The 72,089-nt window shown below is 44.0% G+C and overlaps 1 protein-coding gene across 4 annotated transcripts; it reads left to right on the top strand.

Moving 5' to 3' along the window:
* Nucleotides 1–26,795: 26,795 nt before the first annotated feature.
* On the top strand, nucleotides 26,796–71,056 carry LOC143172093 (disabled homolog 2-like). 4 transcript variants are annotated; one of them, XM_076361340.1, is made up of 14 exons: nucleotides 26,796–26,977; nucleotides 38,654–38,773; nucleotides 39,960–40,099; nucleotides 40,839–40,937; nucleotides 41,244–41,375; nucleotides 43,395–43,478; nucleotides 44,011–44,058; nucleotides 45,321–45,383; nucleotides 46,461–47,099; nucleotides 47,908–48,061; nucleotides 48,642–49,166; nucleotides 49,696–49,787; nucleotides 50,441–50,505; nucleotides 71,014–71,056. In XM_076361340.1, exons 2-13 carry the CDS (start codon nucleotides 38,680–38,682, stop codon nucleotides 50,498–50,500), a joined length of 2,130 nt encoding a protein of 709 aa, XP_076217455.1. In that variant the 5' UTR covers nucleotides 26,796–26,977; nucleotides 38,654–38,679; the 3' UTR covers nucleotides 50,501–50,505; nucleotides 71,014–71,056. The 4 variants fall into 4 exon arrangements, with proteins under 4 accessions (XP_076217455.1, XP_076217457.1, XP_076217454.1 ...); XM_076361342.1 differs by lacking the exon at nucleotides 71,014–71,056 and adding an exon at nucleotides 51,231–52,685 and having other exon boundaries at nucleotides 46,461–46,754; XM_076361339.1 differs by lacking the exon at nucleotides 71,014–71,056 and adding an exon at nucleotides 51,231–52,685.
* The last annotated feature ends 1,033 nt before the right edge of the window (nucleotides 71,057–72,089 follow it).

Raw genomic sequence — 72,089 nt, 5'->3', positions numbered from 1 at the left:
AATTTTTGCAAAATGTATTTGCTTCTCCCTTTATCTACTTCATTTCTCACTAAGCTTTTGTTTGCTACTCTCTTCCTCTTTAGCAAGAAAGGCAAACAGCTCTGCTGTAGCCTGTGTCTTTTCTTTGTGGTACATATATCCCACATGCTGAAAGTATCCTTGTCATGTGTACAGATAGTTAGAGTTGCACCTCCATTTCCCTGTGATAATCTCACAACAGCTGATTTCTCCCTTGCAACCCAGAAGGCTTTTTGTTGGTTTGCTCTGTTTTGCATATCTTCCTTTTGGCTGCATCATCTGCAGCAGTGCGCTTCCTCCCAGAGCTGAGTTGCTGGGATCTCATTCTGTTCACCTTCAACTCTTGACTATCATTTTTGCACTGTGACATGGCTTTGAATATTTTTCTTAGTTAAGCCCTGGCTGCCTTTTAGTCTTTCTCTTTGAACGACAGCAATTTAACACTTGATGTTTTCTAGGAAACACACAAGTGCACCCGAAATCAACAGATGACTCTGTCTTTACTCAAGTCCAGACCTTTTATATCCTGTCAATTCAGTTTTCAAATGACAAATTGGGATAATTTGAGATGAATTTAAGAAGCCTGGCTTGCAGAGTTTGTGCTATTTTACTGTTCACAGTGATGGCCCAGGAATGTCTGCATTTCTTAATTTGCTCTCCTTATTTCTTGCTTATTTTTTTTAAATACTTGAAATGAGAAATCTTGACTTCAGTTGGTTCTCCTAAATTTTCTGCCAACTCTCTCTTCTTGGAAAGGTTTTTTGAACAGTCTCACTAAAAATCCTTCCTCTTTCACTTGTTTGACTTAGGAGACACCAGAGCTGTACCAATTCTGCAATCTGCTACCAGCCACTTCTAGAGACACCACTGCATTTTTCTATGCAACAATTAAATAACTTTCAAAACAAAATACCCTAAAATTTCAGACCATCTTCATAAATCATGCAAATATGCACTCTCCAACTACCTCCTCAAAAAATGAAACAAAAAACCCAAAAAACCCAAAACAGAAAACCCTTCTTTCCTTCCAATGGTTTCAAAAATCACAAACATTTATCTACATTTTACAAGCAGAGGAAAAATGATGATTCATTATATTTTTATTTCTATTGTACAATGCTCTAAATGACTTATCAGACTCCCGGGATTCTTTTTACCACTATATTGGCCACTCCACTATGAAAAACAACAAACCACTTACCCCATCATTGTCATCATCACAAGAAGAATGGCAGTTCTGAATGAGCTCAAAGTTCTCAGTAGCCTATCTCCAACAGTAGTCATAAGTGGATGTCTAAGGAAGAGTATAAAAGAAAGGCAAGCGTACAGTATTTCCCATTAATACTCTCCTAGCTTCCCATACTTTTCACCTCAGGATCTTCCTGAGATGGATGTGGTTTCCACATACTAAGTAACCCTCACTGGATTTTTCCACCCTGAACTTGTCCAGTCATCACTTGAGCCTAGGCAAGCTCCTACCTACCATACCGTCCTTTGGCAAGGAGCTCTGTGGTATAAAGAACCACCTTCTTTTGTCTGAGCCTACTTCCTACCAACCTCACTTGAAATACTCTGGTTCTTTTACTGAAAGAAAGAGTGAGCCCTTTCCTCACCTTTCATGATTTTGTAGACCACTAGTGTATCTCCCAGCCATCTCTTTTCTACACCAAAAATAAGACATTCCCGTATTTTTATGACAAGATATGCACGCTTCTAAATACTGAATAGTCTACATGTCTGGAAATTGAGTTTATCCCTCAATGTAAATGCTCCTCAGCTACCTGTGTAAGTTCATTACTTTTGCCCTCTGACTCCACCATGTTTTATTCAACTTCCTTGACTCAATGTACATACTTAGAGTTGGTCTCTAAGTATCTGTGTTTGCTTCTAAAGCCTTACTGAATAATAAATATGCCTACAGTTTTCTAGCAGGCAAACAGAAGCTCTGTTCTGTGCTTTCAGTGTGAATTAACTTCATTTACAATGAAGAGTTTAAGGATTAAAGGGAAACAAAACCACCAACAATTTCCAGGATGACAAAGTATAGTATCTCTCACAATCTACACGAATTCACAATGAGCAGTTTCTCATATGCACAGGCAGATTAATTTGATGCAGTATAGAAAACAAATACCCATAAAATTACATCATTACAGCCTCACAAATAACATGGGACTGAGGATAAAATTTGTGCCCTGTACAAGTGGTGGGTGTTCTGGTTGAAGTCAAGGAGAGTTACACCCAAATATAGAAGGGCTGAATTTGACTCTTTCTGCCTCCAGGGAACAAACTGGATTTCACACTACTCCTTCAGCTACGCTTGCCAACACCTCCTCAGGCAAAAAGCTTTTTAGCATAAGTAAATACTGAGTTGCAATATTGGGTCTTATCATATTGTCTTTTAGTAAGCTAAGTAATTGCATATAGTAGTCTAATTAACCCAGATTCATGGCAAGCACAGAATTATCTGTTCAATTTGTACACTACACCCTAGATGACACATTTTATCTAGCTGTAGAGACACATAACTGAAAGCTTTAGAATAATCCCAAATATTGTCTGATCCACCCAGTTGCATTCATCAGGATTTATTTCTACACTTATCTCACAAAGATTTTCTGCCACCTACTTTTGAACGCCACTCAGCTGATGACTGGCACCACCCTGGCTGCATGGCACTTGCAGATAATTATTAGTACTTCAGAGATGCCCGCAATGAGAATGCTGTCTGTGCCATGTGATACCTGTCTCCTTATACAGCAGAGATAATGACAGTCTTAAAAATATTAATTACTGTCTTTTTCAACATAGTCCTGACATCAACAGAGACATGTAGGACAGGGTGCAGCTGCAGGTACCCACTGTGCTGCTGTTACATAAGACATTTTCCTACCTGTCATTGCCCACAGAGGGGTGCTGCGTGGGCGCTGACACTTATAACTGCAGACCAGCCAGAGAGTTCCCTGCCACGGGGAGATTAAGACTAAATTTTGCAAACTGAAGCCCATGAGGCAGCAATATCCCTACAGCTCTGCTGCCCAAGACAGAGGCCCATTATATTGTATCCACAGAGCTCCCTCTGCAAAAGCAGGTGGATTTGCTGCAATATCTAGTCTAAGCAGATGGATTTATCATCCTATACAGAGAGAAAAGAGGAAATCTCCAAAAGATCTCCAACTTTCCAAGAAAACCCAAAGATTTGCAGCCTTCCTATCATAGCAACATCTATTGCAAAGCTCCACAAGCTGTGCAGAAGGTTCCAGCAGCTCCCACAGGTATGCAGAGCCCAGAACTAGCCACAGGTAAGTAGGTAATGTGCTAATGCTGCTTTACTGCACTCATGATGGATAAACCGGTCCACCCTTACTCTAGGGAATACAGCTCATTTAGGCACACCCTCCGGCTGAGTCAGACCTGCCACAAAATGTAGTAAGTCCTCCTCTTCTTCCCAGGCTGCAGATGGCTTTAACCCTTCCCTTACCAACATGTGTGCTAATTTTTCTTTAATCTTTAATTGCAAAGATTTTGTAGGGAGACAGTTAAACCATGTCTCTGAACAACAGAAGCTTTGGTGCAGGACTCATCTGTAAGTATAACTTGTGCTCACACATCGAGGGTCACCAGCATGCTGGCAAAGAAGTGGAGATATTTTTTTGCCCTGATAACTACCATAGCTACCATAGTTAGTCACAAATGTATAACCACATCTGTCCAAACCCCATTCACTTTTAATCTGTAGGGTTTTTTTCCTTAGGTGCCATAGCATATGCTCATTCATTTTTATGCATTCCATTTATACAACTTCTGTGTTGTTTTCCAATTACATCAGATTATAGCAGGATTTCTTTGCAGAATGTCAATTACTTCTCTGTATGTTATTAACTGAATGCAGATTAGATCTTCATTGCCATACAAATGAAAGATCGCCCTAATAGACGATGCATAGGATGAATAACCCAGTTAACAAATTAGTATAAAATAACAAATTAAAAGTCATAACTACAGCTACTGATGCAATTAAATGAAACACACTGATTATAATTTATCTCGGTTTATTACAAAAAAAATTAATCTACTTCATCTCATTAGCTATTGAATTTCAGTCACTAATTATATGCATTAGAAAAATTGCTTTCCTATTATGCGAATGCAAGTTTCCATTTGAGATCACTGGTCCTCATTTAAATTCTACTAACTGTCAAATACATCTTCCTTGTATATCTATACTAATTTGTCTTCATTTTATGTGCAGGTGCACTCTAGTTCTCTACATACACATGAACACATGCATACTTGCACTTAATCATGTCACTTCAAGTAATATGAGTTTCCAAGCATACAGTTACATTCTTTGGACCCTTTTTCCTGTTAGTAATGCACCTTGTGCCATACAGAAAAGCAGCAGTACACAGGAGTTGCAACACACTGAAAATAGCCAGTCTACAATCAATATTGTCTAAGTCAACTCTCCTGGAAAGAAAAGAAAAATATTCACGAGCAAGATAATTCAGAAATTCAGAACACTCAGTTCCCCATATTGCCACAGCTGTAATGCTGAACTGTTAACAAACAAATATCCCTGTGTCATAGTTATCTTACTCCATTTTCACTTCTCCATGAACCAAATTTAGTCTCAGTCCTGGAAGTGGTGTGTGAGTCACTCTGCACTTCCCAGGGTCAGTAACATTCATAAAGTTGCACATGTAAGAGTGGGATCTAACTGGCTTGGACTGAATTCTGAGGTCTGTCCTCACTGGGGCAGGGGGACATTCAAGGGGGACCTTGAATGTGGCTCCTCCACTCTAGCAATGTGGTAGGAAAGGTCTAGCAGGAGGTAACGCATCTCCATTACCTTATCTGGCAGAGGTCCTCCAGCTCCCCAACAGAGAAGTTCTGCCACGCACGTACCATCCATGGCTCCCAGAAGAAGGGGTAGGAAAAGGAGGGAGGTATACTGAGTAGGTCTGGGTGGGGGCCCCAGAAACCAGAGAAACAGTGGAGTCCTACAGGGCAAATTCTGGTCCCACAACAAAATCGGATGATTTGAGAACATGGAAATAATGTGGAATAAGTGAAATAATGGAAAAAAGCCTCCTTTCCCCTACCCACAGCCTCCCCTCACCCCAATTATAGCTAGTTTAATGGTTTCACAATACTTTGTGGTATTGCAATACTTTTTTGGTGTTGGTTTTGAAAAGAATTCAAGTATATCACTCATCACGACTATGTACTGATTTAGCAGAAAATCAAAGTACAGTGTCTTATTTGACTTTCACTTCTCCATGCAGACAAGCCATGGGGCCCCAGAGTTTGTCTTGTACCCTTGGCTGAATTGATAATTAGAGACTTGGACAGCAGTGGAGGAGTGTAAATGCTTCTCTCAAGTCAGTAGACTGGAAAGAAATAGGTGGAGGTAGTAAATGGAAGGACACTTTACTCCCCGTTCCTCTTTTCCCTTTACTTCTGACATGGGCTACAGCAGCTGCGAGATCACCTACCCCATGTAGTGAAGGACCCTGCTTTTCCACCCTGACAACCAAGTGAAGGGTAAACAGGGGAGCAAGAGATGGGCTGCTCCTGAGGCAGATCCACTGTGTAAAATTGCAATCTAGATAGATAACACACTTCCCTCTCTTACTCTCTGTTTATACTTCTGGACTTTGTGCTGTATATATAAAACAGAGGAGCCCCTGTCAACTTCTGTTCCCAGTTCCCCATTTCAGTTACAAACTCCTGTTTTCAGAGGTTGATGATTGGGTTCCAGGATATTTTTACTGCACTGAACTTGGATGTTCCTTTCAGAAAGTTGGAAGGGAACTGGTGCAGTTTTGTCACTTCATGCAAGAAGAGAGCAAATAAAATTAAGTCTTCCAATACTCTTTGAAACACAATTTTTTTTTTGCTTGGACTTCATGCTTCTGCAAGTGCCAGGATGACAGCAGCAAACAGCAAAGAGTGCATTATCTACAGAGCAGATACATTCAGCTCCTTTAGCACAACCTGCAAGTGTACATTAACCCTTGCCAGGGAGAGCGATGCTGTCATCATGGTCCTCCTGTGGTGTCGTCTCTTCTGGAACTACAGCTCACTAGTAATAATTCTGATGATAGAAATTTTGGGAGTATCTACTAGGAATTAGACTGAGACCAGTCACAGTATTTGACATACAGACTACACAGCTGACAGGCAGCAATTACAGCTTTCAAGAAGGATCTTTAAGGATCTTTCACCAGCTGAGTCAGTGTGCTGGCCCAGCACACCTGCAGTGTAGCTCAGGTTCAGTGTTCAGCTTGCCCCAGCATCCTTGGCCACCACAAACCTTCCAGATGGAAATATGCATGCAGGCTGCAACTTTTGCTGAATTTGAATGTCAGGCAAATTCAATTGCAGGTCTGTTTTGAGCTCATTTAGCTATCCTATGACATGGATGCAGTTTATATCACTCTAGTTTGCAGGGATACAATTAGGTTATTGTACACTTAACAACAGCTCTGACAACCCATGTCCTGTATTGTCCTCTGTCATCACATTTCCATGGCTTTTCAAATCTCATCATAAGTATTGTGGATTTTAGCCTTCTCTGTGCCTCCTAATTCTTTTTTCCCTCTGCTGTTGGCCTTATACTAACTGAAATTTTTCTTTCCTATCTGAACAACATTCGTATACCATTTTTGTTGTCCATAATTTGTACCACATATTCTGTCTGGTCTGGTCTTATTATAGTAGTATTATACTGAGATGTTGGAGTCCTACTCTTGGATTTGCTCACACTTAGCTGTACTGTTAAGGACCTGTTATCAGGATACTGAGGTACTTTGCTGATGATGGATGGCAGTAGATGACGGGGCTTTTTTTAAGCATTTTATCCTACCTACAACAAGAGTTCTCAGTCTTTGCTCAACTGTCTAGTCCCTACCAAAATAAAATGGTAAGTAGGTAGCTAGGGAGTTGCAATGGGAGCCATATTTTGAATTGTTAGTGAAACTAATGCCAAAAAAAAAAAATCATGATCCACATATGCGAATCCAAATATAACACTTTTAAACATCCCTACTGTTTTGTCAGGGAGATACAATAGTGGGGCTGCTCTGCATGGCAGGGCAAGCTGGGAGCCGAGGGGATGGCAAGGCAGGCAGGAGTGTGGCCTCACGGCAGGGGCCCATTCCCACAGTGCCCAAACAAGATGAACAGAGCAGGTCCAGTGGCAGCCCACTGACTGCTGGACATGTCTGTAGGGATAAGGCATGTCTGAGGTCAAGCCAAAAAGTCAGACTGGCGAGGCAAGGGGAGAATCAGGAGAGCACAAGGGCAGGCCCAGCACACCTGCAGCATAGCTCAGGAGAGGACCAAGAGCAAGGACCTGATCCTGAACACAGCTCCCGAGCCGAGGCCCCCCCACCCAGACAAGACTTCTGACAATCAGCTGTTTTCATAGCAGCTTGATCCAAGGTTAAGTGGCTGTGACGTATCAAAGCTGACCTTGAACACAGCTTCCTAGGATGGGAGGAAGAATTTACAGTGCTGGTTGGTGCACTCAGCACCCTGGCAGGTTTCTGGCAGCTATCGCTGAGGGCTTTCTCTTTTTCATTATTGGTCCCCGCACACTGCAGCTGACCTGGGCCATGCAGGGTGATACCAACAGGAACACAGGACGAGACTCTAGGGTCCAGCCAGGCTGCAAGAGTTTTGCATTTGTTTGATGTCACAGAAGTTTGGAATTGCAACATCACCAGCACAGCACCTATCACTGGTAAATAGCTAGGTAGAAATGTGAATAGGTACAGAGGGTATTTCCATGCAATGTCCCAACTGAATCCCAAACTATATCCTCAATACGCTGAAAATCTACAGAAAAACATCTGTCGTGGTTTAACCTCAGTCGGCAACTGAGCACCACGCAGCCGCTCGCTCACTCCCCCCACCCCCGGTGGGATGGGGGAGAGAATTGGAAGAGCACAAGTGAGAAAAACTCGTGGGTTGAGATAAAAACAGTTTAATAATTGAAATAAAATGATAATAATAATAATATGATAATAATAATAATAATACACAAAGCAAGTGATGCACAGTACAATTGCTCACCACCTGCCGACCGATGCCCAGACAGTCCCCGAGCAGCGGCCCCCCCGGCCAGCTTTCCCCAGTTTATGTACTGAGCATGACGTCACATGGTATGGAATGTCCCTTTGGCCAGTTTGGCTGTGCCCCCCTCCCAGCTTCTTGTGCACCTGCAGCCTTCTCAGTCGGTAGAGCATGGAAAACTAAAAAGTCCTTGGCTAGTGTAAGCATTACCTAGCAACAACTAAAACATCGGTGCGTTATCAACATTGTTCTCATCCTAAATCCAAAACACTGTACCAGCTACTAGGAAGGAAATTAACTCTATCCCTGCCGAAACCAGGACATCCATTTTTTACAAGGATGGAATTTCTCCATAATTTGGAGAAACCTGATAATCAAAATTTAAAAACACACAGGAAGGTAACTTGGAATCTACTGATATAGCTCCTATAAGGTACGCTGTTTAAGTATGTGGGCTGACGCAGTGGTCATGATGCACATTAGTGTTCCTAATGGTTGTTAGATGGGCGACAGTAGGAATGGCTCTGTTACCTGACTGAGATATGAACTGTCTTCAGCTGATCCTACTAGTCCCCGTTTTGAACCTATATAGCCTGTGCTGGAGGGAGATCTTCCCCCATTGCCCATACACACCTTGTTGTGTACTGCTCCAACGCAGGCAGCAATTGTATACCATAATGCCCTGTCTTCATCTCTCCCATGTTTCTTCCTCCTCTTTCCAACCTTCTCTAAGTATGTCCTTAAATGTTTCACAATACATTCAAACAATCTGGATACAGGATAGCACTAGCTCTTAGAAGTTATCTAGCTACTTGCCACTTAAATCATTAGAGACTATACTGACCACACGGTCTGTTTTGAGGTTAGAAAACATCTTCCACGTCTTAGCTTCCATGCTCCTCTCATAAGTGTCACAGGCTTCGTGTATTATCCTTAATAAAAAGCACCAGTAGAAAAAGATGTTTTGAAACACAAATTTATTCGTATTGCTATGCTTTTTAATTTTTGGTGTTGGTTGATAGCTCTTCTCCTGTTGTTGACTGGTAAATTAATTTAAACTTCTACAGGAAAAAAGTGGCCAGATAATAATAAACTGTTAATATAAATTATGGGGAATGCATGCATCTATTTCCTTCTAGGAACAGAGTACTCTCTGAAAGACAACTGCCAAAAGCTAGCAGGTCTTTCTAGCACAGTTGTGCATTAGTATGTTAGATGTTATCCTGGTTTCGGCAGGGATAGAGTTAATTTCCTTTCTGGTAGCTGGTACAGTGCTGTAGTTTGGATTTAGGATGAGAACAAAGTTGATAACACACCGATGTTTTAGTTGTTGCTAGGTAATGCTTACACTAGCCAAGGACTTTTCAGTTTCCCATGCTCTACCGACTGAGAAGGCTGGAGGTGCACAAGAAGCTGGGAGGGGGCACAGCCAAACTGGCCAAAGGGACATTCCATACCATGTGACGTCATGCTCAGTACATAAACTGGGGAAAGCTGGCCGGGGGGGCCGCTGCTCGGGGACTGGCTGGGCATCGGTCGGCAGGTGGTGAGCAATTGCACTGTGCATCACTTGCTTTGTGTATTATTATTATTATTATCATATTATTATTATTATCAATTTATTTCAATTATTAAACTGTTTTTATCTCAACCCACGAGTTTTTCTCACTTGTGCTCTTCCAATTCTCTCCCCCATCCCACCGGGGGGGGGTGGGGAGTGAGCGAGCGGCTGCGTGGTGCTCAGTTGCCAACTGAGGTTAAACCACGACAGTCCTTTTTGGCGCCCAACGTGGGGCTCGAAGGGTTTGAGATAATAACAGATTAACCAGAGCGCATTAAGGAATTTATATCTGTTAATAGTTGTGGGTCACAATGTTGGTGTCTCTGTTCTCGATATTGATTTCTGTAATCTGCATCGTGCTCCTTTTTTTCCTGTACATGTTAAAGATTGGTGTTGGCTTTTGCAGTTTGCTGTGGTCTGCAGTGATTAGTGATGTCTCACTTGTGAGGTTTGTTTTTAGAACATTGGCCTTGACGTTAGTGTGGTATGTAAACTTCACAATGAAGCCGTTACTGTACCACGGATACCATTTCGTGGAGACAACTAGCAATTACAGTGACTTCTCTGAGAGTTTTTTTACAGAGGAAATACAGAATGGCAGTGTCACTACCTTCTTCTATGATGTTTCCTCCTTCATTACAGTAACTTTTCAGTATTTTGAGCATCCTTGGGCAGTTAAGATACTTCTATTGGTACTTCTTGGGAATATTGTTTCGGTTTTGTCTAAAGTTGGTAAGCAATTTAAGAATATCATCCAGAGATCTGCCCCAAGGCTGGATAATTATGAGTGGCAGGGTGTGTGGGACAAGATGGGCAAGTACCTAGGCCAATGGGCACCCCCAGTGTTTTGGAACTTCACCCCTGAGCAAGTGCAGAATCCTGAAAAGTTAGTAGAACATTTGGACAAAGTATGCTGTCACCCTGGCAACTCCAGAGAGATGCAGATCATTGCAACGTGCTGGGGCCTGGCCCATGCCTACCGAGCCCTGTTCAACACCATTCAGTACCCTCAAAGGGAAGAGAAGGTCTCTGGATCTGACGGTAAAACGACACACACTGCGGCCACTCAGACCCCGGCGACATGCCCTGCGGCCACTCCGACCCCAGCGACATGCCGTGCGGCCACTCAGACCCCAGCGACACACCCTGCGGCTACTCAGACCCTGGCGACAGGCCCTGCGGCCACTCAGACCCCAGCGACACGCCCTGCGGCTGAACCAAATAACCAGCCTGTGCCGGTATCAGTCGTCCCTGTACACAAGAAGAAATTTTGGAAGCGGAAGTCGGCTCCTTTAGTAAGGGAGGAAGAAGCTTCTTCTAAAAGGGAGCCAGAGGAAGAACTGTACGAGACGGACTGACCTGGAGAAGGGCCATCACGAGAACGGGAGGAGGAGGGCCGGCTGCTGCTCGGGGAAGAAGAAGAGGAAGAACTCGTAAACGAGGCAGTGACCACACGATCTCTATCCCTGAATGAGCTGCGAGATATACGAAAAGATTTCAGCCGTCATCCAGGCGAGCATATTGTCACCTGGCTGCTCCGATGCTGGGATAATGGAGCCAGTAGCCTAGAATTAGAGGGTAGGGAAGCCAAGCAGCTGGGATCCCTTTCTAGGGAAGGGGGCATTGACAAAGTAATTGGAAAAGGGACACGAGTCCTCAGCCTTTGGAGGCGACTCTTGTCAAGCGTGAAGGAAAGGTATCCCTTCAAGGAAGATGTCATATGTCGCCCAAGCAAGTGGGCCACCATGGAGAAGGGTATCCAGTTTCTGAGAGAATTAGCTGTGCTGGAGGTGATTTATGATGACCTGAACAATGAACAACTATCCAAAGATCCAGATGAAGTCAAGTGCACACGACCCATGTGGCGGAAGTGTATAAGGAGCTCACCATCGTCATACGCCAATTCATTGGCAGTGATGACCTGGAAAGATGGAGAGGAACAAACGGTGGATGAATTGGCTAGTCAACTCCGGCAATACGAGGAAAGTCTCTCTTCCTCCCTCGTCTCGGCTGTGGAGAAACTGTCCGGGGAGGTCCAGCAACTCAGAGAGGATAGGTCCTACTCCTCACCTGTACGGACCAGTTTCTTGGCTATTAGGATTCAGCATTCTTTTGCTCAAGAGAGAGGATATAAAGGGTACACACCACGGGGCACCCTATGGTTTTACCTGCGTGACCACGGAGAGGACATGAGGAAATGGGATGGAATATCTACCTTGACCGTAGAGGCACAGGTACGTGAGTTGCAAGGGAAAACAATCACAGAAAGAGGTTCTTCCAGGAAAATTGCTGCTCCAGTTTCCAGCGGGCAGTTCCCCAGACAGAGTAGAAGGGCTGATCTTACTCCTGATGTTAATGAAGAAACTTCTGACTCGTATGTACAAGAAATGAGAAATGAGTACTGTGATGAGGATTAGAGGGGCCCTGCCTCCAGCCAGGGGGAGGAAAGGGACAACCGGGTTTACTGGACTGTGTGGATTTGGTGGCCTGGCACATCAGACCCACAGAAGTATAAGGCTCTAGTAGACACCGGTGCACAGTGTACCCTAATGCCATCAAGATATATAGGGGCAGAACCCATCTGTATTTCTGGGGTGACGGGGGGATCTCAACAGCTAACTGTATTGGAAGCCGAAGTAAGTCTAACTGGGAATGGGTGGCAAAATCATAGAATCATAGAACCATTAAGGTTGGAAAAGACCTCTAAGATCATCGAGTCCAACCGTCGACCCAACACCACCATGCCCACTAAACCATGTCCCTAAGCACCTCATCTGCACGTCTTTTAAATGCTTCCAGGGATGGGGACTCAACCACTTCCCTGGGCAGCCTGTTCCAATGTTTAACCACTCTTTCAGTAAAGAAATTTTTCCTCACGTCCAATCTAAACCTCCCCTGGTGCAACTTGAGGCCATTTCCTCTCGTCCTATCGCTAGTTACTTGGGAGAAGAGACCGACACCCACCTCGCTACAACCTCCTTGCAGGTAGCTGTAGAGAGCGATGAGGTCTCCCCTGAGCTTCCTTTCCTCCAGGCTAAACAACCCCAGTTCCCTCAGCTGCTCCTCATAAGACTTGTTCTCCAGACCCCTCACCAGCCTCATTGCCCTTCTCTGGACACGCTCTAACACATGGATGTCCTTCTTGTAGTGAGGGGCCCAAAACTGAACACAGTATTCGAGGTGCGGCCTCACCAGTGCCGAGTACAGGGGCACGATCACTTCCCTACTCCTGCTGGCCACACTATTTCTGATACAGGCCAGGATGCCATTGGCCTTCTTGGCGGCCTGGGCACCGCATTGTGACTGGCCCAGAGGCTCCGTGCATCCTTGGCATAGACTACCTCAGGAGAGGGTATTTCAAGGACCCAAAAGGGTACCGGTGGGCTTTTGGTATAGCTGCCTTGGAGACGGAAGAAATTAAACAGCTGTCCACCTTGCCTGGTCTCTCGGAGGACCCCTCTGTTGTGGGGTTGCTGAAGGTCGAAGACCAACAAGTGCCAATCGCTACCACCACAGTGCACCGGCGGCAATATCACACCAACCGAGACTCCTTGACTCCCATTCACGAGCTGATTCGTCAACTGGAGAGCCAAGGAGTGATCAGCAAGATTCGCTCACCCTTTAACAGTCCCATATGGCCAGTGTGGAAGTCTAATGGAGAGTGGAGACTAACAGTAGACTATCGTGGCCTGAATGAAGTCACGCCACCGCTGAGTGCTGCTGTGCCAGACATGCTAGAACTTCAATACGAATTGGAGTCAAAGGCAGCCAAGTGGTATGCCACAATTGATATTGCTAATGCGTTTTTCTCAATCCCTTTGGCAGCAGAGTGCAGGCCACTGCTTGCTTTCACTTGGAGGGGCATCCAGTACACCTGGAGCCGACTGCCCCAGGGGTGGAAACACAGCCCCACCATTTGCCATGGACTGATCCAGACTGCACTGGAACAGGGTGAGGCTCCAGAACACCTTCAATACAATGATGATATCATCGTCTGGGGCAACACAGCAGGAGAAGTTTTTGAAAAAGGGAAGGAAATAGTCCAAAACCTGCTGAAGGCCGGATTTGCCATAAAACCAAGTAAGCTCAAGGGACCTGTACAGGAGATGCAGTTTTTAGGAATAAAATGGCAAGATGGACGTCGTCAGATCCCAATGGATGTGATCAACAAAATAACAGCCATGTCTCCACCAACTAGCAAAAAGGAAACACAAGCTTTCTTAGGCGTCCTGGGTTTCTGGAGAATGCATATTCCAAACTACAGTCTGATTGTAAGCCCTCTCTACCAAGTGACCCGGAAGAAGAACGATTTCAAATGGGGCCCTGAGCAACGACAAGCTTTTGAACAAATTAAAGAGGAGACAGTTCATGCAGTAGCCCTGGGGCCAGTCTGGGCAGGACAAGATGTAAAAAATGTGCTCTACACCGCAGCCGTGGAGAACAGCCCTACCTGGAGCTTCTGGCAGAAAGCACCAGGGGAGACTCGAGGTCGACCCCTAGGGTTTTGGAGTCGGGGCTACAGAGGATCCGAGGCCCGCTATACTCCAACTGAAAAAGAGATATTAGCAGCATATGAAGGGGTTCAATCTGCTTCGGAAGTGATCGGGACTGAAGCACAGGTCCTCCTGGCACCCCGACTGCCGGTGCTGGGCTGGATGTTCAGAGGGAGGGTCCCCTGTACACATCATGCAACTGATGCAACATGGAGTAAGTGGGTCGCACTGATCACACAATGGGCTCGAATAGGAAACCCCAGTCGCCCAGGAATCCTGGAAGTGATCATGGATTGGCCAGAGGGCAAAGATTTTGGAATATCGCCAGAGGAGGAGGTGACGCGTGCTGAGGAGGCCCCAATGTATAATGATCTACCAGAAAACAAGAAGCAATATGCCCTGTTCACTGATGAGTTCTGTCGTCTTGTGGGAAAGCATCGGAGGTGGAAATCTGCTGTATGGAGTCCTATGCGACAAGTTGTAGAAACGGCTGAAGGAGAAGGTGAATCGAGCCCATTTGCAGAAGTAAAGGCCATCCAGCTGGCTTTAGACATTGCTGACCAAGAAAAGTGGCCAGTGCTCTGTCTCTAGACTGACTCATGGATGGTGGCAAATGCCCTGTGGGGGTGGTTGCAGCAACGGAAGCGGAGCAACTGGCAGCGCAGAGGCAAACCCATCTGGGCTGCCGCATTGTGGCAAGATATTGCTGCCCGGGTGGAGAACCTGGTTGTAAAAGTCCGTCACGTAGATGCTCACGTACCCAAGAGTCGGGCCACTGAAGAACATCAAAACAACCAGCAGGTGGATCAGGCTGCTAAGATTGAAGTGGCTCAGGTGGATCTGGACTGGCAACATAAGTGTGAATGATTTATAGCTCGGTGGGCCCATGACACCTCAGGTCACCAAGGAAGAGATGCAACATACAGATGGGCTCGTGATCGAGGGGTGGACTTGACCATGGACACTATTGCGCAGGTTAAAGCCTCTTTGGTATGGAGGACGATGGCTGAAATATAAATATGGGGAGGCCTGGCAGATCGATTATATCACACTCCCACAAACCCGCCAAGGCAAGCGCCACGTGCTTACAATGGTGGAGGCAGCCACCGGATGGCTGGAAACATATCCCGTGCCCCATGCCACTGCCCAGAACACTATCCTGGGCCTTGAAAAGCAAGTCCTATGGCGACATGGCACCCCAGAAAGAATTGAGTCAGACAATGGGACTCATTTCCGAAACAACCTCATAGACCCCTGGGCCAAAGAGCACGGCATTGAGTGGGTGTATCACATCCCCTATCATGCACCAGCCTCTGGGAAAATTGAACGATACAATGGACTGTTAAAGACTACGCTGAGAGCAATGGGTGGTGGGACATTCAAACATTGGGATACGCATTTAGCAAAGGCCACCTGGTTAGTCAACACTCGGGGATCTGCCAATCGAGCAGGCCCTGCCCAGTCAGAACTCTTACGTACTGTAGATGGGAATAAAGTCCCTGTAGTGCACATAAAAAATATGCTGGTGAAAACAGTCTGGGTTATTCCTGCCTCCGGCAAAGGCAAACCCATCCGTGGGATTGCTTTTGCTCAAGGGCCTGGGTGCACTTGGTGGATAATGCGGAAGGATGGGGAAGTCCGATGTGTACCTCAAGGGGATTTGATTTTGGGTGAGAATAGCCAATGATCTGAATTGTGTAATGTTAAGTACTAATTATAGTTATAATAGTTATACTAATAATACACAGATATACTAATCATACTAATAATATTATGTGCCATACTAATGTTATTATAATAAGAATCACCCAGATTAATGAAGAATAACTTCAGTGAAACCAAGCAAAGCACAGTGATGATGGTACCAGAACTGACTTCAACATGAAACAATCCAACACCACATACCACCTCCATTTTTCCTGCCCTGGAAGATTATTACGACAGATGCAGCCTGAAGTCATGGACTAAATGAACTCACCGAACATTTTAGAGGGATGGCCCACAGACTAAGGGAATGATATCTCTGTGTGTGTGTGTGTGTATATATATAAAAAAAAAAAAAAAGGGGGGTGGTGATTAATTAAAATGTACTGGAAAATATGAGACTTGAGCATGACGTAGATGGTATAGAATAAGGGGTGGATATTGTCCTGGTTTTGGCAGGGATAGAGTTAATTTCCTTCCTAGTAGCTGGTACAATGCTGTGTTTTGGATTTAGGATGAGAACAAAGTTGATAACACACCGATGTTTTAGTTGTTGCTAGGTAATGCTTACACTAGCCAAGGGCTTCTTAGTTTCCCATGCTCTACCGACTGAGAAGTCTGGAGGTGCACAACAAGGTGGGAGGGGGCAGAGCCAGGACAGCTGACCCAAACTGGCCAAAGAAACATTCCATACCATGTGACATCATGCTCAGTACATAAACTGGGGAAAGCTGGCCGGGGGGTGCGCCGCTGCTCGGGGACTGGCTGGGCATCGGTCGGCGGGTGGTGAGCAATTGCACTGTGCATCACTTGCTTTGTGTAGTAGTATTATTATCATATTATTATTATTATAATTTTATTTCAATTATTAAACTGTTTTTATCTCAACTCACGAGTTTTTCTCACTTGTGCTCTTCCAATTCTCTCCCCCATCCCACCGGGGGTGGGGGGAGTGAGCGAGCGGCTGCGTGGTGCTCAGTTGCCGACTGAGGTTAAACCACGACAATGGATATGCTTAAAAATGAGCAGATGGAAGCAGCTTAGTCTGTCCTGTCACTAAAACAATGTGAGTTCTGCATGGGACACTGTTGCAGCACTCTTTGTGCCCTTGGTCACCTCCCGTGCTCTGGTCCACTAGTCTATTTGCTTTGTGAGATCTTGAGAGCAGGGACTATGGGTTTTTGTACATGGCTCAGTACAGATGGCCTGATGTCAGATGACAGCTCAATGTAAGAAACCAGTGGAAGACAAACATTTATTTGTTGTTTTCAAAATTTTTATATTTCTTTACTTTTGGAATTTGAATTTTTAAATTTTATATTTTTGTCCCTGAAAAGGGGTTAAAAAATAGAGTTATTTAAAATCTGAAATTGTCCAATTTTTTTAGCCCATAACCAAGGCTAAACAGTTTGTATCTTCCAGATTTGGGGATTCTCAAAATCTGAATTGGCCACACCATGAGTTAGATCATTCTCAAGACTTATAGATCAAGATATAGATCTTCCCCAGCACAGCCCCTATGTGGAGTCTTGTGAAAGGGCAGTGGAACATCAGAGAAAGTCAGAAAATTTATTACAAGAGTCCACACATAGCAACCTTAGCAGGGGAACACAATCCACCCTTGAGATCAACTCTGTTGTAAATGAAAACAGTGTCCAGAATCACAGTACTGGAGAGGACCATAAGTCCAGGCTCCTACAGTCACAGACAACAACGTAAAAGAGTTCTTTAGTCCAGAAGGTTCCCCACAAACCACAAAATACTTCCCAACACTCTGTAACAAGCCTACGACCTATGGTGCAAAAGACCAAAAGCCACAGACTCCAGTGTGCCACAGGAAAAGGGGAGAAAAAATCCAGCTCACCACCAGTATCTTTGGCCTCTGCAAAAGCAATGCTCCTGGGAGATGAAAATTTTGTGAATTTGTTTTGGGTTGTGCCTTTTTGATTTGACAATCTTTAGTTTAATAAATTTCAACTTGTGCTAGATACCTAAAATAAGCTGCAAAATAAGCCCAAATATTATATTTCATTAGGAAGAGAAAATTAAATAGCCATGAATCCCTAAAATTATTAGCCTTTTGTCTCAGTTTTGTTGCTTCCCAAAGGAGCTGTGCATTAGCGAACATTAAATACAGATATAGGTATTGATATTATACTGAAGTGTCCTTCCCTGTAAGCAGCAACTGAAGACAGCATTCTTCAACCTATCTTACAAAGTGTATTTGTGAAAACCTATCAGAAAATGTGTTTAAGACACAAACCTGTGATTTTTCCTTTTCTACTTTAAAGCTCCCAAATTTGGAGTGAAGCCCAAATTTGAATTTTGCCCTCTCAAAATACCCTATGAGCATCTGGTTGGGTTGGTGGTTGGTTTGTTTCTGTGCTTCCTACATGATAAATTATATCCATGGTCACATGTAACCTAGCACATATTTTTATTGCATTTGCAAAAGAAAGGCAACAACAACAATAGCAACAAATGTTGATTCCAGAGAGATGTAGAGCCAATTTGGACTTGGCAGGCAAATGTTGCTTTAAAAGTGGCCTGACATACCTCCCAAAATATAACAAATATGGCATCAGAATATGCTGAAATGGGAATTTTGGTTTGTTGCAAAATTAGAGTATATTATTTTCCCTTCATTGCAGTTTTGCTGTCTAGTATATAGACTATTTTCTTAAAAAACTCTGAATCCTGCTGTTCTCAGTAGGAGTTGCAGATTATGGCAGTGCTGTTGGAAGTCTTATTTAGAATGACTGAAATGTTTTTGCAGGGTATCAACTTCCAAGTCATCATTAATGTTTACAGTCTCAATAGCAGCTTGCATTGCTATAGTAACCCTTAAAGGAACATTCCTAACACAAAACTGAAAAAAGAAGACATATTTTTACCAAATGCTTATAACACAGGGATTGTTCCTGGGCTATTTCAGTAATTTATATTTTAAACAAAGGCGCCCTAAAGAAAAAGAGGGCCTCTCATACTAGCAAATCAGTTTTATATACTGCTGCATGATGGGATGTGACAGAACTTGGATAGATGCCCTCTCTTAAAAAATTTAACTTCTGTCAGCTCAAATTGAAGCAAGTATGGGAAGGGGGTAAGGAAAGTGAGGCTTCTTACCAGCAAACTTTTTTGTGAGGAATTATGTGGCTATTAGTACAGAAAATAAGTCTACCATGATCTTTGTATTTACCTCTAGGCCAAGTTATACAAAACCTGTTATACAAAAGCTGTCTTCTGAGTATTTAATGCCATGCACTGTAGAGAGACCATTGATATAGTAGTTTATGGTCTATAGCGTCACTTCCTCAGTGTGAGCTACAGTAAATGCGGTAATCATTTTCCCAAGCACAAGCAAATTGTGTTAAACCTCATATACATTTTTATAGTCAGATTTATATAGATGAATTTGTTCCATGTTTCTCTAATATTTTACACTGTTTATCAGAAATCCAAATTTATTTCATAAAGCAGTAGTCTAGTAACTTGCATTTACTAGGAAAATCCTGAATCCATTTTACAAACCATTTGTCTCCTAATAACAACAGTGTGTTCTTATCTTCCAGGCTGCTGGAATGCTACAGCTGGGGATAGGCGATCAAATTTGAGTATTCTCAGATTTGTCAAATCATAATCATTTTATGACATTGCAAATGTCTTTTAACAGTGTTTTACATCAGTTATGACAAAGGGAAGCACAAAATCTAATTTGACTTGTAAAAATATCAAACTCTGAAAAGCAGCAAGAGGAAGCTTTTTATGAAAAAATCCTTTAGCAAACAGGAAGTCTAGAGGAATGAGCAAAGTCCGAGAAGTAAGAGTCATATCCTGATGCTGATCTTACAAGTACCCTACAAACTTTATTTAGTTTGAACTCACAAAATGGCTTTGCCCCAACTTTCCTACCAGTCTAAGTAAAGCAAAGGCAAACTGACATGGTCAAAGCCACAAAGTGAGTGTCAAAGCTCCAAGACCTCAGGTGTCTAAGATGAAAACATCTCAAATGAAACAGGAATCATCTTAGGCTGTTAAAGCTCAGTGCCCTGAAGACAAGTTATAAAAGGCCTGTTCTTTTCAGACTTTCAACCTACAAAATGGGGAGAATGAGATGACCTAGTGAAATGAGGCTGTGGAGTCTGCATATTTGACAGCGATCGTATTGAACTATTTCTGTTTCTTGTCTTCTATACCCAGTATTGTCGAGCCTGGATCTTCAGGGCCCAGATGGGCTCCTGTAAAATTAATATCAGTTAAAAGAACAACAAGGATCACTGTTTTTCCCTCATAGGCAAAGCATGACAAAGCTGAGCCTCAGTTTTCTGGTATAGGTCAAGAACATGTAATAGGAGTTTGCATAATGATCCTCTATGTCCTTTTCTGTAAACTAAAACCAAAGATATTAACTCTGGGTAAAATATAAAAATTTCTAGGTGGCAGTAAGGATGGGACAACTTGACCAAAATATTATTAACAAAATTTTGTACATTTTAGAATAAATGAAATGACACATACAAGGGAAGAGATGGATCAGTGCAGATGGTCTCCAAATGTGCACTCATCGTTGATGTGAGATGTGTCTGCACTTTGAATGTGAAGTTACTCTGTAGCATAAACTACACCTCTGAACCCTACTCTATCTAAAGTTCAGGCAATAAAAGCAATTTACCTATGAAGAGCTCTGTGAATAAAAAAATACAAATGTTATGTTCTATGTTCAGATGGAATTGGAGCTCCACAGAAAAAAAACAAAATTTATTCTACTATGTTATAGCATGTGTTTCTAACTTCGAAGTACAAGGTACATGGGATAAGAGAAAGAAGATGAGCAGATAAACAAACTGTTTAAATCAAAACTCCCTACAGGACTACATTGCATATTTTCATCCAAAAATGTTTTTGGAAAGTATTTATACTTCCTTTTGAGTCTTGTTACATAAATATGCCAGGGCTGGCCCTTCAGAGCGATATACTGCTCTAGGATGCACTAACTGAATCAGGATGACTTAATCTACATATTAAACACCATTTGAGGAAGATTTCTGAAAGTACATGAACACAGAAAGGCTGTAACCAAAGCAGCTTCTCTACAGATGGTAGAAGAAAGAACTGTGTGTGTTTCTTCTTCTGGATGACTGATCCCAACAGTGCTGTTTCCTGGCTCTGACTATTTCTGAGCTAAACACAAAGCTAATGTCACAATCTCAAGTAGATGTACCTGACACCTTTCAGGCACTAGTTTATACTTTTTGGGCTCTTTATTTGCATACTCATTTACTTGGCCAAATTCAAAGGTGAGGCTTAATTCTTAGAATTGCAGATAAAGTTATATTATCTCAGATTCCCTTCTGCTCAATCTACTTTATAACTACAGAGCCAATCTTTGAAAATGCAATAGAAACCATATTAGCAAGGATGTCTACACCTGATTATGTTACATCAAATAAGATTCTGTGGGTTTTAATACATTCTTCTGGATTTGCTTAGATCTAAATCATCTACAATGTGTAATTTATGCAAGCTTCACTTTACAGATCACAAGGGTTAAGGACAAGATTTCATGTTGATACATATAGGCAGGGAATTGTACAGCATGCCAAAGACAGGTTTCAATTAACTGAAAGGAGTAAGACTAGGTTTATAAAGCTATTTAGACGCCTTAAACATCAAGGCATTTTTAGCAGAATTTGCAAACGCAGCTAAGCAGATCAACTGTCAAACTCCAGTTAACAATCTGTACAGGTTAGGAATGATGGGCCAGACCCCAGAAGAGGCTCACATGTTTGGATGCTAAATATTATGAAGCCCAAAAGTCAGGTGCCAGCTGTGGACTCAAAGAACAGAGCCAGAACATATAACGCTGTGGTGGGTTGACCTTGGCTGGACACCAGGTGCCCACCAAGCCACTCTATCACTCCCCTTCTCAGCAGGACAGGGGGGAGAAAATAAGATGGAAAAGAACTCGTGGGTCAAGATAAAGGCAGTTTAATAAAAGCAAAAGCAAAGACGTGTGGAAGCAAAGGTAAAACAAAAGATTTATTCTCTACTTCCCATCAGCAGGCGATGTCCAGCCACTTCCCAGGAAGTAGGGCTTCAGTACGCGTAGTGGTTGCTCCGGAAGACAAACATCGTAATAATGACTGCCCCCCCCCCCCTCCTCCTTTCTCTTAGCTTTTATTGCTGAGCAGACATCATATGGTATGGAATATCCCTTTGGTCAGTTTGGGTCAGCTGTCCCAGCTGTGTCCCCTCCCAAGATCTTGCCCACCCCCAGCCTACTGGCCTTTGGGGGTGAAGGGGATGTTGGAGAGACAGCCTTGATGCTGTGGGAGCACTGCTCAGCAGTAGCCAAAACACTGGTATGTTATCAACACCTTTCTAGCTACCAATACAAAGCACAGCACTATGAGAGCTGCTTTGGGGAAAATTAACTCCATCCCAGCCAGACCCAATACAAATGCACACAGAGGGAGCTACAGCCAGCCAACATGAAACACTGGCAAGAGAGATGCATCTGAAATTCTCCCCCTCTTCTGGACATAGCACCTCTCCAGGGAAGAAGTGCACCATGCCAAAATCTCTTCCTGTATGCACATGCACTGTCATCTGGGCCACAGATACTGGCCACTCTTCCTTCAAGACAGAGAGTAGTTGCCTCCCACCTTTTACAGAGTAGCCTCACAGTCAGAGAACATGGCTTGGATATTGGCCTTTCTTCACCTTGAGGGCTGCCAAACAAAATATTGTGTTTATTTATTTAACGTGAGTGGGGGCAGTGTACTCTTTCAAATGAGATGATACTGCCTACCAGCATATTTTTTGCTCAGACAAATTCATGGTCCTGATTGACCATACCAGTGACCAAGCACTGGGTTTCAGTGACGGAAATGTCACTGCTGCTTCAACTAAAATCTGCTGGCTGTTGAGCTGAGCACAGCCATGCTAGGAACAGAGGCACTGTGTAAAGCTGCACACCGTGACCACATTGTGTGACATAAGAGCATGCCTACCCTCCATGCTGGCACACATCCACAGACAGGCCTGAGGCAAACTATGGCTGCAGACGAGAGGAGATATGAAAAAATGCTGAACAGCCCCACAATGTCTCTCTTGTTTTGGAAGCCTGCATTGTGCTGGTGACCACATCGGATGGGTAGAACCTCAGGGCTGGAGAGCCACAGAGCTATAATGGCAGTGCATGAGCTTCCAGTCCTAAAATTCACCATCTCCTCCCGAAATATCCCTGCCTGAAGCATGACAGAGGGTAAAGTATTATGGGAAGTCAGCCTTTCTCAGCCAAATATTAGCAGTCATCAGCTGAGAGAGAGGTTAGCTTAAATTGTTAGCAAATACCACTGAAGGCAATTTAAAATAATTGGTTTTACCTTGCATTGCAGCTGGTTAAGGCACAGACTGAGAGAGCTGTTGTACCTTGGCTGAGGGGCGATAGCTCTTACACTTCTCTTACTCAATCACTTCTAAATGGCTGAACATATTACCAATTTAAATCCCTGTGGCAGTCTAAGCCTGAGATGCCCAAACTTGGGCCTCAACAAACATGCCTTGGATTAAATAATTATTCAAGTCTATTCTTGATTCTAGGAGAAACTATTTTCAAGATAGGTTTGAGGTCTGTTGATGATCCAGCATTTGGGTACCAAGGCTGTTACCTGTGGACTGCATTTCCCAGAGATATGCCTAGAGCTATACTAAAATGAACTATAGATTGTAATTTAAGATTTTTAAAATAGCAAGGATGCTTTTTGCTTCAGATATTCAGTGGACTTTAACTGAATTTATAAAAAAGTGGTCAGCAAGTCCAAGTCACGTGAGAAATTTGGCCGAGAAGTCCAAAGGCTGAAGTACAAATTCTTCCTTCATGTTTCCTTTGACATATTTCACCTTCCCTAAGTTGACAGCAGTGAAGCTTCACTGAAAATGTACTTTCTAGGCCAGTTTTCCATTAATTTTCATTCCCGTATATTCCAAAGTGAGAATTCTCTAGGGACAACCTGAGCATCTGAACAACTACTTCATTCCTGTCGGCCTTTTTTTTAACACTAAGACACAAGTTTGCAAGTCCTCTTACATTCAGTCACTTGTTGTGTGTCTACAACATCTGTAGCAGTGCAGGGAAGCTTCCAGGAGCAGACAGTTTACCTTGGCAAATTCCAAGGCAGTATTTAAAGTTCAAATGAAATTCCAGCATTCAAAGTGGGAGGTTTAACAAAAAAAAAGTCCCAGGTCTGTCAGTGAAAAGTTTAATTATGGACCAGATGACACACACATAGTAAAGCCCACAAAGGCAGTGACACCGCTGTGGAAGCACATTCCAATAAAATCTTAAAAGATTACTTTAATAATAAACCATGCATTCTTGAGCAAGCCATCGCAGGATTAGCTACCACATTGCTTTGCTGCAAGAAGATTTTTCACAAACTGTTATTGATACCGCTTTCAAGGCACTCATGTTTCTAAAGTTAAAGTTGATGTCTTCCAAAGGTCTCTGCACTTTGGTGTTTTTATTTCACGCTGCAACCCCAGTTTCCACCCAGACTGGAATCCCAGTGATCCTAATGACATACTGTAGTTTGGGCAGAGTTAATGTCTGGAAAAGCGATAGAAAAACTCACTGAGGTGAAGGTTTCCAGCTGCAACTTCAAGATAATTTTAGACCTGCTGAAAAATGGCTTGTGTTTGGGAAGTGCTGAGACCAATACTGTTCTGTTTAATAAGCGGTTAACTTAAAACAAAAAGCCTTGGGTAGGGCACTGAACCTATGCCAGCAATAGTAAGATCAGACACAACAAATATGAGAAAAAAAAAGTCATCATCCTGGAAAACATAGCACTCTCTCTGCTATAATCTTTTAATAGGCTTAAAGTCATAACAGCCATTGTCCATTTGATTTTGTTTTTACTGTAGCAAAATAAACATCCTTTTATTTTCATAAAGTGTAAAGCATGTCCTTTAAGTCCTGCAGTGCAGTATAGATGAAATAACTGAATTCCTGTGGGGCTTTCTGCCTGGATTCCTCCCATGTTCAGAAGGCAATCCTATTACATATGTTTAATGTAACAGTTCTGAACTTTAGCATTTAGCTCAACAATGTGGGACATCAGGGGAGCTGTTCTAAGTTGAATTACAAAATAGATAGTGCAGTCCTTCAAGGCTTGAGACATTTTATTCTCTAAGAAAACTGTAATTTTTTCCAGTTAGTTATTAACCATTTATCAGTAAAAAAGTTCTTCCGTGAGATTATTAGTGATGTCCCAAGTGCTGGTAGATAGTGAAGGTCCTCTTGGCATTTCTGTAGATGTAATTTCATTGCTCCTCAAAAGGGCTCTTAAACTGCTCTCTACTGGCAAATGAAAAGCGTTTTCATCTCTTCCAAATTTAACAACAAATAGTATAAATCATATTTGTAACCATTAGTGTGACTAGTCAAGGTATTTCAGTGAAATGTGCCTAGGTTTTGTGTTAGGCAAAGCACAAATGTTAATCCTGCTTATGCCAGCACCAGGCTGAGCTGCTTTATAGAAGTTGCTTTGCTACTGCACCATGTTTAAACTAGGCACAATCTCATCCTTCATGTTAGGCAGTCTGTGTAACTCACTTCCACAAAGCATGCTGAGCAAAGTATTATTCTTTAAAATATATACTGCCCCAGCACCAAGAAGCTCCAGTCCTGCTAGTAGGTCTCTAAGCGCAAGGTGTTCAAAACAATGTACAGTGCAGTGTAAGCTGTACAAAACCAACATTGTTAAACATGAATACAACAGTGTCCCAAAGAATTCAGATCTAATCCTGCAAATACCAACATGTGGGTAGCCAGCAACCTGTTAATTGTAGCAAATGCCTCTTTACTGTAGCATGCATTTCCTTCCGTGAACACTAGGCTAGCGTATAAAAACATGTCCCTCATGAGTCCTTTTTGGTTAAAATTAGCACTTCTGAAATGAAAGACAGATACAGGCAAGTGAGATGCAACTACTAGCTTTTAGTCACCTCAGGCACAGGGCTCCTACTACTTTTGCTATTCCAGGCCTGAGTGGTTGGTCATAAAAAAAGAGCACCACACCATATCAAGGACAGTATCGTATCATTTGGTAGCTTTGGATATGGATGATGACCAAATGCATCCACCAGTTTTGAGCCCTAAACTCCCTGGTAGTAAAATCATTTTGTATTAAATATTTCCCTCTTCTAAAACACTTAGAAATATCAAACAAATGTATTAAAACTGCAGGGAAAATATTGCTCTTTTTTCTCTTTTTAAATTGGGTATTGCTGTAGAGGGCAATATCACAGTTTTGAACAGAAATATTTTGCACTCTTTTGAGAAAATATATGCTAGGCTAAGTTTACAGCCTTGAAAAAAAAAAGCAGCTCTGCTACAAGGACAAAAATGTGATTTTTTATCAGAGGCTTTTTCATACAAGTTAGAAAACAGCTGTACTGCACTGGGAAATAAAACATGATAGATGTTTGAATAAAGATGAGTGGGAAGTACAAAGGTCAGGTCTGGACGTGACCCAGAAACTGAATTGCACTGAGCCAACATTTTGGTTCAGCTAGCCACAGATTTGGAGGGGAGAGGGTGGTATTTTGGTTTTGGTGTTTTTGCCAAAAAAAAAAAAACAAAAAAACGCTGTTGGTTTAGACTTGGACTTAACACCATCACCGCACCCACATTTATACAGACACATGAGGGGACCCATTTTCTAGAAGAGCATTTAGGGCTCCCGGTCTCCCACCCCACTCCCCTCCCGTCGTGTCCTCCGGGGGGCTCCGAACCCCTCCTGGGAGGGGGCTGTCCCGGGCCCCAGCTCCCTCCCATCCGCAGCAGGGGCCGAAGTGGCGGCTCGCAAGGGGTTAAGCTTATGAGCACCGACACGTTGAGGGGGAGTAGCCAAGACCAAGCAGCAAAAACATCGTAGCGCATTCCTGGGTAGTCCTCAGCTGCCAGCATCTGATTAAAACCATATCTCTCGCTGTGAGTGGCTAACTAATCTGAAGGCGAGAGTACAACCGAATATTTAACCGGGCCCCCAGTCCTAGCCAGGTTACCGGCTGCAGTTGTCGGATCATGCACGAGGCAGCACGGATCTAGCTTGTAAGTAGCTTTACAAGTGGGGCTCGGCTCCCGCAAAGCATGCGGAGCTGTCACCGGGGGAAAAGGGAGAGCTTTTTCCTCTTAAGGACGTGACAGACGGTGCTTGTGGTGGGGCTGCCCGGGCCACTGGCTCCCTGGAGCGGCCGGGTCGCGCCGCGGGTGGTGGGCGCTAACAAAGAGGGGGTACTGGGGGGGCTCTAACCGCGGCCAGGCCTCAGCCTGTCTCGTCTACTCGCATCTTGCCGCAACCCCGGGCAAAAGGTGCTGGTGGGGCTGCACTCTTCCACCGAAAGCCGGTGAGACTGCGGCACTGGCAGTGCGGAGGGGGAGGGTGCCGGGAGCGCTTGAGCTTGGCCGTGCCGCGGCGTGTGGGAGTGGTGGGGGGAGCTCAGCGCTGCCTGAGCCGGGCTCCGGGGGAGCGTGTCCCGGCTGAGACGGGGTGGAAGCTGCTTGCATCCTGCTCTGGGCTCTAGCAGGGTCAGTGCCCTGAGGAAGCTTGAGCGCAAAGCAAATGAAACATGCGTTTTCACTCTTGTGTGTGTGGAGAGGAGGGGATTAAGACATGAAAAAACAGGTATATAAGTACAAAATATCACATAACTGAGATGAAAGAATCTTTCTAGTAGCAGAGAGGAGGAAAGGGTTAGGATGCTGTGAAGCAGGGGTGTGGGGTTTTGTTTTTGTTTAGGATAGAGCATCCTTGTTGGGCACCCCTCTGTCTGCTGGTGAATCTCAGGATGTGTCTGTAGTAAGTATAGTTGAAGATATCTAGGATTAACAGAAATGAGTCTTCTATCTTGTCAGAAAAACTAACTTATTTGGTGAGGCTTCAAGTCTAATGATCATCATATGATAACACATATTGGGGGTAGTGCCTGTGCTCTGAGCAGTAAGATAAAAGCAGGTGTTGCTAATACAGCTGGACTTCTCAGTAGCAAAGCTTCTACCCCTTGGATAAGCTGAGGCTGGTTACTTGAATGCTTACTAGAGAAGCATGTAAATCCACTGGTGAGGTAGGATTAACTTGGGGGGGGGGAGGGGAATTGTTTCCATCTTCTCTTAATGAAGCTAGTTTGCCCTAAAAGGCTATATTTTCACCTCAGATGTCTTCTGTAACTTCCATAAACAAGACTATCCAAAATGGACCAAATCTGAGAGCATGTAGGCTTAGATTTGCTCATTGTATGCTAAGGAACGGGCATAGGTATGCTTAGGGATGGGAATTCCGGTGTAGATAGGCAAAATAGAGATGCAGATTCAATTAGAGAAAAGTAATTATGAAGTTATGTATTGTAGCTGGCTGTGAAGACTTACCAATGCCTGATAAATTGAAAACATGTCCTAGTGTCTGATAGTGACCTGTTGGCAGTTATAATGCTACTAAGTCTTCAGATCAGTTTCCATTAGGTGATTATAGGAGCTTCCAGGAGGTGAGTGAGGCAGTAGGTGGCTAATCAGAGGGGTGAATCGGATACCAAAGGAAACCTTTTTAGCTAAGGGGATTGTCTGAGGGAGTAATCCACCATGTATGTTTAAAGAATCACTGCAGTCACATCCAACACAACTGCTCTTGAGGCATAATTGGGCTTCCAAAATTCCCTGAATGGTCTGAGGAGATGTGGTCAAGTCTAAAGCAGGAATTTCTGTTAATAGTAACTCACTAGTTTGCATTTGGAGGAGGAGAACCAAGTGGTAGAAATAGTAAGGAGTATGTGAGTGCTAAATGAATGTCAGGTGAACCATCAAAACAGAGGCTTTACTCCAAGTCATGAAGTTTGCTAGTTTAGGAAGGCTCAGGGTAAAGTGGAATGAATGCCAGGTGCTCCAAGTCTTAAAGAGATGGTTCTGCTGAGGGGAATCTAACAGGGTCTTTTGTGCTTGTTACTGCAGACAGGAGACTGGGAGAATGATGAGCACTAATCTGATAGTCCTGTGACTTATACTTCTCATCTGTTGTGCTCTTACCTCAAAGCTATTGGCTGAGCACCAGCAGTTGTGCTCAGCACTATCAGTTGGAAGCATGGGCCAAATGCCAAAAATCTGGCATCACCTTCCTCTTGTGAGGGTAGAGATGGTTATCCATTCTAATGTGTGCCTTCTGCTGTGTTTCTAAGTATCTCTATACATCTGTAGTACACAACCCACTTTCTCATTGAAGAGTATTACTTGTCAAAGTGCCTGCATGACCTTATTATTGGATGCTACAGACCAGTAGCAGCTATGGATATACTTCTTGCTTAAGGCCTTTACTTCATGAGCAGATATGGAAAGAAGCACTCTAAACAGGTGAATATGATATATGCAAAGGGTGGCAAAAAGAGCTCTTAGACTTTTGTCTCTGCAAAAGCAAATAAATGTACTTAGTATTGAGGAAGGGGGAGTCAAGGGCTGGTGTCTGGACAAGATGTTAGGATAAAAATGACAGCTTGAGATATGAAGTAAATAAAAGCACATAATATGCTGTAGTCACTGAGTATTGTTGCCAAACCTACAGGTTTTTTCTCTCCTATTGATGTTCTTCTCTCCTGGTGACCTTTACACTGCTAGGATGTTTGTGTGGCCTGCTGGGTTAACCCAGTTCTTGGGAATGCTTGTGGACTTTATTCAACAAGGCTAGCAATATGTAAGCACTTCAGAAGCAAGAAGTTGTTTGGACAATGAAGCAAAAATTCCACATCCAGAGAAAGCCAGCTTCCTCTGGAAACAGTACTGATGGTACAAATCCTGCTTGCTGGCTAGATTCTGTGTCAAAAGAAATGATGAAGAAATAGCATGGAGGTACCTTGTAATCTGCAAGGATTTTGGAGAGAAAAAAAAACCCTAGTTCTTGCATGTAGACCAAGGTATTATAGAATTGAGAGACACACACCCGTTGCTCTCAGTGTAGTCTTTAACAGTCCATTGTATCGTTTGATTTTCCCAGAAGCTGGTGCATGATAGGGGATGTGATACACCCACTCAATGCCATGCTCTTTGGCCCAGGGGTCTATGAGGTTGTTTCGGAAATGAGTCCTGTTGTCTGACTCAATTCTTTCTGGGGTGCCATGTCGCCATAGGACTTGCTTTTCAAGGCCCAGGATAGTGTTCCGGGCAGTGGCATGGGGCACGGGATATGTTTCCAGCCATCCGGTGGTTGCTTCCACCATTGTAAGCACATGGCGCTTGCCTTGGCAGGTTTGTGGGAGTGTGATATAATTGATCTGCCAGGCCTCCCCATATTTATATTTCAGCCATCATCCTCCATACCAGAGAGGCTTTAACTGCTTGGCTTGCTTGATTGCAGCGCAATCAAGCAATTGATTACCAGGACACATCCCCAGGAAACTTTGGAGTAGGAATGCTAAGAGGTCTTAATGAACTTCTGCTGTGAAACACAACCAAGAATAAGCCACTACTCCCCTGCCTCAGCATGGACTCCACAGAAATACAACTTGGGGTTATGTTAGAAGGATCAAATAGAATAAGGTGTCTAAGTACTGTAAATGACAAAACAAACTGACTTTAGGAACCTGGTTTTGAGGCTGTATCTGGGTTCAAGGGTCTCAGGGTTATAAAGAAGCTGGATGAAGTATAGTGGCAGGCCTAGTCAATAAACAAGAGGTACCAATTTCAATAGGTTTAGCTTGTTTATACAAGCTGAGTGCTGAACAAAGCATCTTCTATCTAACTCATGTCAGCCCTGGTTGATGGGGACATAGACCACTCCAGTTTCCCCTCTGCTGAAAGGATGTGCCTTGCATATGCCATGAAGTGCTTGAGGATGAAGTGTCTCAGCTGAAATGACCTGCAGACCTCTATTCCCAACTATCTGTGGTGTTTTTAAAAGCTTCTAATAAAGCTTCATAGCTGGTGCATGTCACTTTCAAGCTCAGACATTACAGGGCTAGTTAAGGACAGACTATTGGCTTTGGAACTGAATTTCCTGCTGCTCTGTCAGTTCATGTTGCATCCTTAAGCAATAAGATAAGTGAAATGCTTGATGAGGATTATCTCTTGAAGAGAACATGTAGGTCAGAGACAGGATAGCAGACCTTTACCTTGGCATTCAGGAGGCTTTGTGACCATGTCAGCTAGGAACTGGCTTCTCTAGCAAAGTATACTGAACTCTTAATGCTGATATGTCACACAACTGCAAGTTTCCTCCTATGAGAACTCTAATACACCTGCCCTATGGCTAAAACACTTAAGTGATGAGACTTTCCTTCTAGGAAGGGACAGGACAAGTTGGGAACATAAAGGATGTAGTGTTAATATTGCAATCTGCATTTCTACCTTACAGACTATCTTCTGTGTTCCCACAAAACAGTTATTTGTGCTTTAAAGGAGGGCATATGGGTCACTATGAGTAAGAAGTAGCTTGCTAGTAGCTTGAATAGCAGATCTAGCTGCAAACAGCTGCTAGCCTGGCTGATGGAAGGTAAACTCTAGAGCAGGATGGAAGGCTGACACTTGTCCTTGCATGCTTCTGATGGATGGGGACAGCCACATAATCTGATATGAAGACCAACATAGAGATAGAAAGTTAGAGGGAGCCTGGTCAGGATTACTTCAGAGTCTGGATTTAGGAGCAATAATGTAAACTTTCTCTAATGTACATCGCAAATGTGTAACTACAATTACCTATAGGGAAATCTACTGCAGAAGAGTCATCTGTGAAACTTGACTAGTTCTTCAGTAGGACAGCTACTGAAGAAGCTGCAGTGGAGCTCTGAAAATCATGGTTAGATCTCTTTTACCTCTGGTATAGATATTTCCGTACCTCCTTTTTAGATTTGCCTCTTAGTTATTCATTGCCTTTCTTGCTGCATATACAAGGGAGAGGCAAGAGTAACCCTTGTGTTAAGCAGTATGCTTGATACTACTTAACTGAGGATTGAAACTGCTGTAGAACCACCTGTCTTCATAAGGTGCAAACAGAATCATCAGCCTTCTAATAACGCATCAGGGACATAACTTGCATCTGTTAAAAGAGACAGTAAGGAGTGACTCTTGTGACCAATGACTGCTATAACAGCTTATGTAACTAGAGGCTAGCAAGTAGCCAGGGGCTAGGTAGAGGGTTCTTCAAATACTGTTAAATGTTTAAGGACAGGTTTCTGGCTGCTCATGGTATCATCAGGCTGGGTAAGCACCTTCTGGATAAGCAAACTGCAGTACCTTGATACTGTGGTAATGACTACATGGTTTTAAGTTGGGTGAACTCAAAGAATAATACAGCAAAATCCTGTTTCTCATGCAGATACATTTGTGAACAGGTAGAGAATGCTTACAGCTCAGTATAGGCTATGCAGAACATATGCAATCTCTCTCAGTACAGCTTGCACACACCCAAACTGCAAAGAGGGATAACTCTGCCAGCACTGGACAGTTAACAGCATGCAGCTGAAATAACCTAGAACAGCTTCAATATGTGTCAAGTTCCTGCTCTGGGGAAGGGGGGTGAAAAGCATGGCTATTGGCAAGAGTCCTTTGCTGTACTAACTAGTAAGAAGATCAGAAATGGTTTTTCTAGGCAGGAGGGAGTTAAGAGTACAGTTGGAAATGAAGTGTTTGAATTAGACAACAGCTCAAACTCTAGTTAGCATCTGAGTAAACACTAGCTGCCTTGATTAACAACTACTTTGCTTCCAGGTTGTTTGGTATATCCAGTGAGTCTCAACAAGTAGTATTGACAGAAGACTGAGTGGTAGGCACTGCAGACACATGGCCTGAGATTCCTCATCCTGTGAGTAGGCAGGTGATATTTTCCTGAGCAATAGCTACAACAGACAAATGAACTGGCTCAGGAGCCACTGACTTATAGGGCTTCAGGACTGGAGTGAGTGATATAGAGGAGCAGCCCCTTAGCAAGTTGCAAAGCATGCTGTCTTTCTGGAAGACTGATATGAAGAAACTTCTAGTGGATAATCTAACTATATAATCTAAGCATAAGCCTGTGTTACCAACTGAATAGTTCTCTAATGAGAGAGCACACTAGAGTATCTATCAATCTCTTTGTAAAGAAGAATCTGGAGTTAAGATGCTGGTATTGCTGGTACTAAGAGTGAATGGGTTTCTTAATCTGAGAAATTAACTAATAGGTTGGTATGCTAAATGCTGAACACAGGTTGGAAAGACTGCTACCAAGACTTGTTGCAACATGCTGTGTTATTCCTGGAACAACTCATAAGTTGAGATAGACTAGCTAGGTGTCTGGACACTGAAGTGCCTGGTTGAAGAATAACTCTTGTCTATCAAACAGACTATGACAGTGCTAGTTCCCTTCAGCTTGAGATGAAGTCTTCAGGGAACCAGATAGCAATAGCACATGAAGAGCATTTAACTTTCTTCCTTAAAAGTAAGCAGAGGGCAATAGTTGCTAATTTATATCGTATCACTTGTTTAAACTAACATCCTGGTTTTGGCTGGGATGGAGTTAATTTCCTTCCTAGTAGCTGGTACAATGCTGTGTTTTGGATTTAGGAGGAGAACAATGCTGATAGCAACAACTAAAACATTGGTGTGTTAAGTAGTGTTCACACTAGCCAAGGACTTTTCAGCTTCCCATGCTCTACTGACTGAGAAGGCTGGAGGTGCACAAGAAGCTGGGAGGGGGCACAGCCAGGACAGCTGACCCAAACTGGCCAAAGGGATATGCCATACCATATGATGTCATGCTCAGTATATAAACTGGGGGGGTAGTGACTGCTGCTCAGGGACTGGCTGGGCATTGGTTGGCAGGTGGTGAGCAATTGCATTGTGCATCACTTATTTGTATATTCTTCTGTAGTAGTAGTAGTTTTCCCTTCCTTTTCTGTCCTATTAAACTGTCTTTATCTCAACCTGTGAATTTTACTCCCCCCCCGATTCTCTCCCCCATCCCACTGGATGTGGAGGGGGGAGTGAGCAAAAGGCTGTGTGGTGTTTAGCTGCCTGCTGGGTTAAACCACAACAACTAGTCATGACTTCTCCTGAGACCTGTTCTAATAGTCCTGCAACAGCTGTATTGACTTCTATGACAAGTGTGTGTAGGGAAAATTCAAAATAGAGCTACTGTGGTAGCTGGGTTGAGAAGTAACTAATCATCTCATTACTGATATGCTCAAAAGCATAGTACAATGGTAAAAAGTACTGGTCCAATTGTACCACTTGAACTGAGTGATCTGTTAAGTTCCAGCTGTTAACTTAGTGATGTTCACTTGGCTGTAATTCCAGTGATTCAAGTGTGCAGAAAGCACTTTTGGGAACTTAGTTTAAATTTCTATGTTCTTGCTAAAAACCAAACAGCTCAGAGGAGACTTATGCACTGATGAGAACACTGTTCTGTTCAACTGATGAAATAGCAGTTGGCAAATAGACTGAGATGGTAAGATGCCTGGGTAGTGGTTCACAGGCATGATTCTGTACCAGCAATGGTACATGCCAACAACTGTAGCTGACATGACTAATTAGAGTAATAAAATCTCTATATACTTCACAGTAGGTACTGGGGGGAAGGGAACAGCATGAAGGAGGTATTCCCTGAGGTGTCTATTACCACACTTCTGTGAAGTAGATGAATGTCACACTTCACTGTTTCTCATTACTGGCTGTATATGATCAAGACAGCTGGACTATGTGCCCTATTCTCCAATATGTAAGTACAGCTGTAGCTTATTCCAAAAGGGTATTCCTGTTGGCAGAGGAAGCCCTTGGTGTAAGGCTGCCTTAATACCTCTGCAAAGTATTGATCCATATTCTTCTAGGTGAGAGGACATCAAACAGGGCTTAAAGGAAGTTGCATGAAAGAAGTAGGGGCAGCTTCCTAAAGTAAAATCCTGTTAATCTGGAAGTACTCTGGCCAACAGGCCAAGTGTCTGCCTTAACCAAGGCCATGATACCAAGCAAATGATCTCTTAACCATAAATTGGGTTTCTAACTACCTATGGCCTAAACAGGACAGCTGAATAGGTTTTTTTAACTTGAGTTAAAAATACTGATCTTGGTTTCCCTCCGATCAAGAAATCTCAGGAGAAAGTGAGTGGTGGGGGCATCATTAATCTAGATCTTACTGATTGAGGGAATGATAGCTTCCTTCACTTGTCAAGTAAGGTAGGTCAACATCCTTTTCAGTTGTCTCTCTTACAAGACAGGGGCTTGTGTTAGACTTGGCAGAATAAGAGCCTGTATTTAGTCAACTTTCTGGCAAGTGATGCTGTTCTTGCATTCCAGACATGGCATGAACTGGAGGGGAACAGTTCCCAAGCTGTCTATGAACTCTTTCACAACTTGTCTTCAAGCAGGTACTTGTTAGTATTAGTGTGAACTATATGTATATATCAGGTATAACCCTACCTGTAGGTAAGGCTAATATCTTTCATGTGTATTAGTCACTGACTATGCTAGTTCTTAGTCTATTAGTTTGTCTCATTTATGAAAATCAAATTAGTAGTGTTTGCATCAGAGCAAGCAGCTGGAATTTCTGTCTAAATCATGTAATCTTGTGTCATGTTACAGGAGGCTTATTTAACTTGAACTCTGACACTGTCAGATGCTAGAGCAGTAGGTGTTCTAGTAATGAAACAATGCTTATGATATTTGATGCCTCAGCATGAATGACCCTGTTTAAAAGGTAAAAGTCTGAATAGCACATTCATGTTTGATTCATTAGTGTATGCCTAGTGCTTCTCAAGGCTACTTGGGGCACTATCATTGCAGCAGGAACTAGGCAGAAAATGTGATAGCCAGTTACGCACATAGAGATTTGTTAGATGCAAGTGTCAGTCAGTCATACAGGGGCTCACACAAATGCACTATTATACTTCTAATGTGGGTAGAATCCTGCTAGTCAAGATTGTCCATTATCCGTAAATGTATCTGGCTTTACAGCTTTGACTCTTGCTAGTCATTGTATGTATTGCTGTTAGCCTTTAGTCTATTTCTTCAGCCTGCAAAACTGAATTCAAGACTTCACTCAAGTGGACAGCTTGTCTACCAGCCTTCTGAAAACAGCTCTTCTGTCAAGAACTTGATGGCTAGAGATTTCTAAGGATACATTGTACAGGTCCTGATAGAACCTTCTAACCAGAAGAACCAGACTAACTCTTCAAGAAGGAGGGGAGGGAACAACCTGCCTTAGAAGCATGTTCAGCACTTAACTAGTGAATTGCTGTGCTTCTGGTTACTACTTCATCCTAACAGGCTATATTTTACTTGGCAGTAAAAGCTTCTCTTGTTTCCTCCTGGCCTCTCAGATTCTAATTTGAGGTTAATATTTACATGCAATAATTCTTTAAGCTGAATCATGTACTTGTAGTATCAAGGGACAAAGGAGGAGCATGGGCTGTGAAAAGGACAAAGTACTAGAGTGCTGAGCAGATGTTTAGTTTATCTGTCTTGCCTCTGACTTTTTTCAGTGTCCCTAATGTCTTCTCAGACAACCTTTCATCAACATTAAGGCAATTATCTTTGTCTGCTGAGGGGGGGGAAAGCCTGTCTGTTGGGTGAAGATTATTGTCCAGTCTTTAAATCCTGTGACAGACTACAGCCATAATGAAGAGTCTCGATTCCCTGTACACAGGACAAAAAAATCTAATCATTAAGGGTAGCTACTGTGTTGCCACCCCTTGCTCAAATAAGGGATAATTGTGAAAGCATCTCTTAAGGAAAACTAAATGTTGCTCAATGAAATTGTTTGGCATGTGCTTCAATTCTTGCTAAGAAACAGGTATTTCAAGGATGTCTTGTCACTCCCAACAGCTCTCCTTGTAGGGAGTTCAGAGAAGACACCAAGAGCACAGTATGACCAAAGTCTTAAGACTGACTTTCCCAGGGTAGATGTGTGGAAGTTAAGTACAATGCTTGAACAGAGAGTTGCCTGACTTGAGATAGACCTTGAAGTATGAGCTGTTACCTACTATGTGTTGAGGGCCTGAAATGGTCTTCCCCTAAGGAGTGATCAGTACTTGTTCTTCACAGGATAGTCCCTATAGGAAAGGAGGGAGATGCTACTAGTGGCCTCTTAACAAGCCCTTTCTGGAGTAAATTGAAAAGTGGGTGAGCAAAATGTAGTGTGTAGCTATTGATACAGGCAAGAGTTTGGGGCACCTCTCCCAAGGTAGCAACATCCAGAAATCTGTAGTCTAAGACTTTTGAAATAGTGCATTTAGCATAGTAGCTAAAACGGGCCATACAATTGCATAGCAAGTAATTAAGCTGTGGTGATAGCAATGGACTTACCTACATGGAGAAGATTCAAAAGATATCATTTAACAGTCTGCTGACATAGTTGCTGTGGGAATGATCTTGCTCTTCACTATGCCAGTATAACTGAAGGCATGACTGTCCCTGCATGAAAGCACATGCATCTCTAACCCTGTCATGCTGCTGCCTGGCTCTTTTCAGATGAATTCAGAAATCAAGTGTAATAAACAGTTCTAGTCTCTTGTAGTTTTACTCCTGCAGTCTGACTAAGGGACTGAGTACTGCAAAAGGAAGCCTCCAAGCCTCCAAGCAAGAACTGTAAACAGAAGATTTTTAACTTCACTTTAGTTAGACCACACCAACACTTTCCATTAAGAAAAGCCAAACTTAAGTGTGACAAATACCTTGCGCTACAGCACAGCTTTAACTTGGGTCTAAAGCATAGAATCCAAATTTAGTTGTGGCTGGGACTCTTGTACCCCAAGCAGACTAGATTACTGCTATGTAATGTTGCTCCCTGCCCCTGGGAAGGACCCACATTGGAGAAGTTTGTGGAGGACTGTCTCCCATGGGAGGGACCCCATGCTGGAGCAGGGGAAGAGAGTGAGGAGGAAGAAGCGGCAGAGACAATGTGTGATGAACTGACCACAACCCCCATTCCCTGTCCCCTTGTGCTGCTTGGGATGAGGAGGTAGATAAAATCAGGAGTAAAGTTGAGCCTGGGAAGAAGGGAGGGCTGGGGGGAAGGTGTTTTAAGACTTAGTTTTATTTCTCATTACCCTACTCTGATTTGATTGGCAATAAATTAAATTAATTTCCCCAAGTCAAGTCTGTTTTGCCTGTGATGGTAATTGGTGAGTGATCTCTCCCTGTCCTTATCTCAACCCATGAGCCTTTTGTTATATTTTTCTCTCCCCTGTTCAGTTGATGAGGGGGAGTGATAGAGTGGCTTTGGTGAGCACCTGGTGTCCAGCCAAGGTTAACCCACCACACCATCTTCCTCCACCTTGGGGTTTTGTGGCTGTCTGGGTCTATGCAAATAAGTGGTCTGGCCTCCATGGGATGGAGGCAGATGACAGTAATGGAGGGATGACTAGAGTGAAGATGACAACTGTCCGTCTGGAGTTTTACCACTTTACAGTTGCTAAAGTGAGGTCTTGTTTGTGTATATTTGCTCCTTCCTAGGTTATTTTGCTTGTTATTGCCCCTTAACTTTACTTCAGTCAGATACTTACTGTGGCTGTATAACACCAGAGCTGAGTGTAGCTCCCCCAACTAAACTGGGGAAGCAGGATCACTGACAGGCAGGACTCAGTGCCTTGAGGTTGCTGTTTCTTTTTTCCAGCATGGAGCTGGGCAGAATGTCCTAAAGCTCAACTCCTAGAGAGCATGTCTTCAGGCATTAGTGGGCTTCAGTGTTCAGAAAAAACTGGACTAATAGGTCTAATGAGAATATTTATTCTTCAAGGTAAAATATTATGCCTGCCTACTGATTGTTATTTCTAAAAACTACAGTAAGTATAGCTGACCACCATCTCATCATGTCTACTGAAGCTGAAACTACTACTATCAACAGCCAGCCTGAGCAACAGGCTCCACTGAAAGCACAGCCTTCAAAGAAGGAAAAAAAGAAAGGTAAGGAATACTTACCTCTTGAACACTTCCTCTAGTCAGTCTCCTTAATCTTTTGCACTTGCCTAAAACTAAGATCACTCACACCATAGCTGAAATAATTCTGAGGTTTCAAGCTGACAGGAAGAGTGAATAAATAAGCTAGTAAAATAAATCTAACCAGAAGGTAGGCTTTTAGCTTGAAAGGTTTTTTTCCTAGCTTTAAGTGTTGAAGCTCTCGGTTCCACTTGTTAAATGACTCATTTGCTGAGCCTGACAAGTCACCAAAAGCCTGGAGAAATGAAAGCCTACTGAGGAGGTGACCAGACACAGGACCATCCTGGTAGCTGTCAGTCTGAACCTGAACTCGCTTCCTCCCCTCCCTCTAGAGAGGGAGTGACATGCTGGACACAGATACAGATTCTAGTCCAGAGAAGCTAGAAAACTCATTTCATGAAACTATTGTAGATCAGATAATAGATTTTTTTATAGATTAGGTCATCTAAATGTAATTACTTTAGAGGTACATACCTAGGCGCACACTCTGAGTATGTTGACCATGCAGAGAAGAAAATCAAGCAGTTCTGAGAAGTAGTGGGAACAGTGGAAACAACAAATATAGCTAAAATACCAAGTGACTACAGGGATGGGGGGTACCAGGACTTGTAGAAATGATGATGCTGATAGAAAGTTCTAGCACAGGGACTAGATGATTCTTGCATGCCAAGAAGAGAACTGACTATACCAGAACTAGAGGCTAACATCTGAAAGGCTTATTGAACATCCTGTATGGCCATGGGAAGTACCACTTTGCTTGGTGTTGTTGCTTAGCAATTATATCTACTTGGCTGTTGCCTATAAATATTTTAGTCTCTTGTGGCAAATGATTGTTCTTGAAGTCCCCAAATATTAAGCATTGGGCTCCACTCTTTGAACTGAGGCCAGATTCTGTAAGAACACTGTAACCTTAAAGGAGTAACTATCTTGCAGTGTATGCACTACTAGAAGGACTAAGGTTGTTATTCAGTTGTTATACTTGAGGGACAGCTTTAATATGTACTAATATGATGTATTTTTTTATATATTAAAAAAGCTCTCAAAGCCACAACATAGACATTTCTCTCTTAAACAAACAAAAAAACCAAAACCATGCACAAAAAACCCCAACTAAAACTATGCACAAAACCCACAAACCTTTCTCTGTCTCCAGGGCCAGAAAAGACAGATGAATCTCTCTTGGCCAGATTCAAAGGTGATGGTGTAAGATACAAAGCTAAACTCATTGGCATTGATGATGTCCCAGAGGCAAGAGGTGACAACATGAGTCAGGATTCAATGATGAAGCTGAAGGTAAAAGCTTGAGCTGGCATGTAAGGAACACTTTCTGGGTAGCCTTCAGAAAGCTGATCAAATGGTCACTTTAGCATAACTTAAAATACAGCTTAATGGTAACATAGTAATAACAACACCATCCTAGATGGATGTTACTTCTAAAGCTGTAACCCCTTGCTCAAAGGATAGTGTTTCTCCAATGGTTTGGGAATACTCCTTTGGGTCTCTTGTTGGCATTCAGTATGGATGCTAATAGCGTGAACTTGATCACAAATAGTGAGCTTGGGTTTTGGGTGAGGAGGGGAGAACTTTGTGCAATTTAACATAAGAACTCAAAGCACAAGTTGGCATCCTGTGGCAATGGTGACACCAAGAGATATAGATAAGCCAAAGAATAAATGAGACCCTGCAGTAAACAAAGATGATTACTTCTGGAGAGCATAACCCTCACAGCTTCAATCAGGCCATGAAAGCTGGTAAGGATGTTGCTACTGCAGCGGTTTTGTGAACTAAGATAGGAAGCTTTAAAGCTTCTAAACACTTACAGAGGAAACACAATCTAGTTCTGAGGTGTCACTTCTAACCTAGTCAGGCATATGTTGCAAGAAGAATGCTGCTCTAATTGTACAGTTGCATATGAATAACTAGATTAGCACTAGTAGAGTCACAGCCATGGGCTCATGAGAAATGTAAGGAAACAAGTTAAAGCTCAATCTAACAGAAGTCTCATCAATACTTTGATATTCATTCTCTTCAGGGAATGGCAGTGGCAGCCCGCTCCCAAGGTCAACACAAACAGAAGATCTGGGTGAACATTTCCCTCTCTGGTATCAAGATAATAGATGAGAAAACTGGGGTAAGATAATACTCATTCTCTTAATGTGATTCTTAAAGCAAGTGAGGTGCTTGGAAGTTAGGCTGATCTGAACTAGATTTGTTAATAGCATCATGCCCCCCTTCTGCATATAAGAATTGGCTTATGGAATGGGTTGTAAAGCTGAAGCCTCCTGCCAGAAAGATAGCTACGTCCTATTGTGGTTAGTCAAAGCCTGATAAATCTGAGTCTTGAACTGGAGCCTTTTAACAATCTTAATTCTAACTATAGAGAAGAGCAGCTATTATGTTTCCTGCAATTTAAACTAATATTTCTGCCCCATTTTAGGTCATAGAGCATGAGCATCCAGTAAACAGAGTCTCCTTTATTGCTCGGGATGTAACAGATAATCGTGCCTTTGGCTATATTTGCGGAGGAGAAGGCCAGCACCAATTTTTTGCAATAAAAACAGCACAACAGGTAGGGATCAGAGGCCCTCTTTCACTTGCTATGAGTAATGCTATTGTATAAACACTTAATATCTGATGAGGGTGTAGTGTTTTGCTATAGCCTTATGAGGTGTAGGGGAACATCAGCACAGATGGATTGGTTCTTCTCCTAGAGAAGGGCAGTAGGAATTGACTGTATCACAAGTGGCTTTTATCTTGTTCAGCTTCTCCGTAGTCCAGAATAAAAACACTCAGGTAGCCTTGCTTACTATGATTAACCTTGCTTACTATGATTAACCTTGCTTACTATGATTAACCTTGCTTAACATGTCCATGTACCATGGAAGTCGTTAGTGAGATGAATGGAGCCATTATCATGGGCCTGTTGCTGTCAGTGAGAATGCTAATTCACGAGTTGGGTATCCAGAGCTTCACTCAGAATTAGCAGAAAAGATGTTAGAACTGCACTAGTCTAGTTCTCATGATGCTTTGTCTTGTGCAACAGAGTTTCTGAGGCCAATGAATGGCAGGTCTGGTCCTCCTAGAGTTACTTCTGGGAGGGATTCTGATCTTTCTGTTACAGGATTTCTGCATGGAGGAAACCTATATGCAGGGTCTATCTCTATGAAAAGAAGCTGTGCATAAGCAGTACTGGAAACAATACTTGGAATTACTGCTAAGTATTATGCAGCTTCCTAAATGACATGAACTTAAGTTGAATATTTATCATTTATTAGCTTGTCATTATAATGTCTTCATAATAGTCACTAAAATGACTTGAAGAGCCAAGGCTTCAAAGCTAGTAATTTCCTTGTACACATCCCTGCCTGCCCTCCTGGAGAAGTTGGCAGCTTCAGACCTGCTGCAGGTGAGACTGAAGGGTTTCTTGTTGGAGCATGTTATTACTTTAGTATAGCTGTAACACCCTCTCCTAAGTGTGTTTTATTAGTTATCAGTCCTGTGTTGTACTGGCTTCACTGGAATTGTAGAGCAAGTACAAAAGCCTTCTGTGTGCTCTGGAGTGGAGTCTGTTCTCTAAGCTTTTCACCATGGGGTGCTGCTTGCCAGCCTATAAGCTTAGCTAAGCTGTAGAAAGCTCTTGATTTGCTGCTAGTGGTTTTTAATGCAAACTTGTCTAGCTGATAAGTAAGGACTTGGCAGCTCTAGACTTCTGCAGCTCTACTGTTTGTCAAAGGTGATAATTCTTGAAATGGCTCTTCCTGCAGTTGCATGCTAAAACCCTTGATTAGGAGAAGATGATGCTCACATGTAAACAGTGATATCTGTTCAATAGATTCTCTGCTTGAGCTAAAGGTAGTGCCTGAACAGGAGGACTTGTCCTACTCTTGGATACCAACACAGCTGCTATGTGCTTCAAGCAAAAGATCCAAATCAGTGTAGCTGAACCTGCCACCATTTCAACAACTACTTAAAATATTCTTGTTAATGTGTGTGTGTAGGGAATGCAGTGCCTTTCTAATTCACACTAAATTTCTATCCTGATACAGATATCACTTAAAACTGGTGTCTGCTCCACATATTTGAGGTGATGATAATCTTACCTTATGCTTGCATCACTGATTTACCATTTGCATAGTGTTTAAAAATAAATGTAGTACTAGCTATAAAGCTTTCTCCAGGTTCAGTGTTGGAGTTGGTAGAAAACAGGGATGCAAATTGCTGTTCTTCTCATGAGACTACCAGAGGGTTTGGATGCCCTTTGAACTTTTGAGGAAATATGATTAGGACTTGCCATGTACTTATGAAATCTTTTGCTATATGCTTTTAGCAAAAAAAGGCAGGCTTAGCACAAGTACAGTCACTTTCCCTGGGGAGTTAACAACAGTTCTAAGCTGGTTGTGCCCCATTACCCTTGGATTCCACATAAGCTCTCTTATGCAGAGACTAGACAGTCATTTAAACTCTTGCATTTCCTGTTATCTCAACCTTCTGTTGCACCATTTAGGAAAGTTTAGCTTGCTGCTCCCTGGACTTCTACTGAAGCAAGCTGTGAAGTAGTACATGGCCCAAAATCTACATTCTTTTTCAGGCTGAGCCTCTAGTTGTTGATCTTAAGGACCTCTTCCAGCTAATATATAATATGAAGAAGAAGGAAGAGGAAGACAAGAAAAAGGCAAGTAAAATTATAGAAACTGCATTAGTCTACATAGAAATAAGCTTGTTTCAGCTTTGGCTTGGGTTTTGGGCTCTTGTGAGACTTGACACTGAGCTCTCTCTAGAGCCAGGATCATTTGAGGCTATTGGTTGGTAGTTGTACAAGCAGTTTGATTACCTCTGAAATCTGGTAAGCTCTCCAAAGCAAGAGGCTTTGGATATTCTGTGTGATATCTAGGTACTAAAAGCCTTCTCTTTAGAGTGAAGAGGCAAGTAAGACTGAGGTAAGTCACTCCAACTCAGCCTCACTTGATTAGGTATGCTGCTGCAATACAACTAGCTTTGACTTTCTGCTAGTATTATGGAGGCAACATCAGATGCCCAATTGCATTGGAAATGGGAGTAAAAAGGGTCTCCAGAACTAATATTAAGTAGTGATCTCCCTCATGCTTCCTCTTTCCATTACTTGCTTTTTCAAGCCTGCAAGTCCCTTGCTTAAGATAAGTTTTGATATTCCAATTATCACTGGCACTGTTGTCCATCTATTACAGAATGGTAGCAAAGCACTACCTGCTGATCAAGCTGACAAACTGAAACCGGTAGGTTAAATTTTAGAGCTTTATGCTGATGCCATTAAGGAGTTCATAACTGACTGTCTCCACATTGTGTGGGAAATTGTATTGGGTTTGTGTGGCAAGGTTTTGGTAGCAGGGGGGCTGCAGGGGTGGCTTCTGTGAGAAGCTGCTAGAAGCTTCCCCTATGTCTGATGGAGCCAATGCCAGCTAGCTCCAAGATGGACCTGCTGCTGTCTAAAGCTGAGCCAATCAGTGATGGTGGTAGCACCTCTGTGATAACATATTTAAGAAGGGGGGGAAAATGTGCAACAGCAGCTGGGAGATAGGAGTGAGAATATGTGAGAGACAACTCTGCAGACACCAAGGTCAGTGAAGAAGGAGGGGGAGGAGGTGCTCCAGGCACCAGAGCAGAGATTCCCCTGCAGCCCATGGTGAAGACCATGGTGAGGCAGGCTGTCCCCCTGCAGCCCATGGAGGTTAATGGTGGAGCAGATATGCACCTGCAGCCCATGGAGGACCCCATGCCAGAGCAGGTGGATGTACCCAAAGGAGGCTGTGACCCCATAGGAAGCCTGTGCTGGAGCAGGCTTGCTGGCAGGACTTGTGACCCCGTGGGGGACCCATGCTGGAGCAGTCTGTTCCTGAAGGACTGCACTCTGTGGAAGGGACCCATGCTGGAGCAGTTTGTGAAGAACAACAGCCCGTGGGAAGGACTTGCATTGGAGCAGTCTGTGGAGGACTGTCTCCTGTGGGAGGGACCCCATGCTGGAGCAGAGGAAGAGTGTGAGGAGGAAGGAGCAGCAGAGACAATGTGTGAACTGACTGCAACCCCCATTCCCCATCCCCCCCCCATGTCAATTGGGGGTAGGAGGTAGAGAAAACTGGGAGTGAAGTTGAGCCGTGAAAGAAGGGGGTGGGGGTGGGGGAAAGGGCTTTAAGATTTGGTTTTATTTCTCATTATCCTACTCTGATTTGATTGGTAATAAATTAAATTAATTCCCCTGAGTTGAGTCTGTTTTGCCCATGACAGTAATTGGTGAATGATCTCTCCCTGTCCTTGTTTTGACCCATGAGCCTTTTGTTATATTTCCTCTCCCCTGTCCAGCTGAGGAGGGGGAGTGATAGAGCAGCTTTAGTGGGCACCTGGCATCCAGCCAGGGTCAACCCACCACAGAAATACAGTATTTATAGGTGTGTTTGTAATAAATCTGTATAATGCTTGATTCTTGCTCTTGCAAGAACTGTAACAGATACTGATTATTTTTTTCAATATTTCTGGCTTCAAGGGAGCTGACCAGATGGACTTGTTTGGGGATATGTCAACACCTCCTGATGTGAGCACTCCCACAGTAAGTAGAATCTAGCTTAGCTGTCTTGGTTCTTGCTTTTGAGAGCAAACTTTGTCCTAGTAATAGATCTGTTCTTGTTTTTTACTTTGTTAGTCCTGGTTTCAGACACCTGTTATCTATCATCAGTGTACAGGTGTCTTAGGGCTATAATAGTATCTACTTACTAACTAGAGTAGCTAATGTCATTCTTATCCAGCAGAGTTCACTTGAGACTGTGACAGACATAATCCTGTATTGTTAGTCAGGTGCCTTTTAGAAATATGTACTAGCAGTACATGCTTCTGCTGTTATGAGAGCTATTACAGAAACTCAACTAAGACCCTTAAAGCTGAAGCTCATTTTTTATGGACAAGCAAATACTTAAGTCCCTCAGAGTGGACTCCTGGCCTTTTTAGATGGGTGGCCCTAGTTCAAGATGTGGCTTAACTCCACAAAAGTATGTATTTAGCTTGTCATAGCTCAGTGAGACCCCAAAAATCCTACTGGCTTATTTTAGCACTATAAGTCACCATCAGCCATGATACAGTTGATGCTGCAATAGGTGTCAGTCCAGCTAGTGACCAAGTTCTACCCTTCTACTGCCAGCTTGGTGGAGAGATGGCATGTTCACCTCTTCCACCTGCAAATAGCTCTCTAATCTTACTCCAAAGCTGAGACTGCAACTTGAAGTCACACTAAAGCAGTGTGATTTCACAACTTGTCAAAATAAAGGATTAGAATTCAACCAGGGCTTCTTGACTCAAGTGAAAGCCTAGGTACAATTAGTGCTTAATGACTCTACAGCCTAGAGACTGTAGAACAAGTATCTAGTATTTAACTAAGGGATCTTAAAACAGGTGCTTTTAACATTGAGCTTCTGACACTAAGTAGCTGTGACTGACCACAGCTTGTGGTGCTTCCCTTAATGGCTTATAAGATGAAGCTTTAGTGTAACTTCACTGTGACATTGGATACTTATTAGTATGATGTGTTGGATACCAGGATCTCTCCTTTTGCAGCTATTTTCCTTGAGCTTGTGTACTATGCAGCAAGTAATACATAAAGCTAACTTTATTTTTTTTCTTTCTGAACAAATAGGAAACTAAAGAGATTCTGTTAGTGGATCTAAACTTGGAAATTGAGACCAAACAGACTTTTATAAAAGAGGATCTCTTCTTGAATGGCATTGCAACCTCTCTTCCACAACCAAAGCCACAGCCACCCTTCTTGCCTGAGAGTTCTTTCTCTACCAATCTCAGCTTCTTTCCCACACCTAATCCAGACCCTTTCAGTGATGATCCTTTTGCACAGCCAGACCAACCTGCACTGCCTCTTTTTGATTCTCTAAAATCTACTGATCAGAAGAAGGAAAGTCTGAGTACCTTGACACTGGTGGGTAATGGTGCTTCAAATGGTGATATTGACTACTTTGGTAAACAGTTTGACCAAATTTCTAATAGAACTGGCAAACAAGAAGCACTAACAAATCAGTGGCCATTTGAGAGTAAGTTGCCTGCAGTGAGAACTCCAAATGGGGTACCAGAGAGAGAACAGAATGGCTTTCTTAAAGCCCCATCAAACCTGTTTGTGGAAGGTCCTTCCAAAGAAGTATCTCTGCAAAATGGAGTAAAGCTGGATTCTGAAAGCAATATCCAGCTTATGTCATGTGAGTCTATAACAACAATTAGCCCACCACCACAAAGTACCAAGCCAGGAAGAGGAAGGAGGTCTGTCAAGGTGAACAGTGTTCAAGTAATTAATGGTGATATGCATGCTGTTACTTGAAGCTGGGTGAAGGAAGCTTTTCTTTCTTCATACTGTGTAACTAGCTAAACAGCTTCACAGCACATCTACTCTTTCACCTGCCATGCTTACTCTAACTTCTCTGCAGCCATGGTACATTCTAACATGAATGCTTCATAGTAGCTATGATTGCTAAATTATATACTTTCTTCCTTAACGCTGCCATACTTCTGTAAAGGTCTGGTAAGTATACTGCTGTGTATATAGACACTTGATATAATGTCAGAACCTGTTATAGTTGTATGCCCATCAGCCTGTGGTTTCATAACAATGAGGTACTAGTACTAGCTTACAGAAATCTATGTAGTTTTGCAGTACCTGCCTACTGAGGGCCATCTCAATGACTTGCCTGATTAGACACAGGGTGGCTTTGGGTTGGCTGCGCTTGTCTTGCACTGAAATGATGCAAAACTCAGTTGCTGACCTTGCCACAACTGCAGGGGTCACTGCAGACAGCAGGAATGTTGGGGGGGGCCTCATAATTCTAGCAAATAATTCAGTCACTTAAGACTTTTTTTTTTTGCTGTTGACTTGTAACTACTATATATTATACCTACTTAATGCTATGCATCTCAGCAGGTGGGAACAAAATGGTGAGGTCAAACTCTGATACATCCTTTAGACCAAGTAAAAAGTTCTCTGCTGTAGCTGAAATAAAAGCTTGTAGCTCTGAACTGGTGAGTCTTGATCAAGCTAGCATGTGTTCTACCATGCTATCTCACAACAGCTTTTTTCTTTCTAGATTGCATCAAATGACTTATTTAGCTCAGACTTGTTTGTGCCAACTACAGAGAGCCTCAGCTTGACCTCAGTGGCACAGACAGGACCTGTGCCAACTAATCCACTGGACCTCTTCAAAACAAGTCCTACTGCAGCACCTCCATTGGCTGGTCTAGGTTAGTTCACAAAGTGAAGCTTGCTCCAGTCTAAGATACCTGTTCACACCAACACAGGGGTTCTAGTTGTCTTTTTACTTCATGTGCAGTGCCCTGCCCTTTAACCCATGTGCTGTCTGCCCTAAACTATTAAATTCTGAATAGAGCCTTAAACTTTGCATCCTTAATTGGAACAGGGTTTTTTGCTTAAACTGACCAGCAGCCTGCTGCTTCAGGTGCACAAGGTTCAAGTGTGCCAAGCACAACTTGGGATGCCAGGGTAGCATTGCTGCAGAGTCTTAGTAATCACACAGAAGTAACTATATGGTAAATACTTGGTCCCAGCACAGAACTGATACATGTATGTTCCTATTCCTGTTCTATCAACCTCAAGTTTGTTCTTCCAGGACCAAAATGGAGCTAAGTAAAAAATGTTAACCCCCTTCTCCCCCCCTCCAGTGACTTCATCTTAAGTGTAAATCAACACTTTTGCAAACAGCACACGAAAAATGTTTTGCTAGTACCCTTGGTGGAATTGATACACTCCTACTTGAGGTCTTCAGATCACTGAAGTGCTGTGTAACAACAATCTCCCCCCCAGGTGGCTTGCCAGTAACTTCATCACTATGGAGTGCACAGACATCTGCCTTCACTCAGGCTGCATCAGTCTTTCCTGTGTCTATGATGCCTGCTCAGCCTACAGGATTTATTCAACCACTTGCCTTTGGTACTCAAGTAGTGTCAAGCTGGAGCCAGCCTGCATCTTTTGGTCTAGCAGCCTCTCAGACCTCTGGTCTCTGGGCACAGCCAGCACAAATTCCATCTACTTCATGGGCACAGCCATCCAGTGCTGTAAATCCCTTCCAGAGTAGTGTGTTCCCATCTTCAACACTACCTGCTCAGACTTCATCTGTACTGTCCTCCATGTCAACAACTAGCCCACCTCAGCTACCACCTAGAACTGCACCTCAGAAGGAGCTATCCAAGAGAGAGAGTGATGCTTTTATTGCTCTGGATCCACTTGGTGATAGAGAGATGAAGTATGTCAAGAAAATGTTCAAAGACTTCCAGCTGACAAAGCCACCTGCAGTGCCAGTAAGGAGAGGAGAACAGCAAAGCCTTTCAGGTGCTTCTGGATCTTTCAGCAGTTATTTTAGTGGTAAAGTAGGCATTTCTCAAGATAGTACAGATCATGATGACATGGAAGCTAGCAAGTTGTCTGTCAAAATGACTGAAAAATCTGGTTTTTTTTTTTTTCTGCTTGGATAGCTGCTCAGGCAGTGGGATGGCTGATCGCTATGCTCTTCTGATAGAACTAAAAATTTGACTTAGTGGTTACTGAAATAGGGTTGAAGGACTATCTCCCCTAATAATGTTAAAGAATTGACCAATATCAGTGGCCAAACACTGATACCTAGTGCCTAAACTACTTGACTAGACTGAGGTAAACTGGGTCTGTACAGTGTTAGAAGTCCCATCTATCTTAAGTGTACTAAGGGACAAGCAGGAGATAAAACTGAGGCCGCTCAAAGCAACTTCTGTGTGGGCTTTTGTGCACCTAATTAGATGATGAGCTTTGGTGTTGCTATACAGACAGAGCAGAGTACTTGCTAAAGCTGTTTAGTGATATAGCAGTATGTGTGTCTCTTCCCTAGAACTACCAAAGCCTGTTCCCCAACAAACTGTGCTGCCAGCTGATGGCCTGTTTGAAAGTCAAGCTAAAACAGACCTTTTCAGTGCCTCATCTGTAAGTAGTTAAAAAACAAACACCACCACCTGTGCCCCCCCCCCCCGCCTTGGGGAGCCTGTAACCAGTTCCCCAAGCTGCAAGAAGCCCTACCATGAAGTTCTTCAGCCCTGTATTGGGAGCTTCTACAAAAGACTGTAAAAATAATGTATCTGCAGAAGTCTTCTACTTTGGCTATGCTTACCTCTCTGCAGAGTAGACTGAGTGGACTGTGCAGCTCTCTAGCTGAACAAATGGGAGGCTCCCATGTTCAGTACCCCCTGGGGGAGGAAGTAGCTTTACTACATCACTCCATTTGGGGGACAGCACTTGAAGCCCTTGGTGGAAACTCTGGATCAATTCCAGAATGCTGACTTACGACATCTAGCATTTGGCTAAAACAGATCTCATCATGACCATACTGACTCAGCTCCAAATGAGTGTTCATTAAGCACACATGGCTTTTCTGAAAGATACCTTGCCTCAGACTAGGATAACTGCTAACATGGATTTAGAGCCCTTTTTCTTTTCTTGTTAAAGCAGTACAGTTAACATATTTAGCAGGTGCTTTCTGCAGTATTCCCTTTCCAGAAGGTGTTTAGAACAGGAACTATCTGATATAATCCTGATGAAACATGGAAATCCACTAACAGCCTATGATCTCTCTTTCTTAGAAGGAATCTCAGAAACCACCTGGTCCTTTTGGTGATCCTTTTGGCAACCTATTTGCATAGATCAGGTAAGTCTTCCACTAATAAGACAACCTACTTCATTTTCTGAATTGATTTGGAAAACCTTTTTGGCAAAGAGCTGGATAAAAAAACTACACTGGCTTAACTTTAATGCTCCTCTGAAGTATGGCAAACAGTCCCTAAAAGAACACTTCTGTTAGAGTACCTCTATTCAGACTTGTTATATAGCTGCATTCTGGCTAAGCCTTAGCTGGCTTCACTTTCTTAGGAAGAAAGACTTCTATTCTTCCATGGACTTAAATCTCAAGGCCACAATAGATCTAGATTTTCCTTCCTTGAGGAAAATTAATGAGCAAACATGCTGAAAAACTCAGAGGGGCTGACTAAAATCTTTCAGATATCTCTTTAGGAGAGTGTTAGCACACAGTGCCCTATACAGCTTTCTGAAGTTTAATCCCCTAAATATTGTGGGTTTGTACTCTGGGTGAATTATAGTAAAAACAGGATAAGGGCTATTAGAGCTTTTGTCACTAGAAGCTAATGTAACTCAAACTTTTTTGCCATTGACTAGAGAACATGAACTGTCAAACTAGCAAATCTAGTTTTCTGCCACACCTCTAAGTCTTCCCCTGAAATACTGTCTAGTTTCTAACAGAAGACAAGTGTTGCATTTATTGCTTTAGTTTTTGTTCTCTTAGTGGTTCTAAGCTAGTTTAAGCAATAAAACTATAACTTATAGTCATCCTAACCTTAGTCCTTTTCATCATGCTAGGCATAACCAGAAAAGGACAAATGGAATAACTGGACCTCTTCTCAACATGACTTTTCTACTTGTTTCATTTTGCTGTCTGCTATTCTTGCTGCTGTTCCATGATGTCTGTAATCTAAAATATGTCCAGGTGGATTGAAACATGAACCCTCAAAGAACATGCTGTGAAGATAATTCAGGGCAAAGCAAATGGAAAGCTGGACTCACGCTGAAGACCCAAATTCAAATTGGTGGATGTTAATTTTACTTTAATTCTTAGCAATCCTCTACAGAAGAGCTTAGCAACAAAGTTGTGTGTCTTCTAAATATGGTCACCTCAATTCCTCTTTCTGTAGCACTTTCAGTTCCTATATTTTAGGATGGTATGTACCTGGGGAAGAAATGCTGTCTTCACATAAGGGAAATGAATTAGTAGCTAAAACTCCACACCTTAAATAACTAGGTCAGTTGCATGTTATCACAACAGCAGCCAGTTATAAAGTTAAGTAGACACTACTCCTAATTGGTGATTGGGCATATGACCTGGTCTCTGAGCCACAAAGATGTAAACTGTATGGTGTGGGGGGGAAATCAATACTTGTTCATTTAACTAATGGTAAAAGTAGCACTCTACCATAAATGTGTAATAAAGGGACTAACTGTGGGTTCTGTAACAGAACTACTGAGGTCCTGAGTACTAGAGGCCTACACTGTAGGATCAGATAAGCTGAAACACTTCTTGCAGAACATTGAGGTAGTCATGGACACTAACTGTTGTCTTGGTGCTAATCTGGCATTTTTCAGGGAGGGAAATCTACTAGAGTTGCTTTTCTTATTAAGGTGGCTTGGCAGACAAATGGAACAAGCAGATAGGCTTCTTGCATGTGTAATCAGTGAATGTCCCTGATGTTGCTCAGTTTGAGTTGTCACATGGTGTAATGTGGCATGTTTCCGGTATGTTAGGCAGCGGAAAGACAATCATGGCTTTACTCCATTCCTAGGCTCCTTGTGAATAGATGTACCATCTCTGTGCCATTAATGTGAGGTAGTTCTCAGTCTCTTGAAAACAGTGTATTTTCTAAAGAACCTCTTTACTAACAGATGTCTAAATCGGTTGGTCATAACTGACTGACTGTAATAGCTACATTCTTGGCCAGTGGTGATGGCTGATGTGTCAGAGGTTTTTCTGTTAATGCTAAGTATAAACTTGAAATAGTATTGTTAAATCAAATGCCTAAGCAGTTGCTGAACTGGACAGCTAAGAGTCAACTTAAACAGCCATAGTACCAAATTCAGCCAGTCATGCAATTAGTCTTGTATATAAACTTATCTTGCACTTTCTGTAATACAAAATTTGAATTTAAGTATTTGTCTCAAACTGGAACTGTAGAAACTTATGGATGTTATGCTGTTATATAAAACTAGTATCTCAAGTGATGTTACCTAATGACATTAAAGTAACTCTTTATAGCAAGCTAACATCAGTGTGGCTGTTGATTCTGTCCTCCATAGCTCAATCTTATGGCTTAGTTGACACTAAGAGTTCAGAGCCTGCTAAAAATTGTCTCACAGGTTCTTACCATAGCTGTCTGATAGCATAGTCTTAAGTCTTCCTGTAACATCTTGCATCAGGCCTGTACAATATGAGCTGCCCCCACACAAAATATAAAATTTCCATCTGCCTTAATAAAATGTCATTAGAGACTCGTTCCATTAGCTGCTCAGCCTGAGTTTGCTACTACTAAAGATGCTTTCTTGCTCCCTTTTGCAGGACCATGGAAGCTAGGTACTTAAATTGCATTCAGAAGTTTCATTTATTCAACTTGTTTATTCCAACTCTGTAAGAGGTCTAAACTGATGCTGGGAAAACTAAATTACAATGGGGAAAACACTTAACTCATGTTCAAAACATGAGTTGTGGGCACCAGTGACACAGCCAGGAGCAGTCTGAGGACTATCAAGAAAGACTACAGAGCCCTGGGAGCGGCAGAAAGGGACTCAGGAGTGCAGGTAGTTTTTTCATCAATCCTGCCGGTCAAAGGGAAGGGCTTTGAAAGGGCCAGTCGAATCTGGCGAGTCAACAAATGGTTACGGGACTGGTGCCACAGCCAGGGGTTTGGCTACTTAGACCATGGGACTTGCTTTGAGAAACCTGGTCTCCTGGGGGCTGACGGGGTCCATCTGTCAGAGGAGGGGAAGAGCGTCTTCACTCATAGGCTTGCCAAGCTGGTGAAGGGGGCTTTGAAGTAGAGATGCCGGGGGAGGGGAACCTCAATCCATCCCACTCCTACCAGTTTGATGCCAGGGCCAGCAATAGATGCCCAGAGCCTGGAGAAGGAACACAGGTGAGCAGTAGAGAATGGTGAGGAATGTAAAGCTCAAGGGCAGCCTGGGCTGCAGTGACCACGAAATGGTGGAGTTCAAGACCCTTAGGGCACCGAGGAGGGCACACAGCAAGCCCACTACCCTGGACTTCAGGAGAGCAGGCTTTGGCCTCTTCAGGGATCTGCTTGACAGAGTGCCATGGGACAAAGCCCTGGAGGGAAGAGGGGCCCATGAAAGCTGGGTAATAGTCAAGGATCACCTCCTTCAAGCTCAGGAGCGATGCATCCCAACAAACAGTAAGTCAGGCAAAAACACCAGGAGGCCTGCATGGATGAACAAGGAGCTCCTGGGCAAACTCCAACACAAAAAGGAAGCCTACAGAGGGTGGAAGCAAGGACAGGTAGCCTGGGAGGAATACAGAGAAATTGTCCGAGCAGCCAGGGATCAGGTTAGGAAAGCTAAAGCCCTGATAGAATTAAATCTGGCCAGGGACGTCAAGGGCAACAAGAAAAGATTCTGTAGGTACGTCGGGGACAAAAGGAAGATGAGGGAAAATGTGGGCCCTCTCCAGAACGAAACAGGAGACCTGGTTACCCGGGATACGGAGAAGGCAGAGGTACTCAATGACTTTTTTGCCTCTGTCTTAACTGGCAAGTGCTTGAGCCTCACCGCCCAAGCCGCAGAAGGCAAAGGCGGGGACTGGGAGAATGAAGAGCCGCCCGCTGTGGGAGAAGATCAGGTGCGAGACCATCTAGGGCACCTGAAGGTGCACAAGTCCATGGGACCCAATGAGATGCATCCACGGGTCCTGAAGGAACTGGCGGATGAAGTTGCTAAGCCACTATCCATTGTATTTGAGAAGTCGTGGCAGTCCGGAGAAGTTCCCACTGACTGGAAAAGGGGAAACATTGCGCCCATTTTTAAAAAGGGGAAAAAGGAAGACCCAGGGAACTACAGGCCAGTCAGTCTCACCTCTGTGCCTGGGAAAGTCATGGAACAGATCCTCCTGGAAGCTATGCTAAGGCACATGGAGGACAGGGAGGTGATTCGAGACAGCCAGCATGGCTTCACCAAGGGCAAGTCCTGCCTGACCAACCTAGTGGTCTTCTAGGATGGAGTGACTACATCAGTGGACACGAGAAGGGCTACAGATGTCGTCTGTCTGGACCTCTGTAAGGCCTTTGACACGGTGTCCCCCCCCCCCCCCCAACATCCTTCTCTCTAAACTGGAGAGGTATGGATTTGATGGGTGGACTGTCCTGGGCCGCATCAAAAGAAGCGTGGCCAGCAGGTCCAGGGAGGTGATTCTGCCCCTCTACTCTGCTCTGGTGAGACCCTACCTGGAGCCCTGTGTCCAGCTCTGGAGCCCTCAGCATAAGAAAGACGCGGACCTGTTGGAGTGGGTCCAGAAAAGGGTCACAAAAATGATCGGGGGGATGGAACATCTCTCCTATGAAGAAAGGCTGAGGGAGTTGGGGTTGTTCAGCCTAGAGAAGAGAAGGCTTTGGGGAGACCTTATTGCAGCCTATCAGTACTTAAAGGGGGCTTATAAGAACGACGGGGACAAACTTTTTAGCAGGGCCTGTTGCGACAGGACAAGGGGGAATGGCTTTAAACTAAAGGGGGGTAGATTTAGACTAGATCTAAGGAAGAAATGTTTTCCGCTGAGGGTGGTGAAGCACTGGAACAGGTTGCCCAGAGAGGTGGTAGATGCCCCATCCCTGGAAACATTTGAGATCAGGTTGGACGGGGCTCTGAGCAACCTGATCTTGTTGAAGATGTCCCTGCCCACGGCAGGGGGGTTGGACTAGATGACCTTTTAAAGATCCCTTTGAACCCGAACTCTTCTATGATTCTAAATCCAAATCCTTAAAGCTGGTTCTGCAGCAAATCATGTGAACCTTGTGCCCCAACCTGGAGGGGAACCAGGCCTTTACGTGGCAAGGTTTTGGTAGTAGGGGGCTAGTCCTGAAGGACTGTCTCCTGTGGAAAGGACCCATGCTGGAGCAGGGGAAGAGAGTGAGGAGAAAGAAGCGGCAGAGACAATGTGTCATGAACTGACCTGCAATCCTCATTTCCCTTCCCCCTGTGCTGTTCAGGGGGGAGGAGAGAGAGAAATCAGGAGTGAAGTTAAGCCTGGGAAGAAGGGGAGAGGTGGGGGGAAGGTGTTTTAAGATTTGGTTTTATTTCTCATTATCTCACTCTGGTAATAAATACAGTTAATTTTTGAGTCGTCTATTTTGTCCGTGTTGGTAATTGGTGAGTGATCTCTCTATCTTTATCTTAACCGATGAGTCTTTTGTTATATTTTTCTTTCCCCTGTTCAAGTGGCTTGGTGGGCACCTGGTGTCCAGCCAGGACCAACCCACCACACCTTCACTCAGAACAAATATTCTTGCAGAAGTTGCTCAGTTAGGTAAAAACTTTTTTTTTTTTACATTAAAAAAAAAACAAACCACCCACCCACCCTGTGCCATCTGAAAGTCAGCTCAAAGACCACCATCACCTCTGGTTTGCAGACAGTTGTTGCCGAGACTTCCATTTGTATTGGAAAGTTCAACTCGGTCTTTCCTGCATGGGATTTTTATTTTAGACTAAAATAATGGCTTATAGGAACCTTTGGGAGAATCTTTAGGATCTGTACTAGCTTGAGTCTGATCCCTCCTTTAGGCTCTCCTCATGGACACTGCTCTTCGTTACTGCCTGCACTGTGTTACTGTCTGCAAGGGGTTTTGGGCTGCTTTTTTAAGGTAATAATTTAAAAGTTCAGAAATGCATTTCAATGTAAACTTCTACAGTACTTAAATATGTGATAATTGCTAGGAATAAGATAATCAGCTGGCTTTAGAAATACTATTAGGTGTCTCAATATATCCTTAAGGACTAGGGCCTGAGGGTTCCCACTATCTTTAAGGATAACCTGTCAATCTTCAACCCAAGATGCTAGAAGAGATGTTGTTACTCAGAGGCTTACAGTCCTATATTAATAAGGAGATAGAAAGGTCATATATGCAGTCATTGTATATGCAGATACAGGAAGGATGAAGCCGATTCCCATCCATTTGCCTCTATTGATGTTACTGTCATGCTGAGTTATGGAAAAATATCTAGTGGAGTACTGTACAGCAACTTCTCAAAGTGTTGTCTGCTTATTATGAAGTTGCAGTAAACTGTATTGCTGAAGTATTTGTAAGATGAGCTAATTACAGGTGAAATAATTGTTTTTGAAGAGGCTAGGGGGCAGCTGGGCTACATCCAACATCAAATATATTACAACTTTCCAGAATTTTGTAGAACTGTAGGATCATGGAAGAGTCTAGGTTGGAAGGGACTGCTGGAGATCTGGTACAATGGTCTGTTGAAATCAGGGCCTTAGATTAGGTTAATCAGGGGTCCTGTCAAGCAGTCTTGAATATTTCTAGTGAGGGACACTACTGTTTTCCCGGGTAACCTATTCCAATATTTAATTGTTCTCATGGTGAAGATTTTTTTTTTTTTTTTTCTCAGATGGCAGTTCCCCTGAAGCAACTTCCGCATGTTGCCTTCATCTTCTAGGACTTAACATTTTCTGTAGAAGTTTCTAAGAGATGTGGTATACTTCTTTCTTTTTCTTTCTTTTCTTATTTTGAGTTATAAATCTTAATATAACACAGGGTAAGTGTGACTGCAGCACAATTTCAGGTGCAATTATAATTTTTAAAATCTGTATCGGTTCCCTAGGCTGAAGTGTCATTCTGATGTATGTAAGCATGCATGCTTAGTCAATATTTGAAATTCACGCACCTTGCAAACTATTTTGGGATCTGTAAACCTCAACAGCGCTAGAGGAAGAAAGCTGGCCACTAAGTAGGTTTATGAAAGTAGAAGAAAGGGCTCAGATTAAGAGTACCATGATGAATCTAATCACAATCTTTTTGGGTCAGAGCAAAGAGACAGTTGATCCATTAGCCTGTTCCTGATAGTGACCATTAGAGGATGCTCAGGGAGAAGTGTAAAAACTAAGCAGCTATTCAGTGCCATCTCCCAAATTCCCAGCCCTTTCAGCAGCCAACAACCAGTGAGTTATTGATTTAGATGCTCAGAGTCCAGCACAAAATTGATGAAAGAGAATTCTGTGTAAAATGGAATTTTCACAACGTTGCATCTGCATCCTGTACTAGGTACCCCAATTCCTGGTACCAGACACACAGCAAAGCTTCACACTTCCCTACCAGCTAAGAGTTTGGGAGGTCTCTATTATATGGAGAGAATTCTTAATTCTTTATCTCATTTCTACTGTCTGTAGATATCGGGCATATTTGTGCTTTTTGCTGTTTCCTTTTTTTTAGAATCCCACCTGTTAAAAGCAACATTCTCAGCCAAGGATCCGTTTACTGCAGGCCCTAGCTTGAGGTAAGGAGCCTTCTGGGAAGAGAGTTGTTTAGGAGTAGCAGGCAAGACAGTGGTAGTGCATGATACAGATACTTTTGTTCAGTGTTGTGATGATGATGTTTTGATTTTGATGTGGGGAATTCTTTTTTGTTGATATGAGTGAAGTTTGTGAAGATTGTGTGATGAATGTGGATTTTAATGATAATTCTTAAATATGTGATTCACAGAGGCGAGGGGTCCACGAAAGTGGACAATTTACACACACTCCACCCCTCGTCCCTTCACCACAATTACAACAACCAAAATTCCCCACGATCATTCTGCTCTTTGCTCTCTAGCTGTGTTCAGTCCATGTTTTGCCCGTTACCTCTCCCAATTACTATCCTAATCTCACATTCCTCATGCCCCATGTTGGGCGCCAAAAAGGACTGTGGTGGGTTGACCTTGGCTGGACACCAGGTGCCCACCAAGCTGCTCTATCACTCCCCTTCTCAGCAGGACAGGGGGGAGAAAATAAGATGGAAAAGAACTCGTGGGTCAAGATAAAGGCAGTTTAATAAAAGCAAAAGCAAAGGCTGTGCATGGAAGCAAAGGAAAACAAAAGATTTATTCTCTACTTCCCATCAGCAGGCGATGTCCAGCCACTTCCCAGGAAGTAGGGCTTCAGTACGCGTAGTGGTTGCTCCGGAAGACAAACATCGTAATAATGACTGCCCCCCCCCTCCTCCTTTCTCTTAGCTTTTATTGCTGAGCAGACATCATATGGTATGGAATATCCCTTTGGTCAGTTTGGGTCAGCTGTCCCAGCTGTGTCCCCTCCCAAGATCTTGCCCACCCCCAGCCTACTGGCCTTTGGGGGTGAAGGGGATGTTGGAGAGACAGCCTTGATGCTGTGGGAGCACTGCTCAGCAGTAGCCAAAACACTGGTATGTTATCAACACCTTTCTAGCTACCAATACAAAGCACAGCACTATGAGAGCTGCTTTGGGGAAAATTAACTCCATCCCAGCCAGACCCAATACGATCTCCATCCCTTATTCCATACCATTTGCGTCATGCTCAGATCCCACATAATTTAATACATGTATATATATATCTTCTAACCATCCCATTGTATTTAATTCTCATTACTGAAATCCCTTCTTACCAACACTTATGACTTATACTACATACTTAAACCATCTTTATACCCAACATACAGATTTATACATTCTCATTAACTACTCTCCCCTGTCCTTTAACAGATAGATATTATTCTCCCATTCCATGGGCTTCCTCCACTCCTCCAAATGTTCATAAGAACAGGCTATGACTTGGGCCCCATCTGTCAAGATGGGTGCTCAGGACAGGAGAAGCAGTATGTTCAATTGGTGGGCTCCAACACCGGCTTGGTTTGGGTCATCGTTGCACTTGCCTAGTTCCCTGCGAAACTCACTCTTTGTCGGTTCAGGTCGTTCCTACTACATTACTTCCTACAACATACAACTCATAACACAGATTATTTTTCCCCCAAGGTTAAATCTCTTTGAGGCACACACCAGGCCTCCCCATCTTTCCACATTATCCACCAAGTACACCCAGGTCCTTGAGCAAAAACAATCCCACGAATGGGTTTGCCTTTTCCCATGGGAGGAGCAATCCACGCCGCCTTCCCCAGCCACTTGCCTACGTGCAGTACGGGGACCTTATCTCCTCCCACAGTATGTAGGGGTTTTGTTTGGGCAGGACCAGGACGATTAGCAGATCCTCTGGTGTTAACCAGCCAAGTGGCTTCTGCTAAATTTATATCCCAATGCTTCTATGCCCCATTGCCCAATGCTCTCAACATAGTCTTTAACAGTCCATTATATCTCTCAATCTTTCCAGAGGCTTCTGGGTGATAGGAGATGTGATACACCCACTCATTGCCATGTTTCTTAGCCCAGGAGTTTATGAAGTTATTTCAGAAATGAGTCCCACTGTCTGACTCAATTCTTTCTGGGGTACCATGTTACCACAAAATTTGCCTTTCAAGGCCTAAGATGGTGTTTCAGGCAGTGGCATGGTGTGGGATAATAACAGAAGATTGGCGAGGAGGATTGTAAACACACTCAAGTGTCACATGGTTTACAGGGTATGTTTCTAGCCAACCAGTAGTCCAGTAGTTGCTTCCACCATGGTGAGTATGTAGCGCTTGCCTTGGCGTGTTTGTGGCAGTGGTCCAATATAGTCAATTTGCCAGGCCTCGCCATATTGAAAACCCAGCCACCATCCTCTGTTCCAGGGAGACTTGACTCATGTGGCTCGCTTGATTGCAGCACATGTTTAACATTCATGAGTGACCTGTGTGATGGCCTCCATGGTCAGGTCCACCCCTCGATCACGAGCTCGTCTGTATGTTGCATCTCTCCCTAGATGTCCCAATGTTTCGTGGGCCCATCAAACTACAAATAGCTCACCCTTATGCTCCCAGTGCAGGTCCACCTGAGCCACTTCAATTTTGACAGCCTTGTCTACTTGTTTGTTGTTTCGATGTTCTTCAGTGGCGTGGCTTTTGGGCATGTGAGCATCTACATGGCGTATCTTTAGAGTGATGTTTTCTACCCAGGCAGTGATGTCCTATCACAATGCAGCAGCCCAGATGGGTTTACTCCTGCACTGCCAATTAGTGTGCTTCCATTGCTGTAACCACCCCCACAGGGTATTAGCCACCATCCGTGAGTCAGTCTAGAGATAGAGTACTGGCCACTTTTCTCGTTCAGCAATATCTAAAGCCAGCTGGATGGCTTTCACCTCTGCAAAATGACTTGACTCACCTTCTTTTTCAGTGGCTTCAACAACTTGTTGTGTGGGACTCCACACAGCAGCTTTCCACTTCTGATGGTTTCCTACAACACAACAGGATCCATCAGTAAACAGAGCATAACGTCTTTCATCTTCTGATAACTCATTATATGGTGGTGCCTCTTGGGCCCGAGCCACCTCCTCAGGAGATGCTCCAAAATCTCTGCCTTCTGGCCAGTCCATGATCTCTTCCAGGATTCCTGGGCGGTTCGGTTTCCCCATTTGAGCCTGTTGAGTGATCAATGCTACCCACTTACTCCATATAGTGCTGGTTGTGTGATGTGTAGAGGGGATGTTTCCTTTGAACATCCAGTGTAGCACGGGCAATCGCGGTGCCAAGAGGAGATATGCTTCTGTACCAACAACTTCTGAAGCGGCTCGAACCCCCTCATATGCTGCTAGTATCTCTTTTTCAGTCGGGGTGTAGCGAGCTTCTGATCCTTGATACCCCTGGCTCCAAAACCCTAATGGTCGACCTCGGGTTTCTCCTGATGTTTTCTGCCAGAGGCTCCAGGAGAGACCATGCTCCCCAGCTGCAGTATAGAGTACATTTTGCACAGCTGGTCCTGTCCGGACAGGCCCAAGAGCTACCGCACGAGCTATCTCCTGTTTGATATGCTCAAAGGCTTGTTGTTGCTCAAGGCCCCACTCAAAATAGTTCTTCTTTCGTGTTACTCGATAAAGAGGGCTCACAAGCTAACTATAACCTGGAATATGCATTCTCCAGAACCCCACAAGGCCTAGGAAAGCTTGTGTTTCCTTCTTGTTAGCTGGTGGAGACATAGTTGCTACCTTGTTGACCACATCCATAGGCACATGATGGTGTCCATCCTGCCAGTTTATTCCCAAGAACTGAATCTCCTGTGCAGGTCCCTTGACCTCGCTTCTTTTTATGGTGAAACCAACTTTCAGAAGAATCTGAATTACTCTTTTTCCCTTCTCAAACACTTCTTCTGCCTTGTTTCCCCACACAATGATGACATCAATGTATTGCAGGTGTTCTGGAGCCTCACCCTGTTCCAGTGCAGTCTGGATCAGTCCATGGCAAATGGTGGGGCTGTGTTTCCACCCCTGGGGCAGTCGGTTCCAGGTGTACTGGACGCCCCTCCAAGTGAAAGCAAGCAGTGGCCTGCACTCTGCTGCCAAAGGGATTGAGAAAAACGCATTAGCAATATCAATTGTGGCATACCACTTGGCTGCCTTTGACTCCAGTTCGTATTGAAGTTCTAGCATGTCTGGCACAGCAGCACTCAGTGGCGGCGTGACTTCATTTAGGCCACGATAGTCTACTGTTAGTCTCCACTCTCCATTAGACTTCCGCACTGGCCATATGGGACTGTTAAAGGGTGAACGAGTCTTGCTGATCACTCCTTGGCTCTCCAGTCAACAAATCAGCTTATGGATGGGAATCAGGGAGTCTCGGTTTGTGCGATATTGCCACCAGTGCACCATCCTGGTAGCAACTGGCACCTGCTGTTCTTCAACTCGCAGCAATCCCACAATGAAGGGATCTTCCAAGAGGCCAGGCAGGGTAGATAACTTTGATATTCTCTGTGTTCACAGTGGCTACACCAAAAGCCCACTGGTACCCTTTTGGGTCCTTGAAATACCCTCTCCTGAGGTAGTCTATGCCAAGGATACAAGGGGCCTCTGGGCCAGTCACAATGGAGTGCTTTTGCCACTTGTCCCCTGTTAAGCTTACCTCAGCCTCCAATACAGACAATTCTTGGCATCCCCCTGTCACTCCAGAGATCCATATGGGTTCTGTGCCCCTATACCCTGATGGCACCAGCGTACACTGTGCACCGGTGTCTCCCAAAGCCTTATACTCCTGTGGGTCTGATGTGCCAGGCCATCGAATCCACACAGTCCAGTATACCCGGTCTTCCCTTTCCTCCTCCTGGCCGAAGGCAGGGACCCTCTATTCCTGTTCCTCGTCAGAGTATTCACTGTCTGCCCCTTGCAATGCCAGACCAGAAGTCCCCTCACCAGGATCAAGGGAGGTGATTTCAGTTCTTCTATGTCTGGGAGATCGCTGATTGCCGCTTTGTGTCTCTACAGCAACTACGCTGACAGCCTTCTTGGGTGGCCCCTTCTTAACAGCTGTCTTCCCTCTCAGTTTGTGTACATGGGCTTACAGCTTAAAGGTGGGTTCACCATTCCGCTCCCTCATGTCCTCCTCCTGGTCATGCGGGAAGAACCGGAGTGTGCTGCGCGGCATGCGCCTGGGGCTTCCTTTCCCTCTGGCCGAGGCAGGAGGGGACGGACTTCTTGAGGCACCCCGACAGCTCAGGCATTGACCCGTAGGGATGAGGAGAGACAGAGATTTTCTTCAAAGTTTTGGAGCCAAGACAACACTCTCTCCACAGTTGGTATCCATATGCGGGCCAATACATTGTTGCCAAGCTGTTAGATTATGATGCTGGGGCACTTTGAATCACCTTCCTCCACATGGCCCATGTGCACAGGACATCCTCTGGATCTTTGGAGACCTCATCATCGTCTAGATCACTGTAGATGACTTCCAGCACCGCTAATTCTCTCAGGTACTGGATGCCTTTGTCTGCAGTAGTCCACTTTCCTGGGGAGTTCACAAGAGCTTCCTTGAATGGATATCTTGCCCTCACACTTGAGAGGAGCCATCTCCAGAGACTGCAAATTGCTGCCTCTTTTCCAATTCTTCTCTCAATTCCCCAGTTCCTAGCAAGGGATCCCAGCTGTTGGGCTTCCTTACCTTCCAATTGCTGACTGTCGGCCCTGTTATCTCAGCATTGGAGCAGCCAGGCAGCAATCTGCTCACCTGGCTGATGGCTGTAATCTTTCCGCATGTCTCGAAGTTCTGATGAGGTCAGGGACTGGGTGGTTTCCACTTCCTGTCTGAATTCTCTCACTCCTTGCTCCAATTTCTTTGTCGAAGGAACAGCTTCTTGATCAAACCTTTCCTTCTCCCTTACTAATCGATGATATGGACCCCTTGTTCTCCTCGTCCACTGTTTCTTTTTCACTACTGGGGCAATTACTGTAATTGTTGTTGTTGTTTGGGTCCCTATCTCAACCATGGTGTCCTCAGATGCAGTTTGGGTCCCTATCTCTACTATCATATCATCAGATGTAGTTTGCACCCCGGTCTCAGTCATGGCATTCTCAGAGGTGGTTTGGGTCCCTGCCTTAGCCACAGTCCTCTGAGAGTACTGAACTGTGGCTCAGTAGGCACAGGCCAAGCCCCAATACAGTGCTAGAAGCTGTTGGTGTTCATTGGGGTAGGCAAGGCACCCTTCTATCAGGTGGCACATCAATTTACCAGGGTCGCTTGCCTGTTCAGGTGTAAAGTCCCAGGCTATGGGAGGTGATAACCACTCTAGGAACCTGCCCAAATCCTTCCACACACTCTGCCACCCAGGGACTGGCCACCTCAGGGCACATTTCAGTATTGCCTCACCCAAAAGTTGTCTTCTCTTACACCAGGACGACACCAGATTCCAGCAAACCCCACAATATGCTGTCCTGGTTTCAGCTGGGATAGAGTTAATTTTCTTCCTAGTAGCTGGTACAGTGCTGTGGTTTGGATTTAGGATGAGAATAATGTTGATCACACACTGATGTTTTAGTTGTTGCTAAGTAGTGCTTACACTAGTCAAGGACTTGTCAGCTTCTCATGCCCTGCCAGCGAGAAGCTGGGAGGGGGCACAGCCAGGACAGCTGACCCGAACTGGCCAAAGGGATATTCCATACCATATGACGTCATGCTCAGTATATAAACTGGGGGGAGTTAGCCGGGGGAGGGGTGACCGCTGCTCGGGAATTGGCTGGGCATTGGTCGGCGGGTGGTGAGCACTTGCATTGTGCATCACTTATTTTGTATATTCTTTTATCATCATCATTATTATTATTATTATTTTCCCTTCCTTTTCTGTCCTATTAAACTGTCTTTATCTCAACCCACGAATTTTACTTTTGTTTGTTTGTTTGTTTTCTGATTCTCTCCCCCATCCCACTGGGTGTGGAGGGGGGAGTGAGTGAACGGCTGTGTGGTGTTTAGCTGCCTGCCGGGTTAAACCACAACAGTCCTTTTTTGGTGCCCAACGCGGGGCACAAAGGGTTGAGATAACGACAGATCTGACCAGAGCGTGTTAAGGCAAATTTGTTATAAGCATTCATCGTATTGGTTTAATAGTCACTGGTCACAATGTCAATTAATTCACTCTCAAAGATATCGTGCTTGCTCTCAAAGTTGTGTTATGTAACACCTTACTTGCTGTATATGTTCCCTGTTGTGCTGTCTATCACCTCTGGGAGCTGGATCGAGGATATCATTTTGCTGCACTATGTAACACTACTGGTTTATGATGTGATAAAATTATTGGTCATGAGACTAACTTCTGTATTTGTACTTCTGTATTTGTACTCAGCATTGCCGTCACCTCTGTACCTCGGGAGTCACTTTTTGGAAACTATTAATAATTACACCTTTTACCTTTTCTCCTCAGGGAACCAATCTATGGGGGAAATGGGGGAGACACTTTCCCCCACTCCTTCACCTTCCTTTTCTCCTTCAGGCTAGTTACAACAGCTCTTGAGAATTCTGAATATCCTTGGGATGTTCAAACCAGCATGGTCCTATTGCTATGTCTCCTGAATGTGGTTCAGGTCATGGTCTTGTTTAAGGTTAAACAATTATTTAAGAATACCATCCAGAGATCAACCCCCGCGACAGGCATCGCAGCTACTCCAACCCCAACGACAGGCACTGCAGCTACTCAAACCCCAGTGACAGGCACTGCGGCTGAACCAGAGAACCAACCCGTGCCGGTATCAGTTGCCCCTATACACAAGAAGAAATACAGAAGAAAATCAACTCGTTTAGTAAGGGATGAAGGTGAACCAGGGCCATCATGAGAACAGGAGGAGGAAGAGGCAGAGCCCATAAATGAGATGGTAACCACCCAATCCCTATCCCTGAGTGAGCTGCGAGATATGCGAAAAGATTTCAGTCATCATCCAGGCGAACATATTGTCACCTGGCTGCTCCAATGCTGGGATAAAGGGGCCAGTAGCCTGAAATTAGAGGGTAGGGAAGCCAAGCAGCTGGGATCCCTTTCCAGGGAAGGGGGCATTGACAAAGCAATTGGAAAAGGGGCACAAGTCCTCAGCCTCTGGAGGTGACTCCCGTCAGGAGTGAAGGAAAGGTATCCCTTCAAGGAAGATGTCATATGTCGCCCAGGCAAGTGGACCACCATGGAGAGAGGTATCCAGTACCTGAGGGAATTAGCCGTGCTGGAGGTGATTTATGGTGACCTGAACAATGAGCAGTTATTCAAAGATCCAGACGAAGTCAAGTGCGCGTGACCCATGTGGTGGAAGTTTGTACGGAGCGCACCATTATCATATGCCAACTCATTGGCAGTAATGACTTGGACAGATGGAGAGGAACAAACGGTGGATGAATTGGCTAGTCAACTCTGGCAATACAAAGAAAGTCTCTTCCACCCTATGGGCCTGCATCTCGGCTGTGGAGAAACTGTCCCGGGAGGTCTAGCGATTCAAAGAGGATATGTCCTACTCCCCACCTGTACGGACCACTATCTCAGCCATTAGGAACAAGCGTCCCTCTGTTCAAGAGAGAGGATATAGTGGATATACACCACGGGCCACCCTATTGTTTTACCTGCATTACCACGGAGAGGACATGAGGAAATGGGATGGAATATCTACCTTGACCCTAGAGGCACAGGTACGTGAGTTGCAAGGGAAAACAATCACAGAAAGGGGGTTCTTCCAGGAAAATTGCTGCTCCAGTTTCCAGCGGGCAGTTCCCCAGAGAGAGTAGAAGGGCTGATCTTACTCCTGATGTTAATGAAGAGATTTCTGACTCGTACTTACAGGAAATGAGTAACGGATACTAAGACCAGGACTAGAGGGGCCCTGCCTCCAGCCAGGGGGAGGAAAGGGACAACCGGGTTTACTGGACTGTGTGGATTCGGTGGCCTGGCACATCAGACCCACAGGAGTATAAGGCTCTAGTAGACACCGGTGCACAGTGTACCCTAATGCCATCAAGCTATAAGGGGGCAGAACCCATCTGTATTTCTGGAGTAACAGGGGGATCCCAACAGCTAACTGTATTGGAGGCTGAAGTGAGCCTAATTGGGAATGAGTGGCAGAAGCACCCCATTGTGACTGGCCCAGAGGCTCCGTGCATCCTTGGCATAGACTACCTCAGGACCCAAAAGGGTACCGGTGGGCTTTTGGTATAGCTGCCTTGGAGACGGAAGAAATTAAACAGCTATCCACCTTGCCCGGTCTCTCGGAGGACCCTTCTGTTGTGGGGTTGCTGAAGGTCGAAGACCAACGGGTGCCAATCGCTACCACCACGGTGCACCGGTGGCAATATCGCACAAAGCGAGACTCCCTGATTCCCATCCATAAGCTGATTCATCAACTGAAAAGCCAAGGAGTGATCAGCAAGACTCGCTCACCCTTTAACAGTCCCATATGGCCAGTGTGGAAGTCTAATGGAGAGTGGAGACTAACAGTAGACTATCGTGGCCTGAATGAAGTCACGCCACAGCTGAGTGCTGCCATGCCAGACATGCTAGAGCTTCAATACGAACTGGAGTCAAAGGCAGCCAAGTGGTATGCCACAATTGATATTGCTAATGCGTTTTTCTCAATCCCTTTGGCAGCAGAGTGCAGGCCACTGCTTGCTTTCACTTGGAGGGGCGTCCAGTACACCTGGAACCGACTGCCCCAGGGGTGGAAACACAGCCCCACCATTTGCCATGGACTGATCCAGACTGCACTGGAACAGGGTGAGGAACACCTGCAATACATTGATGACATCATCGTATGGGGCAACACAGCAGAAGAACTTTTTGAGAAAGGGAAGAAAATAGTCCAAATCCTGCTGAAGGCCGGTTTTGCCATAAAACCAAGTAAGGTCAAGGGACCTGCACAGGAGATCCAGTTTTTAGGAATAAAATGGCAAGATGGACGTCGTCAGATCCCAATGGATGTGATCAACAAAATAACAGCCATGTCTCCACCAACTAGCAAAAAGGAAACACAAGCTTCCTTAGGCGTCGTGGGTTTTTGGAGAATGCATATTCCAAATTACAGTCTGATCGTAAACCCTCTCTATCAAGTGACCCAGAAGAATAACGATTTCAAATGGGGCCCTGAGCAACGACAAGCTTTTGAACAAATTAAAGAGGAGATAGTTCATGCAGTAGCCCTGGGGCCAGTCCGGGCGGGACAAGATGTAAAAAATGCGCTCTACACTGCAGCCGGGGAGAACGGCCCTACCTGGAGCCTCTGGCAGAAAGCACCAGGGGAGACTCGAGGTCGACCCCTAGGGTTTTGGAGTCGGGGATACAGAGGATCCGAGGCCCGCTATACTCCAACTGAGAAAGAGATATTAGCAGCATATGAAGGGGTTCGAGCTGCTTCAGAAGTGATCGGCACTGAAGCACAGCTCCTCCTGGCACCCCGACTGCCAGTGCTGGGCTGGATGTTCAGAGGGAGGGTCCCCTGTACACATCATGCAACTGATGCTACGTGGAGTAAGTGGGTCACACTGATCACACAACGGGCTCAAATAGGAAACCCCAGTCGCCCAGGAATCCTGGAAGTGATCATGGACTGGCCAGAAGGCAAAGGTTTTGGAATATCGCCAGAGGAGGAGGTGACGTGTGCTGAGGAGGCCCCAATGTATAATGAACTACCAGAAAATGAGAAGCAATATGCTTTATTCACTGATGGGTCCTGTCGTCTTGTGGGAAAGCATCGGAGGTGGAAAGCTGCTGTATGGAGTTCTATGTGACAAGTTGTAGAAACTGCTGAAGGAGAAGGTGAATCGAGCCCATTTGCAGAAGTAAAGGCCATCCAGCTGGCTTTAGACATTACTGACCGAGAAAAATGGCCAGTGCTCTATCTCTAGACTGACTCATGGATGGTGGCAAATGCCCTGTGGGGGTGGTTGCAGCAATGGAAGCGGAGCAACTGGCAGCGCAGAGGCAAACCCATCTGGGCTGCCGCATTGTGGCAAGATATTGCTGCCCGGGTGGAGAACCTGGTTGTAAAAGTCCGTCACGTAGATGCTCCCGTACCCAAGAGTCGGGCCACTGAAGAACATCAAAACAACCAGCAGGTGGATCAGGCTGCTAAGATTGAAGTGGCTCAGGTGGATCTGGACTGGCAACATAAGGGTGAATTATTTCTAGCTCGGTGGGCCCATGACACCTCAGGTCACCAAGGAAGAGATGCAACATACAGATGGGCTCGTGATCGAGGGGTGGACTTGACCATGGACACTATTGCGCAGGTTATCCATGAATGCGAAACATGCGCTGCAATCAAGCAAGCCAAGTGGTTAAAGCCTCTCTGGTATGGAGGACGATGGCTGAAATATAAATATGGGGAGGCCTGGCAGATTTTTCTGCCATTTTTCCTGCCCTGGAAGATTATTATGACAGATGGAGCCTGAAGTCATGGACTAAATGAACTCACCGAACGTTTTAGAGGGATGGCCCACAGACTAAGGGAATGATACCTCTGTGTGTGTGTGTGTATATATATATATAAAAAAGAAAGGGAGGTGGTGATTAATGAAAATGTACTGGAAAATATGAGACTTGAGCATGACGCAGATGGTATAGAATAAGGGGTGGATATTGTCCTGGTTTCGGCAGGGATAGAGTTAACTTCCTTCCTAGTAGCTGGTACAATGCTGTGTTTTGGATTTAGGATGAGAACAAAGTTGATAACGCACCGATGTTTTAGTTGTTGCTAGGTAATGCTTACACTAGCCAAGGACTTTTTGGTTTCCCATGTTCTACCGACTGAGAAGGCTGGAGGTGCACAAGAAGCTGGGAGGGGGCACAGCCAAACTGGCCAAAGGGACATTCCATACCATGTGACGTCATGCTCAGTACATAAACTGGGGAAAGCTGGCCGGGGTGCCGCTGCTCGGGGACTGGCTGGGCATCGGTCGGCAGGTGGTGAGCAATTGTACTGTGCATCACTTGCTTTGTGTATTATTATTATTATCATTTTATTTCAATTATTAAACTGTTTTTATCTCAACCCACGAGTTTTTCTCACTTGTGCTCTTCCAATTCTCTCCCCCATCCCACCGGGGGGGGGTGGGGAGTGAGCGAGCGGCTGCGTGGTGCTCAGTTGCCTACTGAGGTTAAACCACGACACCACCACAGTGTGATATGATCCACAAGATATCCCAATGCTTAGAAAATCTGCCTAAACCTTAAATTCAATTTGGTAGTTGGTACCTTCTTGTGGTACAATTACTTTAAGAGTATGGTGGTGGCATAAAATAAATAAATTGAAGAACTTCCTGAAATCACATGGTGCACTTAAGTGTGTTGAAACTGTTTTTATAGTCTTTAACATTCACAATGGAATTTTCCTTGCCCTGGTTAAAATTGGAAAGTAGTAACTTAATCCTCCCTTGTGCAGTTCAGATACATGTGGTTTTCTAATGGATTAAAGTGATAATTCTGGAATAAAGTTAGAAAAGGCGATTTTCATGCTGATTTTGGAGGTCAGAAAATAAGTACTTGCTGCATGCAGCACCAACAACATTACTATCAGATGTTCAGAATATGCAAAGGGACATGGGGCAAAGATGTCACTTATGTATCCCGGTATTATTCTGTTCAGCGCCTGGAAATTGTGGTGCTGGTTTTTTAAGTACCAATCTTAAGCAAAATTCTTTCTGAACACAAAGGTAAAGTTCCAGATGATATGTTTGAGTTTAATATATAGAAAGGAGGTGTTGGAGTTAGTAGAGGATAGAGGAGGATTGGAACTTATGGGAATAGAGTACTTGTAAGAGATTAGTGGCATTAATTAACTTTATGGGGAAAAGGACTGGAGAAACAATGTGTTTGAAGTTGGGAGACAGAGACTGGGAGGATTGAATAATTTAGCATACAGAAAGATAAGCAGCTGAGAAAGAAAAAATTCTCATAGAATAGATGGAAATGGTGGTCCCTTGAGGGACATCTACTTTCAGCTAGATGAAGGAAAACAGAAATCAATTTTTGGAGTGTTCTGGTATTTTCCTAATCACTGTAGATCATGCCTGCCTCTGTGCAGGCACTATAAATGCAATCATCCTCATATTCATTTCATGGAAGAGGAGAAAGCAGAGGAGAAATGGGAAGAAGAAAGCCATAAACTTTCCAATAGCCCTAAAATTTAGCCTCCAAGAATAATAATATCACATATTTATGGTCATTCTGTCCCTCTAATCACCTATTTCTACTTCCAGGTATCACTGTAGAAGATGTGAAAAGATGCCTCGGCTATCACTTAGATGCATATGCAACAATATTGCATATAGAGACTTAAATGCCAATGTTAATATTAATGATGGTAAATGTGAAAAGATTAATGTGAAGGACAGTAAGTATATCCTTATTTTACATTATATCTTTTCCTTAAGGAAAGATTATACCAATTTCTTCCCCTTTTATAATCAATATAATTATTGCTGTTAGGGAAAGGACAAATCCAGTAGCCCAGTAGAGGTGAGGCTGACATACTTCCATGCTCCCGGGTCAACCAGGCTGAGCATGTGTTCCCGGTAGGCACACACACAAACACACTTATATAACACATATGTATATAATACACATGGCTGGCCACACAAATCAATATAGACAGACACAGCACTCAGGCAAACACAAACAGCACCAATGGCTTCATCTTGTTCTCCTCTCTGATCAGTCTGTTAGCGTGAAATGTCACAGAATCACAGAATGGTTGAGGTTGGAAGGTCCTCTGGAGGCCATCTTGTCCAACTCCCCTGCTCAAGCATGGTCATCTAGAGCAGATGTGCTCCCCAGGCAGCACAACCCTCAGGTGTTTCAGCCCCTCCTCAATATAAATATATAGACTTGATCCTCAGTCTCCCCTGTTGCTGGCACCTGGATATACAACCCCCACAAGGCCCACAGCTCCACTCCCATTGCTGGTATAGACCCCCTGATGCACACCAACACATGCACCCATTATGGATGCCTCCAGTAACTGGCCTTAGGTGCTCAGTCTACCCAGCAAATGGCCCTTGGATCCTCTTGTCTCCAGTTGCCCCCCCACACACACACACACGTGCAAACAGGTCTTAGTCAACCCCAGGACCTCAGGGTCTCTCCAGTATTTGGCCTAGAACCCCTAGTCACTCTAGTAGCCAGCTCCTCTGGTTGTCTCACTCTAGAGACATGTACATATCTAGGCCAGACTTACAGCCACTTTGATACTTGGCTCCCAAGCCACTTACCCTATTCATCTGCTAGTCTTGCTTGATATTTACTAGTGATCACACTGACGTATGTATCCTCACTC

The sequence above is a fragment of the Aptenodytes patagonicus genome, chromosome W (assembly GCF_965638725.1).
Source record: "Aptenodytes patagonicus chromosome W, bAptPat1.pri.cur, whole genome shotgun sequence".
In the NCBI taxonomy this organism is placed as follows: domain Eukaryota; kingdom Metazoa; phylum Chordata; class Aves; order Sphenisciformes; family Spheniscidae; genus Aptenodytes; species Aptenodytes patagonicus.
The sequence above is the reverse complement of the archived record's forward strand: the minus strand, read 5'-3'. Positions and strand labels throughout refer to the sequence as shown.

Excerpts from the sequence above, each read along its gene's own strand:
- LOC143172093 (XM_076361340.1), top strand. The coding sequence starts at position 38,680 with ATGTCTACTGAAGCTGAAACTACTACTATCAACAGCCAGCCTGAGCAA. Across the intron at positions 40,938-41,243 it reads TAATAGATGAGAAAACTGGG|GTCATAGAGCATGAGCATCC; the intron begins GTAAGATAATAC and ends GCCCCATTTTAG. Across the intron at positions 48,062-48,641 it reads ACCTCCATTGGCTGGTCTAG|GTGGCTTGCCAGTAACTTCA; the intron begins GTTAGTTCACAA and ends TCTCCCCCCCAG.